The sequence below is a fragment of the Galeopterus variegatus genome, unplaced genomic scaffold (genome assembly GCF_000696425.1).
Source record: "Galeopterus variegatus unplaced genomic scaffold, G_variegatus-3.0.2 Scaffold644, whole genome shotgun sequence".
In the NCBI taxonomy this organism is placed as follows: domain Eukaryota; kingdom Metazoa; phylum Chordata; class Mammalia; order Dermoptera; family Cynocephalidae; genus Galeopterus; species Galeopterus variegatus.
This window is the reverse complement of record NW_007726755.1, coordinates 449,141-521,229: the sequence shown is the minus strand read 5'-3', so window position 1 is coordinate 521,229 and position 72,089 is coordinate 449,141.

Here is a 72,089-nt window from a genome sequence, read left to right as displayed (position 1 = left end):
CTGATTATATACATGTTCTAACAAACATAACAAACAAGGTGCATGTAAAATGACCCATCATATAATGTAGCATAAGCAAAACACAATTCTGCAATATCTGAAATGTCTTGTGTGATATTTTTGTGTCCAGTATATTTTTGCACAAATTATAGACTAAGAAGAATCATTTGACAAAACATGAGTGGCTATCTCAGTAGGACCAGAGGATATATATTCCCAAGATAAAATGTTGCTTAAGTGACCAACTCTCTCACTTGTCATATGTCTAATAAAAGGGCACAATTTAAAGAGGCAAACAAAGTTTTAAGTAGTAACTTAGCACTTTCATGGGTAGAGTCTTTGTATTACTCCCTTTTTATGCAAACTTAGTTGCTTAAAGTAACACAAATTTGTTATCTTACTGTTAAGGAGTTCAGAAATCTAAAATGCATTAACAAAGCTAATCCTTCTGGAGGCTCTAGTGGGGAATCAATTTCCTTGCTCTTTCCATCTGCTAGAGGGTGCCTGTGTTTCTTGGCTCATGGCACTTTCTGCTAAGCCAGGAGCAAAGCGTCTTCAAATTGCTCACTGTCTCCCTCTTCTCCTCCTTCTCCCTCTCCTTTCTCTCTGTGCTCTTGCTCTCACCTTAACTCTCACTCTCACTCCCCTCACCCTTTCTCACACACATAAACACCCCTCTGCTGGTTCCAGCTCTTGTTCATTATAAATAGTGCTGCAATAAACAAGGGAGTACAGATATCCCTGCAACATGATGATTTCTATTCCTCTGAGTATATTCCCAGCAGTGGGGTAGCTGGGTCATATGGCAGATCTATCTGCAATTGTTTGAGGATCCTCCATACCGTTTTCCATAGAGGCTGCACCATTTTGCAGTCCCACTAACAGTATACGAGAGTTCCTTTTTCTCCACAACCTCTCCAGCATTTATTATTCAAAGTCTTTTGGATATTAGCCATCCCCACTGGGGTCAGATGGTATCTCAGTGTGGTTTTGATTTGCGTTTCTCAAAATATCCATCATCAGATGAGTGGATAAGGAAAATGTGGTATATCTACACAATGGAATACTACTCTGCTAAACAGAAAATGAAATTCTACCATTCGCAGTAACATGGTTGGACTTAGAGAAAATTATGTTAAGTGAAATAAGTCAGGCACAGAAAGAGAAATATCACATGTTCTCACTTATTTGTGGGAGCTAAAATAAACAAACAAACATCAAACAAATAAATAAATAAATATACAAGCAAATAAACGGGCGTGGGGGTGAGAAGACACAACAATCACAATTCCTTGAACTTGTTAAGACAAGTGAACAGATGTGATGTTGATGGCGGGAGGAGGAACTGGTAAAGGGACATGAAAATCTACTATGTTGTATATTGATAAAATAAAATTTAAAGAAAGTAGGAAACGAAAAAGTAATAAAGAGATGTGTTGGGCAAAAAAATAAAATAAAATAAATAAAATGTGAATCTATCAGACAAAAACAAAAAACAAAACAAAACAAAAAAAACACCCCTCTGCTTCCATCATCCCATCTCCTACTTCGACTCTGAGCATCCTGCCTTCATCTTATAAAGACTCTTGTGATTACAATGGGCACACCTGGATAATCCAAACTACTGTCCCTATCTCAAGATCTTTTATGTTAATCACATCTGCAAAGCCCCTTTTACCACATAATTTAATATATTTCAATTCCAGGGGATTAGGACATGGACATTTTGGGAAGGCCATTATTCTTTCTACCATAGTCTCCATCCGCCAAAATGTAGGGGTTTGACCTAGATCACTTAATTGTAGTAGTTTTGTGTTTAAAGAACATCCTGTTCCCCCACAGTAAAGAAAGTTATAAAATGTTTTATATGTTTACTTTAGGTCAAATTTTTTAAGAGGCAGAATGTCATGAGAATAATTAGGTAAGTTATGATTATGTCCTTAAATGTTAATAAGAATAGTCCTACTAGAAAAGTTTAAATTAGAAATTTCAGAAAAACGTTAGGTCACTCTGTCCTTGATTTACCTATAGAAACACACTTTTCACAAGCTTATTAAAACAGTTGTCTGAATTCTGATCCTTACATCACTGATTTTTATGCTCTTTGATCCACGGTGGAACAAAATTGACAAATATTTGAAGAGTAATCAATTGCTTCAGTACATACAGATTTAAAATATAAAGATAGTGCCTTCCATTGGATAGTGTATTCTTTCAATAATAAATATTTTCCCTGTCAGTATTCCTTTCTAACTATGCAAATTATAGACTTTTGATGTTTAACTGGACTTGTATGCTTTATTTGTGCACCATAAGGTTTTCATAGATAACTGTAGTCTAATTGGTTTGAATCAAGCAACTGACACAAACATGCAAATATAGTCAGAATAGAAAATATTTCTACCATAGTTCCCTTCCTCACTATTGACTGAAATATGAATGCTTAAAAATAGTTCTGTAGAGCTAGTCTATTTGAATAGTTTGTAATTACATCCATTCTCAATTGTCTACATTCAGGAGTATGACGCTAACAAGGAAAAATGACTGACCAAGTGCATTTATTTAGTTCAGTGCCAACTCTAGAAGAACATTATGCTTGTGATTATTTCTATTTGGTTAGCACAAAATCAGCATGTTTCTCAACAAAACTGCTATTAAGGATATACTGTTGTATGACAAAATTTTATGCTATGAGGCTAATGTTAGATTACATTCTTTGTAAACTTGGTATATTTTAAAGGAACCCTACTCTAAAAACAATTTTCCTTTCTTTCCTGTTAACACAGCTTCTTACCATTTGATTTTTAATAAAATCCAAGTGAAGTTGCTTTAATTAACATCTCTAGCTGGTTCCATCTATGTGTTATTTGCAATCATCCTTTTTTTCCTTCTGACCTTCCACAATCTGTTCACATTAGATATGAGATGGACCTTGTCATCAGTGAGCATATTTTCATTTGAAGGACTGCCAGGATAGCTTTCTGCTGTTCCTCTCCATTAGCTCAAAATTATTGACGGAACTATACTATCCTCCGCTTAATGTTTAGTTCCCATACAGTTACCAAAGCCTTTCATTAAAGCTGAGTTACGCCTGATCATTCATTACCTTTACCTTTATATCTCAGCATTTCCATTCTTACTGTGAACTATATATATCATGCTTATAAATATTTTGTTTTACATTAATCCCAAATCCTATTTTCCCATGAATATGTGTTCTTATGAAACTCAAAAGACTAAAAGTTTGAAGAAGAGGCAGTACATTTTCTACATTATGTATCTTCCCATAGTACATAGCACAAAGCTTTACATACAATGGGAAATCCACAAAAGCTGATTGTCCGCTCATGTATAATAATCACAGTATATTGTGAAATAATGCATTGTATCAGCCAATTTACCCCAGTATATATTTAATCTCTGAGTGTAACTGCTATAGTTACAGGGGGTAATAATTTTCTCAGGTCACTGAGATACCATGAAAGAACCACCTTCTACAGTCAGGTAATTGACACCTTAATAATAGTTTGCAATTGCGATTAATAGTCTGTCTTCAGAATTCCAAAATGACTAACTAGAATGTACAAAGGCTTCATGGGATGATTTTCCCTTCAGGTTGATCAGCATATAAAGCTAACTGTAAAGTAGCTACTTATTTCTTTGTGAGACACCTCTATCTGAGGAGATACTCGGATTTGTGTTTCATTTGAAATTGATCCAACAATGAAGCACAAAGATAAGCAGAGACTGAAAAGAATTCAATCAAATACCTTATTTTGAGTTAATCACTTCCCATTTTTTAATAACCCAAGAGTAACAGTGGTAGCATGATCTTGATATTATTACTTGGTTAAAATGGCTATATATCAACTGTCAGACAATCAAGAGGACAGAAAATATGGCCACTATTAAGTTCTGGGTGCTTTTCCTCTTTAAGGAAAGTAAACTATTCTTCCTCTAAGAAGTGATTCATCAGGCAGTATTTTTTTAACCCTGAATCACTTCATAATTTCTCTTTCTTATCTAGGCGTTTTCCACTAAGCCTGTTGATTCTTTCAATGATAAGAGTTCAAGGATCAAGATAAAATAACAAAGATATTGGAAACGGCATCTAAAGAATGAGATTTCTTTTTACCCCTCTAGTAAGAAAATTGTTACCACAGTTATTTGACTTTTTCTATAACCTATTTATCTTTTGTACTGATGTGAACATTACCCTTCACCCATTCTCAAACAATTATATATACATGGAAGCATGTCCATGCACATTTCAGTATATGCCTGGGATATTTGCTATGTTTGGACTGCTTGAAAATCAGACCACTAAAAGCTGAATTAATGCAATTTGACATACATACCAGATGGAGGAAAGGGCAAGGATTGTGTGTAATGACCCCACTATATAGGGGACAAAATCATCTTTTGCCAAGATGCACTTGGAATTCTCACTAGGGACTCTTATTCACTTCTGTGTCCTCATGTGCCATCTGAGCCCTGTCCATCTGTGACTCATGCTCAGGCCAAGAATCACTTGTTTTTTGTATCCTAATGAAAAAAAAAAACATATAATATAGATTCTTGCTTTCTCTAGTATGTGTTTTCATTCTAAGTCTATCCCTTGGCCATAGCCTCCTCTTTACCACCTTGAATTGAGAAAGAATAAAGAATCCAGCTGAATATCTTCTGACCAAGAATAAACAATTGCCCTGATGGCAGATGATATTTAGCATTAAATGTCTTGCAGTGACCCAGGAGGTATATTATGCATAACCCCTACTTGCTCACAAACATGACACATAAAGGCATCCATGTGGACCATGGGTAATTGGTATAAATTCTAAACAGTGTGTAGCCAACTGAAAAAGAAAAGAATAGATGGTGAAAAATATTATGAAACTTAAAACCTCATTACAAATGATAAATATCAGTATTTGCATATCAAATATAACTTTGTAAGACATAGGATACTTAACATCAAGTGAATCTTCAGTATTCATAGAAAGGTTCTGCCTCTACAAATATTCAGACTGATGTATCTGGGACTTTATTATTATTATTATTATTGATGTTGTTGGTATTATTATTATTATTATTATTATTATTATTATTATTATTTTAGTGCAATATACTTGTTCATCAGAAAGCATTGGTCAAATCCTGGGTGGAGAGCTGGCTGATTCATGTGTCACCCTATTGAGCACTACTTTATGTGAATCCCTTCTGATACCATGTTATTAAAGAGGACAGCTTTCCCATACGGTGAAGGAATATTCCTTAATCAGTGGTATGCAAACAGCTATACTCCCTGACTAGAATCACAGCTGGTAAATACCGTTAGGGTTCTTCAAATCAAACCTACTGAATATTTTCAATCTATTGCTTTCAGAGTTGATCACATCTCAAGTGTAGTGTGGTCACCAGGTAAGGCTGTGTCTGTATGATGTCAAAATCACTCAGTTCAGTGATTAACAAACAAAAATCAAACAGGACAGTCAAGCCAGTAGTTTGATGTCATAGTTGCTGAAAAGACTTATTTTATTTAGTTTATTTTTTTTCTTCTAAGTAGGAATTGTACTTTCAATTAGACACTTCTTTGACTATGTCAGTATTTTTAGATTTTACCATTTACATTTATAAATATAAATAAATTTGTATTCTTTCCCTGTGTATAAGTTCAGTATCCTCTTTCATTGATAAGAAATTGCCAGTAATTCTTCCTTGGCCTGAGGGTATTTTAATAATCCTTTTCATGGTCTTCATGATGTCACATTATGTCATTTAGGTCCTTCTTAGAAATGTTAGCAAACACACCTTCCCTATTTTTAAAAAAGATGGGGGATAGAAACCCACATAGACCTTAACTATTAGGTCAGGACTGTGACCTGTTTTGTTTAAAGAGTACTTTAAACAAAAAACACTGGCAGTGAAGAGGGGAGCATGATTAATTTTGATACAGGAATTCGGAGGAACTTGGCAGAAGTAGATACATTTGAATTGAACCTTGAATTATGCGTTGATTCATTCATAGTGAAGAAAAAGTGTACAAGGAGATTATACTACTATATTTTCTTATTTTCTATATTCTTCATGTGCTGGTATCTGGGGCCTTGCGGATAACCGGGAAGGGATTTCCCCTGTTAGCTAATTCCTAGAGATAGAAAACAACTCTCACCCATGAGCATGACTTTCATATGCAAACCAACCAATCCCAAACCCATACTCCCTACCTACCTCCTTTTTTCAGTTCTTACACTCTGGGTCACTATCCATCTGCCCTAATCACCCCAGGGCCAGGTACCAGACAACTAGAGATGGTCCTTATAGCCCAGAGCCCACCAAAATTATTCAAAGTAGCTAATCCTACACCTGTTTTCCCTGCATTGCATTTTCTTTCCTGCAGAAACCACAGTAAAATTTCTTGCCTACATTTTCCCTGCTCATTCTGCCTTCTGGGCAAACCTGGTGCTTTCCCATGTGGCCCTACATAGTGTTCCATGCCTTCTATTTCTAGGAAATGATGAGTTAAAAGTTCGTCCGTCATGATAGTCATTTCCATGTCTGTGCGTCTTACCATACCTGACTAAAATAAATATTGGATACATTTTAAAGCAGAGATAGCATAAGCAAAAGCAAACAAGGCTGACATTGCATGGTGTGTTCACTAAAAGGCTGGAGTGTGGATTTGTGGCAAGAGGAGTAAGGAACAAGTGGTGAACTTAGTTGAGAACCAGTTGAGTAAGATCTTGAATGACAAAATAGGGCATAAGACTTAGTGATTTTACCAAGATATAGTTTTGGTAGCTGGTACAAGGAAGGGAAAGAGAGCAAGTAGTTTGTGGGCATGTTGTGAAGATTAAACAAGTATAGGAAAATATTGTCTCATATATTAAGGATTTATTAAATCTGAATGTGGGCTCTTTGGAACTTATTCTCACCCCATTCTACCCTTTCCAGTGATGCCAGAGTGATCTTCCTAAAACAACAAATTTGACTTTGTGGCTACCCTGAAGAAAACTTCTGATAGCTATCAGTTATGTATAGATTTCTAAACATCACCATACCCAATCCTATGACTTTCTTATACTGAAACTGTACCAGCCAACATGGAACTTATGTTTTCTTGGAAGGGCCTCTTATTACCTCTTTGATCGTATCTCCTACTCTTCTCAATCTTGCTCACTTTGCTCCAGCAACATAGGCTTCGTGGGCTTTTCCTCGAGGATACCAGGCACAGTGCTGCCTGTCTGTACACTCTCTGATCCTTTTGTCTTGAACAAACTTCAAATAATTAAGCAACATTAATTAAGCTGAGATTTGAATCCAGTTTTCTGTCACTCTAAAGACCTTTATTTATTACTGCAGTATACTACCACTAATATCCTGTACAGTCTTTATATTTTCTCTCCCTGCATGAACTCTTCCCCACTGCTCTCTGCCTGAATCTTCTCCATCTCAGTTAACTGTAATTCCATCATTTCAGCTGACTCCTCTCTTTCTCTTATACTCTTCACCCAATCCATCAACGGGTTCTTTCTAATCTCAAAATATGTCCATAATATAACCACTTCTCACCACCGTCACTGCTACCATACTGGCTGGAACTGCTATCTTCTCTCACATGGATTAGATTAATAAGCCTCTTAACTAGACTCCTGCTTCCCCCTTTGCCTCTTTTTAGTCTATTTTCTACACAGCAGCCAGAGTTATCCTATTAAATATAAGGCACATGATGTCACTCCTATGATCCAAATTCTCAAGTGGCTTCGTATCTAACCAAAGTCTATATTCACTGCTTTTATTCCCTCTTCCCTATTGTCTCTTAAAGCCACTTTATCAAAATGGCTTTCGTCAATGACCCCAATGGCCTAAACATTTTTAAAATAGCTGATTTTTTTAAATTTTTTATTATTAGCATATTCATTATTACCAATCATAATTTTTCTTTATGCACTTTGTATGACCTATCACTCCCCAAAACTCCTCCCTCCCTCACCCCCCCCCATCTCTAGGATCCTTAGATTTGTTCTCTCCTTCTGAAAATTCAAACTATTATTGTTATTATTGTGGTCTTTTCTTTCTCTCTTTCTTCCTTTCTCTCTGTCTTACTACTCTCCTTCTTTCTTTCCTTCTTTCTTTCTTTCCTACTTTCTTAGTACCCAGTCATGAGTGAGAACACGTGGTATTTCTCTTTCTTTTTTTGGCTTATTTCACTTAAAATAATTTACTCCAGACTCATCCATGTTGCTGCAAATGGAAGAATTTCATTCTTTTTTATTGCTAAGTAGTATTCCATTATGTAAATATAACACATTTCCTTTATCCAGTCATCTGTCAATGGACACTTAAGATGGTTCCATGTTTTGGCTATTGTAAATAGAGCTGCGATGAATATGGGAGTTCAGGTATCCCTTCAACATGATGATTTCCATTCCTCTGCATATATACCCAGTAGTGGAATTACTGGATCATATGGTAGTTCTATCTGTATTTGTCTGAGGAACCTCCACACCGTTTTCCATAATGGCTGTACTAATTTACAGTCCCACCCACAGTGTAGAAGAGTTTCCTTTTCCCCACATCCTCACTAGTATTTGTTATTCTTGGTCTTTTCAAAAATGGCCAGTCTAACTGGGGTGAGATGATATCTCAGTGTGGTTTTGATTTTCATTTCTCTGATGATTAGTGATGCTGAGCTTTTTTCTTGAATCTGTTGCCCATTTGTATGTCTTCCATTGAAAAATGTCTATTCAGCTCCTTTGCCCATTTTTTTAAATGGACTACTTGGCTTTTTTACTGTACAGTTGTTTGAGTTCTTCATATACTCCAGATATTAATCCCTTGTCAGATGTATAATTTGTGGATATTTTGTCCCATTCCATAGGTTGTCTTTCCACTCTGTTGATTGTTTCCTTTGCTGTGCAGAAGCTTTTTAGTTTGATATAATCCCATTTGTTTATTTTTTTCATTAGTTGCTTATACTTTGGGGGTCTCATTCATAAAGTGTTTGCCCAGTCCTACTTCTAGGAGTGTCTTTCCCATGTTTTCCTTTAGTAAGTTTATGGTTTGGGGTCTTTTATGTAAGTCTTTAATCCATTTTGAGTTGATTTTGGTATATGACGAGAGGTACAGGTCCAGTTTAATTTTTCTACATATGGATGTCCAATTTTCCCAGCACCATTTACTGAAGAGGCAGTCTTTTCCCCAGGGTAAACATCCGTAGGCCAACAAATATGAAAACCTGGAGGAAATGGATAAATTTCTGGACACGTAAAAGTACCCAAACTGAATCAAGAAGAAATAGAAAGTCTGAACAGACCAATGACAAATAATGAAACTGAAGCAGTAATTCGCAATCTTCCAACAAATAAAAGCCCAGGACCGGATGGCTTTACAGCTGAATTCTGTCAAATCTTTAAAGAAGAATTAACACCATTTCTCTTCAAACAATTCCAAAAAACTGAAATAGAAGCCATTCTCCCAAACTCATTCTATAAGGCCAACATCACCCTGATACCCCAAACAGATAAAGATACAACCAAAAAAGAAAATTAAAGGCCAAAATCTTTGATGAACATAAATGCAAAAATCCTCAACAAATTATTAGCAATCAATTACAGCAACACATCAAAAAAAATTACACACCATGATCAGGTGGGATTCATCCCAGGGATGCAAGGATGGTTCAACACACACAAGTTAATAAATGTGGTGCACCACAATGGTAAAATCAAGGACAAAAATCAATAGATGCAGAAAAAGCACTCGACAAAATTCAACATTGCTTCATGATAAAGTCTCTAAGCAAATTTTTTGTAAAGGGATATTACCTCAACACAATAAAATCTATATATGAGAAACCAATTGCCTATATCCTGAGGGCCTTTCCTTTAAGAACAGGAACAAGACAAGGATGCCCACTCTCACCACTCCTATTTAACATATTATTGGAAGTACTAGCCAGAGCAATCAGGCAAGAGAAAGAAATAAAGGGCACCCAGATTGGAAAGTACAATGTCACATTATCCCTGTTTACAGACAACATGATCTTATATAGAAACAAACCTGAAGATTCTACCTAAAAACTCTTAGAGCTGATTAACAATTTTAGTAATGTTGCAGGATACAAAATCAGCACCCAAAAAGCAGTAGCATTTTTATACTCAGATAATGAACTAGCAGACAAAGAAATCAAGAAAGCAATCCCATTTACAATAGTATCCAAAAAAATAAAATGCCTGGGAATCAATTTAAACAAGGAAGTGAAAGATCTCTACAATGAAAACTACAAAACAGTACTGAAAGAAATTAAACAGGACACAGAAAATTGGAAAGACATACCATGCTCTTGGATGGGAAGAATTAACATCATGAAAATATCTATTCTACCCGAAGTAATCTACAGATTCAATGCAATTCCCATCAAAATACCAATGACATTCTTCACAGAAATAAAAAAAAAAAAAATGCAATTCCTAACATTCAGAATAGCCAAAGCAATTCTGAGCAAAAAAACATAAAGCCAGATGCATAACACTACCCAACTTCAAATTATGTTATAAAGCTATTGTAACTCAAACAGCATTTTACTAGCATAAAAAGAGACACTCAGAACAATGAATCAGAATAGAAAACCCGGGAGTCAACTGACATACTTGCAGCCAACTGATCTTTGATCATTTCTCAGTAGCTCAGGCCACATATTTAAAGATCTTTTTTGATTCCTCTCTTCCTGTCATATGCTATGTCCATCAGATAATCCTGTCAAAATTTATCGAGAATCCTATCACTTCTCACCACCTCTTTTCCTATGGCGTTATTCCAGGCAACCATCACCTCTTACATGGATTATTGCAATCGTCTACTAACTGATTTCATAAGCTTCTTCCCTGGCATTTTTTAGTCTAGTATCAGTATAGCAGTCTGAGTGGTTCTGTTAAAATATAAGTCAGTTCATGTAATCAACCTGATCAAAACCATCTAATGGTTTCTGCTATCACCCAGAATGTAATACAAATCCATACACTGTCCCTCAAGGCCCAACCAGACTGCTCCCTCATTGTCATACTGACTTTAACTCTTAATCTACCCATCATTCGCTTTGCCACAGACACTGCCGTACTGGTTATTCTTGGAAAATGCTTGCTTCAATGTATGTGCTTACTGTTTCCTCTGCCTGAGATGTTCTTCCCTTAGCGATGGACATGGCTCAATCTCTCTGTGCACTGAAGTCTTTACTCAAATTTCACCTCTTCAGCGATGACATTTCTGGCTAGCCTAATAAAAATGTACCTACTCATTTATATCCCCTTTTTCCATTTTTTTCCTTCTGATCACTTATCATAATCTAATATACTATATATGTTATTTATTTATATCCTCCATTTTCTATATCTTCTACCAAAATATAAGATTCACAAGTACAAAGATTTTTACGTGTTTATTTACAACTGTCTCCTTAACACCTAGAACATTGACTAGTGCATAGGAGAACAGAAACACACTAATCCAAGCAATTTTATGTCATTTTTTCTTGTAGATAAAAATAAAATGGGAAAAATTTTAAATGAAAAATTGAAGTGATTCATTATTTTTATTACTATATAGGTTATCTTAAACAAACAACAAAGAAATAAATCCAACCAGATATCCTACCTGATATTGCTGCCATCCTTACTTCTTATTCATATCATTATTCATTTATACATCTAGTGATATATTCCTCAAAGTAACTCAGAAGAGGAAAAAGTACATGACCCCAACTCATAAATTGAAATCACACAATTAAGCAAACTTGGCTTTTTCAAAATGGTTTGGTCGGGGTCTAGAAAGGTGGTGGGTAGTAGAAACCTAGAGGGATCTTATACTGGGCTATAATTACTGACGAAACTGTGGTAAATAGAAAAGCACGAAGAATCACTAATTTAATTCAATGCTTTACTGTGCTTTAGCCAAGGGAAATAGTCAGGAAAACCTAAGTTATAAGGATAAGGACAACTTTAATGACTTTAAAGATTTGGAGACATCAAATTAATTACTTATTAGACAGACTAAGTATAATTTGCATATTTATCAAGTACAATTTGCATATTTGTAGTCTTATTGGACCAATATTTGTACAATTCAATTGATCCTTTTGAGGTAGAAGTTGTTCAAATTAAGAGCTCTTTATTAAAGTTATTAGCAACATAAAAGAATCACCCTGTTGAATTGCCCTATTAATGAGAAAATGAACCTTCTGTACAAACAAGAGGAGAGGTCAGGTACTGTTCTATGTTTGCCTTCAAAATCAAACTAATCTCCTAGTGGTGAGGGTTTGATGTAGCAGAACAATTTATTCTGCCTTTTGGCATTGTTGGGAAAATGGAACAATTTGGTCAGGCTCCCCTTACCTCGGAGCCAGTTCAGGGTCATTAGGTAAACATTGTATGTGTATGGGTGGAGTAAGTGCACCTGTAAGGCAGCTCCACTTTGGCTGGTGTTTTATGGCATTGGGCACCTGCCCTGCGTGGCTATGTTTTTCCAGACCTGCAGCTTCCAAGGACTGTGTGGCTGGTTACCTAGCATATAGACCTGCGTGAAGGGGTCTGGTGACCCAGTCTGATGTGTGAAGGGTTTGTGACCCAATCTGTGCATGGGCTTGAGGGATCTGGGAGCTCCCGACGCAGCCCTAGCTCAACCATTGGTCCAGTCGGGGCAGGATTACCGGCAGGTAAAAGAGCTGTGACAACTAGTGTGGTCGTCTAGCTTTACAATTGGTGTCACGAACAGGATTAAGAGATAGACAATTGGCGCTGTGAGGATTCCATGCCTTAGCCGTAGCTTAGCAGTAGCCAGACAAATTGGCATAGTCAGGCAGGATTATGCCACATCTGGCATAGCCTGAGACAGGACTCTGGGCAGATATAGGAGCCAAAAGCCCTCAGAACATGGAGGAAATGTGGCTACTTGTGAGTATGCTGTGCCCTATGGCCACCTTCCTGTTGACCAGGACCTGGTTTTTGCACACTGTACTGCAAGGCAGCATAGACCAGGTACTATGGCAGAAAACCCCTTGGGATGGGGAGGAAATGTGGCTACTTGTGAGTATGCTGTGCCCTATGGCCGCCTTCCTGTTGACCAGGACCTGGTTTTTGCACACTGTACTGCAAGGCAGCATAGACCAGGTACTATGGCAGAAAACCCCTTGGGATGGGGAGGAAATGTGGCTGTCTTTGAGCGTGTGGTGCCCGGTGGCTACTTTTCTACTGACCAGAGCCTGGCTTTTGCTTACTCTGCTGCAAACTGATCAAGAGCTAAAGCGGAAAGCAGAGTTGTTGGCGGATGATATGCAGCTACTGGCAGATTCAAGGCAGAAAGCAGAGTTGTTGGAAGCATGGATAATTGTCCTGGAGGATGACGTGTGGCAACTGACAACTCCTGCCCCTCACACCAGGGCAGACGACCAACCCAGTGGTGAGTTGGGGGAAACCGTGCATCTCCAGGCACGACCTGTTGTGCACGAGAAATTGAGGCACAAGCAGACTATGGGACCAGACGGACAACCAGTGGGCGATCCACAGGTGACCCAATTCACTACCTATGTCCCGTATACCCAGGTTGAACTGTTTGACTTGGGGAGACAGTTCAGGCAGAAACATGGGGAGACACTGGCTGCTTGGCTGTTGCGGTTATGGGACCTAGGGGTGGATAGTGTGGTATGCTCTGGTGAGGAGGCAGAGAAATTGGCCTCCATCATCATGCACCCATCCCTGATGCAGCAGCTGCAGAATAGCTTCAGATATGCACCTAGGCGAGGTAATCACTCCTTCATGGACTGGGTGAATGCAGCTGCCTGAACCATATGGGCAAATGCTGGAGATCTGCCCAAGATTGTTAGTAAATGGCAAACGTATGCTGAGCTGGTCCAAATCCTTCAAGAGTTGGGGATGTGGCAGTCCATGTTCAATGTGAACACTAATGGCCCGGACGATGAGAACTTTACATGCAGCATGAGAGACATAGTGCTGCAGAATGCCCCATCAACGTCCTTTAGGACGCTGATAGCCATACTGGCCCCATACATTGGTCATCCTATACATGAGGTAATGACTATGATAGTAGGCTTGGGTGAAGTAGAGGATAGCAGACAAGCAAAAGGGGTCCGAAAGGTGGCTAAGATCAAACCCCCAAGAAATACTCAGGATTTTATCCCAAAGGGAACAAGCAAGACTAGCCGTAAGCAAATGTGGCTTGACTTGCTTGCAGCAGGGGTTGATAAAAAGAAAACTGACCAGCAACCAAATGCAGTTCTGTTTGCCTTGTGGCAGCAATTGCACCCTGAATAGCATTTCACTAAATGTCAGGAAACAGGTAGCAAGGTACGCTCAGTGGATTTAAAGGACTTTTTGATTGCTCCCGAGGAGCCAGATGAACTGTTCCATTCTGATTAGGGAGCAGGCCAAGGTGCTCATCTTTTGGGGGCAGGCTAGGAGTGGAGGCCTCATGTTGAATTGGCAATTCATTGGTCAAGGACAAATGTGCAGCATGTTTTTGCGTTGGTGGATAAAGAAATCCAGATAAGTTTCCGTGGTCCACAGTTCATATAGATGGCTATGGAGGACATGCTACTGAGGTCAAAGCTGTATCATTGCCATTGGGCATAGGAAGTTTACCTCTTCATGTATATACTGTATATATATCTTCTGTAGCTGAATACATCTTGGGCATGGATGTACTTTATGGTTTTCACCTGCAAACAACAGTTGGAGAGTTTCGGCTCTGAATACAGGCAGTAAAGCCTGTGTGACAAGGATATGCTAAACATGACCCACAGGTGTTACCCAAGCCAAGACATGTACTTAATGTAAAGCAGTATCGCCTACCAGGAGGACATGCAGCGATAAGTGCTACTATATTGGAATTAGAGAAATTTGGCATTATTCGTCCAGCTCAGAGCCCATTTAATGCTCCGGTATGGCCAGTGATAAAGCCTGATGGTACCTGGAGAATGACTGCAGATTATTTGCATGCAGCTGTGTCTTCAGTTCATGACTTGATGGATCAGCTGACAACTCAGCTGGGGACTCATCATTATGTATTGGACCTTGCAAATGCTTTTTTTTCCATTCCAATCTCGACAGTAGCCCTTGACGTATCCAGACAGACATGTTGTTATAAAGTTTTATTGTCAGATGCTGAGAAATTGGTCAAGTTTCAGCATATTTGCTCCCCTTTCTAGTACTATACAGAGAGAAAAGATAGAATTGCTAGTCACCAAACATTCATCCATTCTCTTAAATCGGGAACAGGAAACCTGGAAAAAATAATGCAGTATAACTTGAAAGTCTCCAATTTTAATGGAAATTTTCTTTTTTTATATAGTAAATCTGGTTTAAAATTAGGAATATAGACAATGGGTTCCAGATTGTGAGCTATTCAAGGACAAATTATAAAGCCAACCTGTACACATGTCCACAAAGGTCAGAATTAAAAATCTTTTTTTCCCCTTCTCAATTCTGGGGCTTAACTGTATAATGACTCCAAATGCAGTGAACTTCTTACAGAGGAAATACTTCCTTTTCATTCACATAATAAAACATTACAAACAAAATTAGCTTGAAATCCAAGTGAGGATTTCCCAGTGAAAAATGATCAGGCACTGGGAGAGTTAAATCTCTGTGGTCCCAGAGTCCACCAGCAATTTGTAGAACTATGTGGCATGCATTTAGGTTTTTAAATACCTATAAAGTGTTTGTTTTGTCTTATCATTTTAATTTACCTACTTCCAAAGAAAATCAGGGAGGAACTATTCAATTTAAAAAGTACACATAGAGAACAATTGACTTAAGATAAACATCAGATGAGAGTTTAGAGGTTATAGAAAGTAAAGGAAAAGAAAAATATCTGGGATAAATGAGATAAATGTTTCAGGGATGTAATTATTACCACAGTTGAAAATTTAATCTTACTTCCTGACAGGAAAAGTAACAACTTCAACAACAGAAACAAAAAAGCATAAAAGCAAAACAGAAGACAATATTTTAAAATAGCAAGAAGAGAGGATTTTGAATGTTTTCACCACAAAGAGATGATAAATATCTGAGGTGATGAATATGCCAATTACCCTATATCATTATATAAATGTATTGATACATCACACTGTACCACATAGATATGTGTAATTATTATGTCAATTAAAAATAAATTAATTAATTTAATTTTTAAAGAGCACGTCATAATATACTATAGAGTTCTCCTTATCTGATTATATATCCTTTTTTCCTAAACAGACAAGCAAGCATTTTTCATAGGGTAGCTTATTACTTTATGAAAGGAAGCATACAATGTGTAGGATTATGGATAATTCTTATTGTGGAATATGCCAATCTAATATTTAAAAAGCCATTTTTTTGCATATATTTACATTTTATAAACCACAGGCTGTAGAAAAGAGTGGTGGCTGTCTGGAGAGCAGGTCAGGGGTAAACTCCGGGTACTCCAGAAAAGCCATGCTCAGCCTAGCTTCCTCTGTCACTGTTGACACTGCCTTCCTACTGATCCCAAGAATTTGATGTCACCACCTCTTTCCCTTCTCTGAGCAGGTTATCCTAAAGGCAGATAACTATTAGAAAGTACAAAGAAATCGAAAGCTTAGAAATCTATTCAACCAATCATTTGTTTTTTCAAATTTGTGCCATGTAGCATGTAAATTGCAAAGTCATAGGATAAAAATGATGTCAGTTCTTGAATCAATTTATTTGAACACTTCAGAGGGGAGATGTTTTAATTCAATTTCGTGGAAAATTTAAAATATATTGATATTTTTATAAGATGTAGCCTTTTGAGGAATAAAAAATGCACATGAATGTTAAAGATAAAACAGAAGACATGAAAGAAAGCTCTTACTTTTGGTGGCCTACTTTAGACTATTCCTCCCAGATCCATCTGGAGTTAGTTTCCTATCTTTTGTCATAGGGGCATTCATTAGACACATATAAGTAGCACTTTTCTACATTGTTGATAAAATATCAGAAACTTCATTTCTGTAGAGAAGTCAATCAAAGCTACATTCTCTGATAAATATGTGTAAATTTGAGATCCCACAAATGTATAAAATGTAAACATTTTAACAATTATATGCTGTTATTGTAGTTTTTCTAAAAATGTGTCTTCTTTAGACTTAAAGTATAATGTAGAATTTAGGAGGATGGATTTTGAAATCTGACCAGTTCCATCTCTGGCATGTAATGGTTGTGTAACCATTACAAAATTAAATTCACTATGCTACACTTACACTGATGTATAAAATAAGGTAAATAATATTACCTACTTTGTGACTTTGGGGGAATATTAAATAAGATAATGTGCCTGAAACACTCTGCACAATATGTGGCACATAGAAACCATTTGCATGTTATCTATTATTGTTGAATAGAAAATTTAGAATACATAGAAGAGTAAAATAAAGAGAAAAAATCAGCCATACGCAAGGTCAACTACTGTGTATGTGCATGTGGGTGCACTTGCATGTATGTATGTTGTATGTATGTGTTTATATACATCTCAGGTATGTATTTCTAAAATTTCATCATCTGGGAGAAGATTTCATTTCATTACTCTAACCAATGAATGGTCAGGTATCCAGTGATCATGGGAAAACCATGTCTATTAATCTACAAATAAGGATAAAATGAAATGAAAATTACAGGTAGTAATTTTATAAGACTAAAATATATTTATCAGTGTTTAGTTACTTACTTTAAATAGTTTATTCATGTAGTCAATAAAAATATTTTTGAATGCCTACAAATTTCCAGGCACTGAACTAAACCCTAGGAATGTGATAAGGAATAAAATAGACAAGGTCTCTTTTCTCATAACATTTACATTCTAGTTAAGAAACAGACAGTAAACAAGCAAGTAGAAATGTACAAGAAGTGCAAATTATGCTCTGAAGGCAATAGCAATGGCCCTAAGATGGCAAATAACACAGGTGGTCCTCCATTAGGTAGAATGTTCAAGAAAGACCTCTCTGAATACAGGATATTTGAAATAAGACCATACAAAGATGGGGCAAAGCATCTTAGTCAGAAAGGAAAAATATTTTGCAAAGACCATAACATGGGAAAGTGCTTAGTGCATTAAAGAAACTAAAAGAACACCAGCACAGCTGGATCTTGGTAAATATGGGGGAGAGTGGTCATAGATAAGATTGGAGATGTAGGCCAAGAGCAGCATATCAAAGGCCCAATAGGGCACGCAAAAAGGAGGTAGCATCTATTCTAAGTGTAACTGGGATCCATTGAAAACTTTAAGCAAGGGGCTGATATAATCTGATTATAGCACGTAAAATGTTTAGTAGGGTGTTTAGTAGGTAAGTTCTTATTGGGAGATTGCTGCAATAATCTTGGCAACAGATGATGGTACTCTGGAATAAAATAATGGCAGTGGTAATGGAGAGAAGAAAGTGGATTTGAGATATATTTTGGAGGTCGAAGCAGCTATACTTGATGATTGTTTGAATGTGGGGTGGGAAGTGGTAGGAAAGGGAGAGAGAAGGAAAAGGATTCAAAGATGACTCAGTTTCTGGCTTGAGAACTGGATCAATTGGAATTCCACTTATTGACATGGGGAATACTACAAGAAACAGATTTAAGAGAGAAAAATATTCTGTAATAGACGAGGTTGTGATGTTTGTGAGTAAGTACTTGAAAAATAAGTCTTAAGCTCAGAGGAAAGGGTGGAGTTATTAATTTGTCATCATTGCTGTAACAATACTTAAATATATGGGCCTAGACATGACAATAGGAACAGGGTGGAGAGAAAAATGAAGGCTTAGAACCAAGGCTTGAGAAACCGCAAATGCTTCCCTTAAACATGGAATATTCTCAAAGGAAAATGGGAAAAAATGGCCAATGGGGAAGGAGAAAAACTGTTAGAGACTATATCAAGAAGGCATACAGTTGAGCACGTCTACATTGCTGAGAAAGTTAGATGTTAACGGAGAAGTGTTCATTAGATTTGGCTACATGGAGGCTGCTGCTGGACCTTAGCAACCTCAGTTTGAGTTTCAGGTGGAAAGATCCATTCTAGGGCACTAGTGTTCAAGTGTGGTCACCAAACTAGCACATAAACAAGATCTGAGTACCTCTTAAAAATGCAAATTCTCTGCCCCTGGTCCTCCCACCCCCCACCCCACAACCCACTGAATCATTCACACTGAGGGTAGTACCTGGAAATCTGTTTTCACGCATCCTCCAGATGATTCTAATGAATATTTAAAGTGTGAGAACCATTTGCTCTATAGGTTGAGTTTTAATTGGGAGGCAAGGGATTATAGCAAGAACGTGTAGACAGCATCTAAGATATGTAATTTTAAAAATATTTTAGTTACTTAGAATGGATTCTGGTGAATAAACACATTCCTAAGAATTGTATGAATTTCTGGATTTTTCCTCAAAAAACAATACTTTTTGAGCATTTTTCTAGTTAATAAAAGATTTAAAATTCCAATAGTAAAAAGGCTAATGTGTAATGCTCCAAGATATTTTTGAATAAATGGTGATAATCCACATTAGAGGAGAGATCAAATACACTGCAAGACCAAAATAAAGCTCTAGGATGACATTTAAAATGAGCAAAGCACAACGAAGAGAGATAGCAGTTGGAAATGAGTTACATGAAATGATTCAGGACTAATCAAGTAGAGGTGACACATGCACATAAACAAAAAATCTGCATGAATATGAAGGTGCATAGGACAAGAAATGGGTACTGCAGCTGTGAGCACAGTAAAAAGTTCACGTCCTAATCTCAATCACTGCATGCTTCTCATACTATCTGATACAAATCTGCCTTTTGTTTTCAAAAGAATTTCCTTTTTCCTTTTCAATGACCATCCACTAGTCTCAGGGATAATTTTTTTTTTAATTTACTTTATTCTTATTTTTTAAATTTTAAAATATTTAATTCACAAATATAAATTATATATATTCAAGGTGTACAAAGTGATGATTTGGTATAAGTATATATTATGTAATGATTGACACAATCAAATTAACATTTGCCATCACCAAACATGTTGTGCATTAGATCCCCAGAACTTATTCATTTTACAGCTCCATGTTTGTACCCTTTAACCATCATTTCCTTATTTCTGCCATCCCCCAAGTCCCTGGCAACCACTGTTCTACTCTCTGCTTCTGAGTTCAACTTTTTAGATTCCACATATAAGTGAGATCATGCAGTAGTAATCTTTCTGTGTCTGGCATATTTCACTTAACATAATATTCTCTGGGTTCATTTAAGTTGTCCCAAATGACAAGATTTCCTTCTTTTTTATGGCTGGATAATATTCCATTGTATACAGCACATTTTCTTTGTGCATTTATCCATCAATGGACACTTAGTTTGATTCCATATCTTAACTATTGTGAATAATGCTGCAGTGAACATGGGAGTAAAGATATCTCTTTGAGATACTGACTGTATATTATTTGGATACATACCCAGAAGTGGGATTGCTAGATCAATTTCTAACTTTTTGAGGGAACTCCACACTGTTTACCGTTTTCTGTAGTGGCTGTACCAATTTACATTCCTACCAACAGTATACAAGAATTCCAGTTGTTTCACATCTTCACCAACGCTTGCCATCTTTTGGGTTTTTGTTTGTATGTTTTAAAATAGCCATCTTAAGAGGTATGAGGTGACATATAATTGTGCTTTTGATTTTCATTTTCCCGATGATTAATTATGTTGAACAGCTTTTCATAAATCTGTTGGCCGTTTGTAATTTTCTTCTGGGAAATATTTATTCATGTTTTTTCCTCATTTTTTAATTGGGTTATCTGCATCTTTACTCTTTATGCTGTTGAGTTGTGTGAGTCCCTTGTATAATTTGGATATTAACCCCTTCTCCGATATATGTGTTGCAAATATGTTCTCCCATTCATGGGTTGCCATTTCATTTTGTTGATTTTTTATTTTACTGTACAGAAGCTTTGTAGTTTTCTGTAGTCTCACTTTTTTGTTTTTGCTTTTGTCGCCTATGCTTGTGGTGTCATGTTCAAACAAATAATTTCCAAGACAAATGTCAATGAGCTTTTTCTCTATGTTATCTTCTAGGAGTTTTACAGTTTCAGATCTTACGTTTAAGTCTCTAACCATTTTCAAGATAATTTTTGTATACAGTAGTCTCCCCTTATCATATGGGGTATACATTCCAAGACCCACAGTGGATGCCTGAAACTGCACATAGTACCAAATCCTATATATACTATGGTTTTTTCTATATGTACATATACACTATGAAAAAATTTAATTTATAAATTAGGCACAGTGAGAAATTAACAATAATAATAAAATAGAACAATTATAACAATATATTGTAATAAGGTTTATGTGAATGTGACCTGTCTCTGTCCTCCTCTCTCTCTCTCTCTCTCTGTCAAAATATCTTACAGTACTGTTTCAAGCGTCAGTTGACCACAGGTACCTGAAACCATGAAAAGTGAAACTGTGGATGGGAGGGGGGGAAGGTGTTATGGTATGGTGTAAGACAAGTGTCCAATTTCATTCTTCTGCATGTGGGTACTCAGTTTTCTTAGCACTATTTATTAAAGAGACTATCCTTTCCTCATTGTGTATTCTTGGTGCACTTGTCAAAAATTAGTTGACTATATATGCATGGGTTTATTTCTGGGTTCTATATTTTGTTCCATTTGTCCGTTTGTTTTTATACTAGGACCATACTGTTTTGATCACTGTATCTTTGTAATATAGTTTGAAATAAGGGAGTGTGATGTTTCCAGCTTTGTTCTTTTTCAAGATTGCTTTGGCTATTTGGGGACTTGTGTGGTTCCCTATGAATTTTAGGAATGTTTTTACTATTTCTGTGGAAAATGCCGCTGGAACTTTAATAGGGACTGCATTGAATCTGTACATCCCTTTGGGTAATATGGACAAATTAACAGTATTAAGTCTTCTAATCTATGAACATGAGGTATCTTTTTTAGTAATTTGTATCTCCTTTAATTTCTTTCATCAATATTTGTAGTTTTCACTGTACAAATCTTTCACCTCCTTGGTTAAGTTTATTCCTAAGTATATTATTCTTCCTGATGCTATTGTAAATGGGATCATTTTCTTAATTTCTTTTTCAGATAGTTAGTCATTAGAGTATGGAAACACATCTGATTTTTGTATTGTAATTTTGTATCCTGCAACTCTACTGAGTTTATTAGTTCTAACAGGTTTGTGTGTTTGTGTGTGTGTGTGTGTGCGCGCATGTGTGTTTGTGTGTGGAGTCCTTAGAGTTTTCTATATACAAGAGTATGATATCTGCAAACAGACAATTTAACTTACTCCTTTCCATTTTTCTTTTCTTTCTTTTTTTTTCTTTTTTTGCAGCTGGCTGGTACAGGGATTCGAAATATTGACCTTAGTGTTATCATTTTTTCCAATTTTGATGTGTTTTTCCTTTTTTCTTGCTTAATTGTTCTGGCTAGGACTTCTATTAGTCTGTTGAATAGAAGGGGTGAAAGTGGGTCAGGAGTAGATTTTTGACATCTATATGTGATAATTGTTCACAAGGACAATAGCATATTAATCTCCCCTAGATTCAGACACTGAGCTCATTAGTGTAGGCTAGCAGAAAACCAATATTGTTGACTATATTTAAAATACAATCTATTGGGCCGAGCCCGTGGTGCACTTGCGAGAGTGTGGCACTCCCGTCGCGGGTTTGGATCCTATATAGGGATGGCCGGTGTGCTCACTGGCTGAGCGCGGTGCGGGCGACACCAGGCCAAGGGTTGCGATCCCCTTACCGGTCACAAAAAGGACAAATAAATAAATAAATAAAATAATAAAATAAAATACAATCTATCAATAAGGGCCTAAAATTATCAACATTTCCTTAATTGCTATTAAGATCTACTAGAACCTCATAATTTATGTTGTGTCTAGCTATTTTCAATTTAACTTTGTTTTAATTCTCTTTTTGTTTAATAATTGTGGTAATACCTGTCTCTAATTTATTTACTGTCTTTTTTTACATAACAGACACTCTCCGTATTCTCACAAACAATCCATGCATATACGTTTAGTAGTTACAAAATATTCTGGATTTTTCCTTAACCATTTTCCAGTTGTTGAAAATGTGGTTGCTTTTCCTTCATATTTTTGAATATTATAATTCTATGATTAGGATATTTACATATAGAGCTTTGTTCCATATTTGGGAATGCTTTCTTAGTATAAATTCACAGAAGTAAAATTGATTGTTCAGGTCTTATGAGAAGCATATTATTTCTAACTCTGAGAGGGAGTTAGAAATTCAAGAGATTTATTGAGGGAAATACTTTTAAAAGATACATGGTAGAGGACACAGGAGTGGGCAAGGAGAGATTCAGATTTCAATGTAAGTTAGACACCTGTGAAAGGAGATAGAAAAAGGAGAATTATTTGGTAAGATCTTCAGGTTGTCATGCAATTCAGAGAAAGCCTTTACCAAACCAAAAGAGGAACACTGGTGATTGTCCATGTAAGTGTCCTAAGTAGTAGGGCAGATATGGCCAAGCCCTGGTACCCACCCCCTCATGCTCAGTCAGCTACTGGAGAAGAGCATGGCCTTGGATCAAATGCTGCAGCAAATCCTGAAGGTGCTGCAGCTAGAGGCTGACAGCTAATTACATACTTCCAGATGAAATGCAGGTTCTTTCCCTTCACAGATGCTCAAATAGATGTGGACATCTTAAGTTATACAGACGCCATTAAACCAGATGTGTTGTGTGTGTGTGTGTGTGTGTGTGCGCGCGCGCGCGCGCGCGCGCGTAGATGGACAATGGCGAGCTAATGATCTTGAATTAAGCATTCCACATTCTGGGTATCATCTATGAAAATACAGCATTATATATGCTGCACAAAAGCAACTTCAGAGCTAGAGAGATGAAACACTAAGTGGTATTATCGATATGAAGATGCATTTGATAGACTAGGATTTGAATGAAAATAATTATGGTATGAAATGAAGTAGAAACTAGTAATAGCACAATAAGACATGAGAATGCTTAGAGCTTTGTGATAGAAGTTGGCGTGTACATGGTATTATTAAAGAGTAGACTGAGGTTAACTTTATTCTCCTGGTACATTCATGCAATTACAGGGAATCGTGCATCCTCACTCACCCATTGTATCCCATTTATTACATGAAAATGTTTTACCAATGTCACTGCCAAGACAAAAGAAAACTACAGGGTGAAAGGTCCGTGATTTTACTCTTCTCTTTATTGTGCAAATACTGAAGTCTGTTTTGCTATGTTTAGAAAAATTGGGCTGGCCCGGTGGCGCACTGGATAGTGCGCCGCTTGGGAAGCATGGCGGTGCTCCCGCCCGAGGGTTCGGATCCCACATACAGACCGGTTCCCGCTCGCTGGCTGAGCGAAGCACGGGAGCAACACCAAGGCTTGCAATCCCGTTGCCGGTCCCCGGTCCGGTACGGGGGCAACACTGAGGGTTGCGATCCGTTGCCGGACACGGAAAAAGACAAAAAAGACAAAAAAAAAAAAAAAAGATTTCCAGCTCACAATAGAGTGAGGTCTTCAAACATTTGGATGAGATTCAGTGCTGTAGAAAACGGTTGTCTACAAAAAGAGTTTATTCCCCTTGGGGACATTTCTTTCCCTGGTGATAGTCGGTCTGTTATTTGTGAGAGAATCCTGACAAGATGAAGATTTCCTAATTCTTCATTTGGTGTCCTACAAAACACCAGCCAACTAGGAAGAAGAATGGATGATGACAGCAAACTGAGCTTTGAAATCTACCAGAAGATTATTTCTTGTACCGCCTCTGGAGATAATGGTTTTTGCAGAACCAACTTGTGCACATGAACTGAGACATGGGTCTCTGCCAAGGTATGTTGGCTAAAATAGACTGAAATATGCCCCCGTGCTAATGAGTTATGAACTCTGACTTTTCATGAAATGATGTAATTGGGGGGGGCATGCCTTAAAGAAGGGAATATAGGCTTTGCAGTCAGACACAGCTGGCTCTGAATTCTAGCTCTGACACTTCCTGTGACCTTGTTCATATTGCTCATCATCTATGAAACAGTTCTAGCCTGTGTAAAGGGTAAGTAATATCTACCTCAGGCTCACTGTAAATATTCAAACTAGTTTAAAATTCCTAATCTTAACTCTCAGTAAATAGCAGTTATATCTGATTATCACCCTGGAGCCAATGCTTGTGTATACCAGTGTGATCCATTCAAGACAGTTGTTTAAACTATTGCACAAATTGTGGTACTTCTTAATAACAGGATAAGAAGCCCATGCTTTATTCCATACACAATGGGGAGTCATTGAAGATTTCTCCCTCTTATATTTTATATGAATGAAAGCAAACAAAAAGCTAATGGAAAATAATGACAAACTGCTTCTTCAGTACTACAAATTTAGATTGATTTCATTACTTTCTGCAGGCCTGAAAACATAGTCATTTTTCAAGTGAATGACTTAGTATTGCAACGACATTGCAGTCTGTTACAGCTACTGTTTTTATTATTAGACAGGCATGTTATGGACAATTAGCCTGCACCTAAGTGATGTCATTTTTTTCAAAAGTTGCCAAAATAACTCATAAAAACTTGAGCTGCACTATTCGAAGAAAAGTGGGAGACTAACAGATGTGAAGTTTAACATAAGTCATATTTACTTTTAAAATAGGAGTTATAAGTTCTGGAAGCCTTATTAGATGGCCCAGATAGGGAAACTAAGGCCCAGGTGAGGCAGCACAGTTGCCCTTAACCACATAGCAGGATAGAACCAGATTAGAAAGCAGAACACAAGCATGAAGCATGAACTTTCTTTCTAACAATTCTAACAGTTGTAACACTGAGATATGTGAATGAAACCAATGTAGGAAGGAGGGTTTGTTCATTCAACAAATATGTGAGTTTCTACTATGGGAGTGGGGGTCATTCATTCATGAAGGGTGCGAGTCCCTATGATGTATTAAGCACTACACTAAGTGAACCGTTCAGACAAACCCCCAGCCCTCATGGAGCTTATAGGCTAGAGGAGTGAGTCAGACAGCAAAATGTGTGCAAACTATTTAAAAAATATAATTACAATTCCGTAACTCTGATGTAGGATAGGCAAAGGCTAAGAGAGAATATAAAATGGGGAGTTTACATAGTTAAAGAAATCAATACAAATTACTGAAGTCCAAAACATGTTTTAAATTATTTTAAAGGTTGTTTTATACAGGAAAATAATTCTCATGACTGTAGGAGTCTTTATCTGCCAAGTAGCTGACAGTTTTTTACATCCTTTAGAAAATCATGATCTTAATGTAAGGTCTCAATCAATATGTTGCCTAACTTGAGTGTGTTTACATTTCATAATTTGTTACTATACAAATGGGAAAATTATCCTCACATTTCAATTTGTGTTTCACTGCTTTGGAGAGATTTCCTTCACCAGGGGATTGTTTGGGCAGGTCTAACCACTAGGGGTCGCCTAGGGCCAGGGCAGCAAGAGCACCTCTAACACATCTGCAGCTGTACAGTCAGTGTGAATACAAAATAATGTTTAGGATTTGAATTGGGCCAGGAAGAGTGGTAAGATTTTGGGATATGCAGAATTGGATGTGAGAAGAACCTGTTATTCCAAGTTCAGCAAAAGCAGAGAGAGAAATATGAAGGTGGTTTATGGAGAAGAGCGACTAAATCGGTTGGGCTGGAACATTAAGTGTGTAAAGGATATAAATAGAACATAATATTGGAGGAGTGGTTTGGGATGAAATTTTCTGAGTCTTAACTACCAAGCTAAGGAGTTTTAATTTTATCATGTTAAGAATTGGGTGTCTTTGAAGCTTTTTAAAAAGGGAATATAAACAGAGGAAGCAGTATTTAGGAAGCTTTTTAAATATCCCAGTAAGACATAATGAAATAATTGTCAGCAATGGCCAATCAATGCAATAGAGAACACTGAAAGAGGAGGAAGACTGGGGGGCGAGCTGAATTAAAGTTTGGACTTGCTGTGGAAATATTGGTTTGAAGGAACTGTGAGTCATCCAGATGGAACATACAATAGGCAGTTGGAAATGAAAAATTACTGCCTGATAGAAAGTAAAGTCTACCAAAAAATTAAGGAAAATAAGCTTAGAGGCAATGGTTAATGTCCTGGGATAGCGCATAAGAATGGAAGCAGAGATGCCCTTGGTTGGGCATTTCGAGAATTGCCAGCGTTTGGGTATAAGATGTGAATGAAGCAAGAGAGAAAGAGAAAGATAAAAAGTGACCAGAATGATTCCGATTCTGCTGAAAACAGTCAGTGTGGAGAAGCTGGCAAAAACAATTTTCATGTACTTTATAGAGCTGGAAGTTGGCTACAAAGAATAAAAGTCAATTAAAGGGATTCTTTGCTCCTATGGTTTTGAGAGACATAGATAGAGCTTAGCTAACTAGATTTAATAACTATGGGATGGGTAGTAGAGCAAAGAAGTTAAGAGATGTGGGAGCTGAGTCAGATGGACTGAGGATGGAAATCCACTCTTCCGTGTGACCTAACAAACCTTATTTTCCTCTCAAAGCATCCTCTTTTTCATAAGTAAAATATAGTTACTATTAATACCTACATGTGATAATTCATACATAAAGTATTTAATGTGGTACCTAGCACATAATAATACAGTATTTATTAAGCACTTACCCTGTGCTGCTTATTGTGACATTTGGAATAAAGGGAACGGCCCCTTTGCCTCTCTGTGTCCTCTGAATAAAACCTTGCATGCGAGATTATTTTAGGATATGGTGTCAGGAAAAATAATGTTGACTTTCCTTAAAAATTGGTGAGCTTTTTGCTTCACAATAATGAGGGCTATGCAAGTTTTGGTTATTGTTCACAGATCTGTATCACTTAGATTGTGTTTCCTGAAATATCAGGACTAATTTTGAAACTGAACTCCAATGAATAAGTTAACCCTTACAGTTTTCATTTCTACTCCTTCTCCTCCTCCTAATCCTCCTCCTCTTCCTCCCCCTGAGACCCTCCCCACTCCTCATCCTCCTTCTTCTTCCATAATTCTGATTTTAATTGATTTCGTGGTTTTTAATGATCATTCCTTATGTACTGGTTGTGGCCTGGCACAGTATTAGTTATTCTACCTGCAACCTTAAAACATCCTCATAAGGTCAGAATTATTAGCCTTATTTTACATATGAGCAAACCAGAGTTCAGGGAGGTGAAGTTACTTCCAAAATCACACAGTTAATATGTGCAAAAGTAGAGATTTAAAACTGTATCTCTCAGACTCCAAGACTGCTGTTTCTCTAATGTTTGGTATGAATCAAAAGAATGGGTAAAAGAAAAATAATAATAATAAAACCATGATTTAAAAGTAGTGCACTGGAAAAAAAGCTAGGGTTTTAAATGGCTGTACACATAAAATATGTAAGCTCTATGTTATGATTGCCAAAAACAATGTCGTAAGGTACCCATCTACCTCTTTATGTTCTAACTACATTCGGTTCTAGGCATTGCACTTCAGGAGGGGTATAGTCAAGCTAGGCTGTGTTCGATAAAGGCTACCTAGATGGTAACGAGTCATCAAACCATGCCATGTGAGGATCATCAGCACAAACTTGAGATCTTTGTATGAAGAAAAGACATGGTGCAGTTATCACTATTGTTTTTATATTTGTGAACTGATGAGAAATTAGGCTTACTTTATGTAGTGCACAAGGACAGAACTGAGACCTGTGGCAGGAGCTGCAGGGCAGAAGATTTGACTTGATATAGAGATGGAATTTTCTAGTATTAAAGAAGTCCCATTCATACAATAAAGTGCCTCAAGAGATAATGAACTTCAGAACATTTTAGGTATTTAAGAACAGGTTGGACAGCCATTTGGCAGAGGTATAGCACAGGGGTTTCAAGTAGTAAGTACAGGTAGACAGGCAATCTCTAAGGCCACTCCAATCACGAGTTTGCAATTGTGTGAAATCAAGATTACTGTACTGTTCTATCCATATGTTCTCTGTCAGTTGTTTCATAAGTGTAAGTCAGGATAGGCAAAGTAATACAGAATCCCAGTATCTCAGTTGTGTAAAGTAAAAAAGCTTTATTTTCTTCCTCATACTAGAGCTCTGTTGTGAACCAACAAGAAAGCTCTGCTCAACCTAGTCACTCAGTGCCATTGCTTCTGATGTTAACTACCCCAGAGTTAGGCCAAACTTCACAGATTGAAGGGCTCAGTCCTCCACAAGACTGCCTTTACTTTAGATATCAGCCACAGTTTTGAGGTTCACAGGGCCGCCCACACTGCTGACCAACTAGCTAAAAATTTGGTGTTCCCACTACCCCCTGAGGTTCAATAATTCACTAGAATAATTCATGGAACTCAGGAAAGGAGTATAATTGCAATTACAGTTTTATTATAGCAAAATGAATATAAATCAGAACCAGTCAAAAGAAGAGATGCATAAAGAAAGGTCTGGGAGTCTCCCAGATAAAAAGGTGTCCTTTCCCTATGGAATTAGGATGGATCACTCTCCCAACACAGAATATTGTTAACCAGGGAGGCTTACCTGACCTTTGGTATTGAGAGTTTTAACTGAGATTTTATTATGTAGTCATGATTGATTGAATCATTGGCCATGAGGTTGAATTCAATCTCTACCTCTCCTCTCCTCCCTGGAGGAAGGGCTGATGTCAGTCACATGGCTCATAGCTCTAACCCTGTAATCCAATGGTTGCTCTTTTTTGTGTGGCCAACTCCCATCCTGAGTCACCTCATTAGTATAAACTATCTAGGGACCCACCATGAGTGAGTCACCTACTTAGTATAAACTATCTAGGGGCCCACCATGAGTCACTTCATGAACATAAACTATTAAGTGTAGTCTGAGGGGCCCATCATGAATAACATAGACACTCCTATCACTCAAGAAATTCCAAGGTTTGGGGGACTACCTCTCAGGAGTGAGGAAAAAAGGCCAGCCAAATTCTCAGAAACTCCAGAATGATGAGGCTGCCACCATCTTGAACTTTGGTCATTGCAATAAGAGCAAGAAAGAGAGATATTTGGATGGTCTTACACTGGTAATTAAATACCCTGGCCCAGAAGTGGCATGTTATTTCTGTTCACAACTCATTGGTCCAAACTAGCCACATGACTCCACCAAATCACAAGAGGTCGCAAAGTGCAATCTTCACATGGGACTGGGAGGGAGGAGTGAAAAATATTTGACTAATAGCCCTAATGATTTACCATAAAAGTCCTTCAATCAGATAATCATTTTCTTAACATAGTCACATTTTACCAATATTTTCATTCACAAATTAATTTTCTTACATGAATGTGGTCTTTAAATCTAGCTAAAATATCATTATATTGAATGACCTTATTTGGAAACTCATGATTATTTTTAGAGTTTTAGGGTTATTGTAATGATATGAAATAATTTCCATATATAGCATCTATATTCATCTTTTATTTCCATTAAACATATTCACCTTAAATTATGTGTTGAAAATAGAAATGATATGTAGCAGAGAATTGGGCACTTTAAATATTTTTGTTTCTGTGTGAAGTTATTTCAAGAAAAATAATTTTAAAGGATAAAATACAACCACACTGTTGCATTCAGTTAAAAACTTTGGCTTGAAAAACAAATATTTCTCTTTTATTTTCTAAGTAATCTAGACTCTAGCTTTATTTTCATATCACAAATACTAAGGGGAATGAAGTAGTCTTAAACTATTAGTCATACTGTCATGCAAACACACAAATAAGTAGTTATAAACATGACTTCAGAAGGTAATAGATTTTTTTCCTTTGTAAAATAGAACTTATAAATAGATTAAATGAATTAGGAAAATCAAAAGCAGTATTCAAGGCCATTCATCTAATAGTCAATGTTCAGTATATATAACCACTTCTTGATGATGTCAAGCATAATACATCTGTGGGGAAGAATGAAAAGAACTGAGAAGGGGAAAGATGATTATTTTAGAGAACAGACTCACTTTTGTTTAGAGACTTAGAATACTTGAACCTCTCTCTTTCCCCATGCCACAGGCATGTGAATAATTTTAATCTTAGTCTTTAAAATAAATGAAAATATCAACCAGCATTTATGTCAGAACTACATTAATTCATCGATTGCAATGAGAAAGTGGAAGCAAAAATCAACAAAAGTATTCCATGAGAAGTAACAACTATATGGAATTAACAATAAAGTAAAGTACAATAAAGAGCAGTGTATATTTTATTAGTATTTTGCAAATTGCATACTACACATCCTTAGTACAACTAAAATTTCTTTAAATTGTATGTATAAATACACACACACTTTTTCTTTGATAGCTGGTTGCCAGAACACAGCTTTTGGCACTATGATGTTGTCAAAATTCAATGAAACTGCTTTTGCCAAAGTAACTAATAAGCCTCCAAGTTGCTAAATTCAATTCTTTTTTTTACTTATTCGCAACATTTGACACTTCAGGAACATTTTTTCAGTGAATTATTCTTAGCTTTCAAAGACCGACTTCCTCTTTGCTTTTATCAGAGTTTAATCTAACCTCCTTATTTTGATCTCTCTTTGATTTTCTCTATCTTAAATGTTGGGATCCCACTAATCACCCTTCCCCTTCTGCCCTATATCTTGGCAAGGTGTTAAAAAAGTCTGAGTGCTACCTTCTTTAGTATTGATGGGAAGTTCAAATAATGCAAGCCCTGGCCCACACAAGGGAGAACCCTCACTCGAGCCCTATTCCTTATCTATGATGAAAACCTCAAGCCAGTCTTTTTTTCTCTTCCCTATCCACTCAAATTGTATCTCCTTGGGAACTGTCTATATCTCTCTGGAAAGCCTCATGATATGAGTGACACATCATTTCAAACCCTCTTGGTTCGTGTGTGTCATCATCAGTGTAGACATTTAACCAAATTTGAGGTGAGGGGGTTCATCCATCTTCATGGAATGATCACTTACATCAGCGAATGCAATAAATAGAAAGAGATCACAGGGAAATGCATTAATATACCCCTTTTGCTCTTGAAATGTCATATAAACTGCAATAAAAGAAGACATTTCTCTTATATATAGCTGCATAATAAAACATCTTATTACTTAAAGGTGTAAAAATAATGTATTATTTCTCACAGGTCTTAGTGTTCACTAAACTCAGTTGTGTGGCTGTCACTAAGCCGTCTCAGATGGCATGGATGGAGTGAACTGAAGGCTTCTTCATTCACATGTCTAGTTCCTGGGCTGGAGTTGCTAGAGAAGGAGGGAGCTGTCAGGCTCTCCTCATGGTTTACGGCTTCCTCACAGCATGTCATTCTCAGGGTAGTCACACTTCATACTGGAATCTGACTTCCAAGAGGCAGGAGGTAGAAGCTGTCAGGTCCATTAAGTGCTATGCCTGGATGTGGCACGATGCCATTTCCACCATAGTTTATCGGGCAAAGCAGTCATGAAGTTTGCCCATATTCAAAGGGTGGAGAAGCCAGCTCCTCTATTTGGTGAAAGAGTGACAAGTCTCATTCCAGGAGAGCATGCTGCATGGGAGTTCTTGTTGTGCCCATTTGTGGAAAATACTGTCTGCCACAATAAGGATAAAGTGCTGAATTACATAACATAAAATAGAGCTGAATGATATATGTTGAACTTTATAACCTGAAAACTGAAACTCTACACTCTGTTGAAATACACATAAAAGATTCAGGGCACAGACCACAAATGAAAATTAATACATTCTAAATAGAAGCAGAGCAAACAGCATTTTCTGATCAATATATCTGAACGATAATACATGTTGTTAATTACAAAACTAAGAAAGCATTTTTTAAGATAATTTATTATACATACATGTGGGATATAACATTGATTTTCAGTAATTGTGTACAATATGTGGCACTTAGATCAGTATAGTTAGCTTATTCATCATTACAGTACGAATTCACTCTTTATGTCCAATGACCAATTCATCATTAGCCCCCCCTCCCCTCTCCCCTTTATTCAACTTCTAATTTTCTAAAAGTTCAACATATTAATGAGATTATTGTTTCTTTCTTTCCTTCTCTCTGTTTCTCCTTATTGTTCATTTTATATTGGTTATGAATATTCATGAGATACAAAGCTGATTGTCATCCCTCATGCTCAAGATGTGAATGCCAGATCCATACTGGCAGCATGCCCATTACTACAAATTGCCATTATACCCCGTGTCTCCCACCAAATTATTTCCAACCTCCCTCCCCTTTCCACTCACCCCCCCACTTCACTTTGTTCCAAGGTTTGTTCTCTCCCTCTGCAAGTCCAACACACCACTGTAGTGAGTAAGTACATGCAGTATTTATCCCTCTGTTCTTTGCTTATTTCACTCAACATAAGTTTCTCCAAGTTCATTCATGTTGTTGCAAACAGGAGAATTTCATTCTTTTTTATGGCAGAGTAGTATTCCATTGTGTATATATACCACAGTTTCCTTATCTAATCATCCATTGACAGACAATTAGGTTGGATCCATGACTTGGCTATTAGCAACAGAGCTGTGGTGAATATGGGAGTGTGGGTATCCCTTTGACATGATGATTTCCATTCCTCTGGGTATATACCCAAAGGAGGCATTGCTGGATCATATGGAAGATCTATCTGTAGTTGTTTGAGAAACCTCCATACTGTTTTGTACTGATTTACAGTCCTACCAACAGTGCAGGAGTGTTCCCTTCTCTCCACACCCTCACCAGCATTTGTTATTTACCATCTTTTTAGTTATAGTCAGTCTAACTAGGGTGAGGTGGTATCTCAACATGGTTTTAATTTTCATTTCCCTGATGACTAATGATGTTGAGCATTTTTTTCATGTACCTGTTGTCCATTTGTATGTCGCCCTTTGAAAATGTCTATTCAGCTCCTTTGCCCATTTTTTAATTAGGTTATTTTTTTTTCCTATGTAATTGCTTGCATTCCCAGTTATGAGTGAGAACATGCAGTATTTCTCTTTCTGTACCTGGGTTGTTATTGAAGTGCAGTACAATTTTTAAACCCTCTACTAAACAACTTGATTCACAGAGCATATCAGAACTAAAATGTTGGAGTCTCAGAAAATAATAGCAATGAAAATATTACATATTAAAAAAAAGAATCTTTAAGATACAATTCAGAGCTCAGAGGTAAATTCATATAGAAATACTTATTAGTTAGAATAGATTAATAGACTTTAACAAAAGATCCACATGCATAATGGCTCAAATACAACAGAAGTATATCTTTTGCTCACATAAAAGTACAATATAGGTGAAGAGTTTATAGGGCCATCCCCCTCCACATAGTCATTTTGAATCTCTGACTGATGGAGGCTCTGCCATGTTTAATTTCTGGCTTTCAAGTTTTACCCTAGGTGTCCTCTCCATTCCATTCACCTAGAAGGAGAAAAGAGCAGAGAGGAATGTTTACTGGGTGAGTTTATGATCCAGGACTGAAGGTTGTGCAACTCATTTTGGTTCACATTCCACTGGCTAGAACTCAGTCACACAGCTAAACATAACTGCAAGTCTAGGGCAGATGAGCTATAGGAGCAGAGTCATCTTTATGAAAGCAATCTTTCAGTTAGCAAGTATATTGAACACAAAGTATTTATTGGGCCCTATGCTAGGAACTTAGGGAACAGTGATGAATGTAAATAAGATGCATCATACTCTCATAAATCTTACAGTCTAATGAGAAAGCAAATAATTATAATAATATATGAATTGTGATATATTTATACAATAAAATGTTTTCATCAGTGAAAATGAATTATAGCAGTATCAACATGTATAGATCTTTAAAAAACATTGCATAATGAGAAACAAGTTGCATAGAGTTACGTATTACATGACATAAAAATATAAATATATGCATTATTTAGGAAACTTAGATATTAGTAAACTAATTAAGACACATATGTAAGTGATAAATACCAAATACAAGATAGTGTTTAGCACTGGGAAAGTGTAAAGGTAAAAAAAGAAAAGGAATGTTATTTGAAGGAGAATCAGAAGGCTTTAATTTAATTTGTAATGCTTTATTCTCTACCTAGATCACAAGAAATGAAAGCTGTTCATTATATTACACTTTTTATGTTTTTGTATATCTGACATATTCACAATAAGAAGAAAATTCTGAATGTACTTCAAAATGAAGCCATAATCCTATTCGTATATTCAGTAATAAATTCATATTCAAATGCTTTTGTCATTTTGATCAGTAAATATTTATGGAAAGCTTTCTTTAAAGGGTGTAAGAAAGATATACAACATGCATTATTCACTAGTCCAGAGACTGATTGTATTATGACAGATAGGGATGAAAAGTTTAATGATTTGATCAGTGACTTTGATGAGCAACTTCTGGCAATGAGATGAGTTCCTTATGTGGTAAACCTGGCCATCTCTGATTTTGCCTATTCAGATTATTTCCCTTTGAAAGTGTTCCTCAATCCCACTGACAAATTAGTAAAAGTTTCAGCACGGCTAGAATAGGGGGGGATTTTCTACCAACTATGATGTCCATTACTTCTTGGTGCTAGTCTTGGGGATTTAGAATTGATTGAGAGACTGAGCAACCACAAGCAACTTTGTCAGACTTGTTATTTTTATGGAATTATAGATCAAATAAAATCTTATCTGACTTCCTGACAATTTATTTTGGAAATTCTATTTTGTAGTAACCAATGTGAAAAGCACCATTGGGTCATGCTGTTTCACTCCCTGAATGAGCATATGGAAAAAAACAAATGGAAAAAACAGGGATAGGCTAACACCCTAGGGCTTCTTTATTCTCCAAGATGCAATGTCTTTTTCTCTTGCTCCCTGTTTAATAGATTTGGTTTCACAGTTTGGATTAACAAAAAACAAACAACAACAACAACAACAACAAACATGGGAGGGCTTTAGGTTGGGAGACATATCAATTCTTACTTAGATGGTAAGTTAGAATGTAAGGTTGACCTACATGGTGCTGCATTCTGGCATTTCTTGCACGTTTACTTATTTTTACTTAGTGGAGGTAGTACAGGAGGTGCACTGAAGAGGCCCTGAGTAGTGGGGCTCTGCAGTTCCTCTGGTTCCTCCCAGGTAACCTCATTAAAATCACCAGATTACATATTTACCTAATCTGTATGCCTATTTTAGTTTTAGAAATTGGCTGCAGCAAAGAATTTGGTTGCTGCAGTTCAACAAATTTCTTGATTATTGATGTTCTGACAGTCTCAAAAACATTGGTTATAGCTGGAAAGGATTTCCATAACAGAGCTTTCCCTATAGTATATTCTATGGTTTTTGGTGAACAACCATGGATTATAGCAGTTACTATTTAACATTTTTTTTTAATCTCTCAGGGTTCTAGCAAGAAATTGATGACATGCTCAAACTGAGTAATTTGAGAATAAATTGGTAAAGGGACTATTTATAAGTTGTAGTTGAGGAAATCCAACCATATATAGTGCAGTATCCCAGGACTAACAATAACAGCTCTTATGATTTTTAGACTTAAAGCCACAAAGGGAGGTACCAGTGACTGAAACTTAGTGGGTAGCTGCATGGGAAGAATGCCTGGCAGAAGCTGTAGGCTTCCATATAGGGACCAAATTAGGGTGACACAACAGATTGTGAAGCATGGGAACAAAAGTTCTGACCTCACAGCTGGCCAGTTAGTTCAATTGGTTATAGTAGTGCTATAACACCAAGATCAAATGTTCAGATACCCCATACTGTCCAGCCGCAAAAATAAAATAAAATAAAATAAAAAAGCCATGACCTCACTTTTCTTCTTCTGCCTATTTCCTCACATTGTCAGATCCCACAGCTAAAAGGAAATAACTGCACAATCCATAGAGGTTAGCCTTCTATGGCACAGAACTCGGTGGAGAAAGGTGAAGTGTAGTTCTAAAGGGGCAAATGTAAGCTATCCAGCATACTCTCTTGTAGTTTCTTACTGAAGATCACAAGAGTAGCTTATGCACTCTGATACACTAACAATTTGCTAGAAGTCCTCCTTAAGCTACGGTGGGTACACACACTGAATCATGTACTCTGCTTCACATGGACAGTGGAAGGTTTTCACCCTACATTTCCTGAGATTGTATGTGATAATTCTAGAAAACTTAAGAAAGCCTGAATCATGTCTCATTGTACTTATACCAAATTCCTGGGAAAGGTATTCTTTTGGGCCTAGATTGGTTCAGGACCAGATTAACTTCACTATATCAATTGTTTCAAATTGGGGCATATACAAGGTCACAAAGCAGAAACACAGTTGCTTGGAGCCAACCCTACTGTAATCATGTGGATCAGAGGGTGGATTTGGCAGTTCCATGGGTTGAAAAGAAAACCAAACAGCTATTCAATAACGGTTGTCATATTTATCTATGAGATACATTCTCTCCTAATATAAGCTATCATGATGATATAGTGAAATTATCTTTAGACTCAGGTTCATAAACTTTGTTTTGAATCAGTAGTGTGTGATTTACAAACTGTATATTCTTTAATAAGTCACTAAACTCTCTAAACCTTAATACTATTATCTCTAAAGTTGACTTTGGTAATACCTGTTCTAACTATCCATTGGATTTTTATAAACAAAGAACTATAAATACATTATTATAAATGAATAAAATTAGATAATGTTTGCAAACTTTTTTTTAGAAATTTTAAGTTATTTGCATTATTTAAACAACCCCACAGAAATTTATTCTGTTGCTCTTTTTCTAACTTCTCAAGTTAGATGTTTAGATTATTAATTTTCAGTCTGAACTCATTTTAAATATAGAATGAAATGCTACCCATTTCACTGTAAATATGACAGCTGAACCCCATTAGTTTTGATATATGTTGTTTTTATTTTCATTCAGTCCTAAATATTTCTTAATTTTCATTATTATATATTCTTTGTCGGTTAGTTTTTACCCATGGTCTTTTAAAATTCCAAATGTATGGATTTTTAAAATTTACATATTTTAATTGTTTCCTAACTTAATTTCATTGTGGCCAGAGAATGAGGTCTGTATTCCTTGAAATGTATCATGGTAGAGTGTTGCTTTGGTGGCCCCCAATGAACCATACTTCTTTTTATTCAATCTCTTTTATAATATGCCTACCATAATCACCTTGGGCTTGGCCATGTGATAAGCTATGGACAACAGAAAATTAGCAATCATGATAAAAAGATGGGGAATGATAAACACTAGCAATTGGGGCTTGTCCTCTTGGAGCATTCTTCCTGGGAACTCAGCTACGATGCTGTGAAAAGCCACACAGAGAGGCCATATGTTTTGGTTATCTATTGCTGTGTAACAAAACACTTTAAAATCTAATGGCTTAAAACAACAATTTATTATTTCTCATTATTTTATAGGTTGGCTAGGTGGTTATTCTGCTTAATGTAGTGATGACAGCTGGAGCACTGGGGCAGCTGGAAAGTACAAAGTGGCTTCATTCACATGGCTGGCAGTAGATGCTGGCAGATATCTGAGAACACAACTGGGGATGTTGGCCAGAAACCTTGTTTCTCTTTTATGTGGGCATTCTCAAATGGTTGTTTGGGTTTTCTCCCAGCTTGACAACTGGTTTCCAAGAAGGAGTGTTTGAAAAGGCTTAGTATTACTTAAGAGCAGAGGCAAATATCATAAGTGGGAAAGTTGCTCACAGGCAAATATAATTATGTATTTGAGAAGCATAAGTATTTCTTAAAAATCTAGCATACTAGATATGGATTCCACAAAAGTAAAAGTATTAGCATAGGGAGTCTGATAATATATAATTAGTCTAATAAACATACTAAAAAAGTTAAAGACAATGCGAAATAGGAAACAACACAAGATGAAGAAGGAAATCATATTAGGAAGAAAAAATATTATCATTGAAATAAACTACATGATATATAAGATAAATAGTAGAATGGTTATAGGTGAAAAGCAATGAGCAAATTTGTAGGCCAGATTAAAGAAATGTCATAGAAAGAAAAAGAAATAAAAAGAATGTAAAATATAAAAGAAAAGCTAACAAATATAGAAGATAGATGTAGGCATCATATCATAATAATTTTTTAAAAGAGTAGGAAAATATGAAGCAATAACAAAGATAAATTTTCCCAAATTAAAATAAATGAATGACAACATCAACAACAACAACAACAACAACAACAACAACAAAAAACAACGGGGGGGGGAGAGGAAGATTTAACAACCTCAACTTTTTTTTTTTTTTTAAGCTCTTACAACGAGAAAATGGAGGGGACACATCTGGGTGGGCGGGGGGAGAGGGAAGAGGGAGGAGGGAGGGAGGTTTTGGTGATGGGACACAATAACTAACTACATTGTATATTGACAAAATAAAAATAAAAAAATAAAAAAAAAGAATTAAAAAAAATAAAATAAATAAAAAAATAAATAAATGAATGACCACAGAGTAAAAGATCCTATAGGGGGAAAAGAGAAAGATAAGGAAAAGCCACACCCCCATACATTTAGATGAAAATATTTTAATAGAAAATAGAAAAAATAAATAGATTCTTTAAGAAAGAGGTCATATATAGAGGAAAAAAGTAAAATTGACATTATATTTTTCAACAGTGAAACTAGACTTAAAACAATGGAGTGGAAATTTTGAAGTACAGGAGGAAAATAATGTAGAATGTGCAATTTATATCCAATTATATTGTTTTTCAAATGTAAAGTTATAAAAATATCCTTAAGGATACAAGGCCTCCAGAATTTTGCCACACAAAGCCTTACACTGCATATCATTTTGGGTGAAATGCTTAAATAAAAGAGACACTATAGGGGATATCACAAAAGATAAAGAAAATTAAGGTGATCAAATACCTTGGTAAAATTATTGCTATCTTCTGAAAATCTAAGACCAAAGAGTAAAGGAATAAAAAACAGTCATAGTAACTCAGAATGAAAATTTTAGATTACATTTACATGATGAAAGTTGGGAATAAGAAAGAACAATGAATGTGAAATCATACTAAAGTTCTTGTTTTATTAAAGAGGCAAAAATAGATGGCATTTAAAACTAAATTAATAAGAATAAATTAAAAAAACAAAATTAGGGGCCGGCCCGGTGGTGCACTGGATAAGTGCGCCGCTTGGGAAGCGCGGCGGCGCTCCCGCCCGAGGGTTCGGATCCCACATACAGACCGGTTCCCGCTCACTGGATGAACGAGGCGCGGGAGCAGCACCGAGGGTTGCAATCCCGTTGCCGGTCCCCGGTCCGGTACGGGGGCAACACTGAGGGTTGCGATCCATTGCCGGACACCGAAAAAGACAAAAAAAAAAAATTATGGAACAAACAGATATAATAATTGAGTATGAGAGAAATAGGTCTAAATACATAAATAACTATAATAAACACCAATGGACTAAGCTGGTCAGAAAAAAAGACTAATTGAGATAAGTACAAATATATGCAGTTTACCATGCAAAGGTTGAAAGTAAAATGATGGAATAAGACATATGAGGCAACTATGAATTCAAAGAATGCTATTGTAAGTATTAGATAAAATAAACATTAACACACAAAAGATGTATTATTATGGGTAGCAAAGGTCACCATCCATAAAGATAAATGTTTACATTCAAGAATAATATCTAACAATGTTTAATATTTATGCACACGTACTAAAATAGCCTTAAAATTTATGAAGTGAAGTTTTCTAGAACTGCAAAGATAAATCGGTGAAACTATGTTCCTTTTGAAGATTTCAACACAGCTCTTAATTGGTAGGTGAATTAGAAAAAAATTTTAAAGGGATATAAAAGATATGAATGATATGGATATAATTAACAAACTTCACCTAATGGATGACAGAATATTGTATAATGGATATTAGGATATATTAATGTATGTGTGTAGGTAGGTAGGTAGATAGATGCATTATAGACAGACACATTTTTTTCAAGCATACTTGGCACATTAAACACTGAACATGTACTAGGCCATACACTAAAGAAAGGCTCAACAAATGTTAAAGATTAACCAGGTCATGCAAACCATGATCTCAGCTCTTACTTCAATTACATTAGAAATTAATAAGAAAAATATGCCAATATCCATATTTGCACATTAAAAAAATACCAATACTCCCAATTAACTCATGGATTAAAAAAGAAATTAAAACAGAAATTTAAAAACATTTAGAAGTAGAAAATGCCTCAACAGTAATGCATTAGGTGTTCATTTTATGAGTTAGAATGAAAGGAACAGTATTAAGTTAGAGAGTGGAAGAAAAAAGATGATAAAAATAGGAACAGAAATCAATAAAACAAAATAAAAGATATAATAGAAAAGATTAACAAACAAACCTCTGGCTAAGTTAATCAAGAAACAATAAAAGACTAAAGCATAGGAGTATTACAAATGAAAAAGGAATTACAGATACAGTAAAGGTTTTATAGTAAAAGAGAAAACTCACAACTATACACCAACAATTTTGAAAACTTAGACTAAATAGACAAATTTCAAGAAAAGTATCTTACCTGAATTGAATCAATAATAACTTTTAAATATTTGAATAATCCTATAACGATTAAAGAAGTTGAAGCTCTGTTTTAATATCTTTCCACAATGAAAACACTAGGTTTATATGGTTTTACAGATGAGTTCTACCAAATTTTCAAGGAACAGATCATTCAAATTTTAAATTCTTCCAGAAAATGGAAAAAGAGAAATTGGAGTTCAACTTATTTTAAAGGACAGGCACAAATCTAATCCTAAAACCAGACAAAGACATTAAAAGAAAAGACAATTACAACCTCATTCATTTCATAATGTCCTAATAATATAATAGGTGCAAAAAAAATCAGCAAGTGAATTAGCAAATTTAATCCACGTTATTTTTATTGTTAAAACTGATGTATTTGATTTGCATCTTGTTGGCCTGTATTTTCTTTACTCCATGCTTCCTTGTAATTTCCTGTCTTTTTCTTTATAGGCTACAAATTTAACATCATTTATATATGTATATGTGTTTACATTGCTGTGTATACCTCATACATAGATACATATATACACACATAATACTGTACGTATCTCTATCACTGCGGCCACAATGTTGTGCTGTAGTTTTATCTTCATGTATCCAACTAACACCCCTCTCCTTCCTTCTGCTTGGTGTGAGCTATTCAGGCACAAAGACAATAATTTATTCACTTTTCTATCACCATTGCCTACCATGTATCTACCTAATAGTTGACTTTCAATAAGTATTTATTGAGTGATTTATTAAATGACTTAGTTCCACCCATATGCACACTAAAAGCAGGATCATTAAAATATTATCCAGTTTGGCTTTGGACAAATGTATTTAGTTACCTAATTTCATTTGGTCAAACTAGCAAAGGGAGTGATAACATGAAATCACTGAAAATTTTATACTGAATGAGGAGTCTTTATTACTAATGTTCTTTTATTTTCTCATGCTCTCAATTATTTCTATCATGTCTTTATTAATTTTAATCATACATAGTTTGTATTATCTACCAAATGATGATATCTGAAGCTCTTGTTGTTCCAGTCATGCTATTTTCTATATCTCCTCTCTCTTATTCATGGTGTATGTATTCTTTATTTGTTTTATAATTTGATTTTCTTGTTTTTTAGCAACTTTATTGAGGTATAACAGATATATAAGAACTGCGCATATTTAATCTGTGCAATCTGATGAGTTCGGACATAGGAAACACCTGTGATACTATCAGCACAAATAATGTAATAGACATATACAAACCTCCCTAAGTTTTCTTGTGTCCCTTTGGCTTTGTTTTCATTCTTAATGCGTGTGTGGTAATAACACATAATGACATCTACCCTCTTTAAAAAAATTTAAGTGCTCAATACTGTATTGTTAACCACAGGCACTCTGTTGTACAGCAGATCTCCAGAACTTATTGATCTAGAATAACTCAAACTTTATACCCATTGAATAACTCCCCAGTTCCCCCACATTTCTGCTCCTGGAGAACAGTATTATACATTCTGCTTCTATGAGTTTGGCTCTTTTAGATACCTCATGTAAGTGGAATCACGCAGTATTTGTCCTTCTGTGATTGGCTTATTTCACTTAGCATAATGTCCTCCAGGTTTAATCTTGTTGTTACAAACAGCAGGATTTTCTTCATTTAAGGCTGAATAATATCACATACCACATTTTCTTTATCCACTCATCCTTTTATGGACACTTGGATTGTTTCCAACATTTACTCAAAATCCTGATTTCAATTCGTTTGGAAGTATACTCAGAAGTGGGGATTCAATCTCCTTACTTGTTTTTGGTCAGTTCAGATTTTCTATTTCTTCATGATTCAGTCATGGTAGGTTGTACATATTAAGGAACTTTTTCATTTTTTCAAGGTTATCCAATTTGTCAATGCATAATTTTTCATGGTAATCTCTTATGATTCTTTTTATTTCTGTGGCATCAATTGTATTATATTCTCTTTCATTTCTGATTTTATTAATTTGAGTCTTGTCTCTTTTTTCTCAGGCTAGTTAAAGGTTTAACAATTTTATTCATCTTTTTAAAAAATTATTGGTTTAATTGATTTTTTGAATTGTTTTCCTAGTCTATATATTGTTATTTCTGCTCTGATCTCTATTATTTCCTTTCTTCTGCTAACTTTGGGCTTAGTTTATTTTTCTTTTTCTGGTTCCTTGAGGTGTAAATTTAGGTTGTTTATTTGTTCTCTTTTTTAATGTAATTGTTTTGAGCTGGGCTTATCTGTGGATATCTTGCATGACCTAGTTCGAGGGTCTGAAACTCTCTGAGAAGCTTGTATTTTCTTCTGCCAGTTTCCCAGTGATGCTACCAGCTCATGATTATATCTTATGTTGATTACTCAGCCTAAGGATTCTTGGAACATGCAAGTAACATAGAATTGAACCTCAAACCAAGTAAACTGCAGGCCCATGTTTACTAATTCGTCAATTATCACGTGTCTCAGCCAAGCTTTCTTTTCTTTCACTCAGTCGATGAACAGATATTTTTCACCATTTAACTAAAGGTGTAACTCTTTTAGGGCCTTTTCTTTATGCAAATGTCTCAGTTTTAGATCCCCATTTTCAATGAGCTCAATGTTTCCCATAATCATGAACTTTTAAGTGCAAACCACTTTTTTTTAAGACAAACAAAATCATCAGAACAATTTATTGCTATGAATTTCAGTTCTCTTCATTTTGTCCCCTGGGGATTTCCTTATTTTTTTTTTTGGTATGAGTTTAGATATTCATTTGAAATTAAATAGTTTTATTTTATCCAGCATTTTTTGCTTGGGTTTAAGTTTGGACTTCTGCTTAACTGGAGGGATTTCAGGATATATAGTCTGCCATATTTTTAGAATTGGAAGTCTGTATTCTCTTTTATTCATTCATGTAAATCCATCTACCTTATTTCCTTCAAACATAAATGGGTAGATAAAATGCTCTCACTAATAAATATTAAGCAGATACAATCTATGTAATTTTGAAAACATCTAACAGTCTAAAATACATACCATAAATATTCTAAAAAAGAAATTTAAAGATATATGTTCAAATCAATTGAAAATACTGTTTTGTTTTGTTTTTTTAATCAATAACCATATGATGCTTGGTAATTCATGTCTGATCTATTTCTTGCCTTCCTGATATCTTCTAGATTTTGTCATATATTATGTGCAGTTTCTGCCTCTGGCACAGCTAGAAATATGAGCCAACTGGGATTTTCAGTGCTATGACTGTGAATCAAATTACTTTGTCATCTGGACCAGAAAGTGAACAATAAATTCAGTGACAGTTAAGAAAACCAAAGACTTGACAGATAACCACAACTCACCCTTCTACTCAACACATGGAGATTGAAGCAGTGTGTGTCAGAGGGCTTAACTGTGAAAACTTCCTGTCCAGAATGTGGAAAGTAAACACATGCTTGACCTTGAAACTAGCAGTAGACTAGCTGTAAGGACCCTTTCCTGATGTTTGTGGTGTGACATTGTCTTGTTAATTTGAAGAAGCACCTCTCAGAGTTTCTAAAACAAAGATAATTTGCCTATGCTAATCACAACCCTAAATGATCTGAAGTTAATGTTTCACTCATTCTTTTTTTCCTCTCATTATCTGAGTATAAGTTGCCTTGCTTGATGAACGGCACCTAAAGCAATACAATTCATTCCATATTTCCTTGTTTCATCCTGGTAGTCTATGTTGTCTTGTTTGTGGTCTGTATCTTTGCAGCTGTCCTCCCAATGTCTCACATTCATATGTTGATAGAGTGACAGCTGGCTGAGCTATAGCATGTGAGTATAAAACAAGGAATTGCCTTTCCTTTTTGAACTGCAGTGTCTTGTGTAGACTGATAATAAGGAAACTAAGACTGATTTTTAAACTACAGCTAAATAGAACAATTCTATAGCTTCTACTCTTGGATATGGTGTGTCGTATGTGGTTTAGACACTTTATATAAGGAGCCTGAGTTTTTCCTTTACTAAATGTGCTCTTTATAATGCTTACTTCCAAGAAGTCATCATAGAATTATCCATTATTTTCAATTTATTGAATTTTAAAAGTGAAAATAACACCTCTTGTATATCTCATTTGATGTTCTTATATTTGTAGGCAGTGCAAAAGCTGCAAATTTCATTTCACTAAACTTCTCTAGCACAAAGCATCCCATGGCTTCATTTCCCACTAATCCATTGCTCATAATCCAGTCTAATTGCCTGTGGATTTCCTTTATTAATTATCAAAATACTCACACTGTCCTTTATCCCTACATTAGCCTGTCAGCTCTTGGTGGCAGGGAAACTGTCCTTCTCATTTTTAATCTTCCATTGTGTCTAGCCTTTTTTAAAAATAGTGAGTGTTCAATAAGTGTTGAATTGAATTAAACATACTTACAATTCTGCTTATTTTTATATCATAGATATTAAAATTGCCACACATTGTTCCATAGAAATATGATTAATTAAAATGTCTTCTTTTAGGGCTGAGCCTGTGGCGCACTTGGGAAAGTGCGGTGCTGGGAGTGCAGCAGCGCTCCCGCCAGGGGTTCGGATCCTATATAAGGATGACCAGTGCACTCACAGTGCTCACTGGCTGAGCACGGTGCGGCCGGTCTCAAAAAGGACAAAAAAAAAAAAAAAAAAATTCATCTTTTATATCCTTACACTTCTATTCTTCTCTTTACTTTACCAATATGAGGCTGAACCTCTAGTCAGGTCTGAAGCCTAGTCTTAATGAGGTGGATGCTTAGAACTGGCCTCTGTTTTAATCCAGCCCACAGTGTCTTGTACTAGCCCCCTTATTTATAAAGTGAGTGAATGGATATGAATGGTCAAGGGCAAGATGCATTAATACCCTAATGCAATTGATTTATACATGACTCTGTCAAGCCAGCAGGCTGGCATGGAGTCAGAATTTCTTCACGCCTCTCAGAACAGTTAGAAGTTGCCACAGATGAACAAGCCCTCCTTCCCATTGGAAAACAAAGATGGGGTAGTCAGGTTTATCTCTTTGAAAGACTTAATGGAATCCTAATCCTGATCACACAACATCATTGACAGTTATGTGGCCTTGCACGGGGTCAGAGGAGCAGCATCTCCAACAGGGAAAATGTGACTGTATCTTTTTCTCTGGGCAGCAATCTTAGATCAGTTAATTTGTTGTTACTTTTACTAAAGAAGATTTATCATATGTCTCTCTGTGTTGTTATTACTGCCACCTTGTGACCTCTATCTATGTCTTGGCTGTTCTATGTAATATAGAAACATGATTACTGAAATATGAGTTATATTTTTATACAGAAGCTCCATATCTTATGCAAACAAATGGATGCTGTCAATTTTGAACTCTTCTTCTTCAGGAATTTGTTTTCTAAAATCACATTTCCTCTAAATAATACCTCTAATTTATCTTAGTTTCTTATTTTCTACAGTGTCCTTATTATACTTCTTTTGCCACTTAATAATGTATGACATTGCATAAGTTACTTAATCTCTGGTGAACTTTTTTATCATCTATGAAATTGAAATAATAGCACATATTTAAGGGTGAGGCATATACTTGAATCTTAGGGAAAGGATATTTAAACTCTTATAGAAAAAGACCTACTACTAGATCTTCTAAAATGAAATATGGTATCTAAAAGATAATTCCAGGAGACTGAAAGAAAATGAGCTGAGATGCCGGGTACTGATCAAGCTTTATTAAAGGAAAAGAATCTACCAGGCTGTGCTCAAAGTGGAGGGCAACCCGGGGCTGCCCTCAAGATAGAGGACAGCCCCAGATGTGGGGGTGAGGGAGCTTATATAGGGTGCCAAGGGATGGCTGATACCATCAAGGAGGGGCATTATGCTAATGCCGAAGCTATGCGACCAGGGTGGAGAACTGCGCCCTTGCAGCAGCAAAAGGGTTTCTGTTTTGCAGAAGTCACAAGACTTCTCATAAAGGGAAGTGGGGAGGGGTTTGGTGCTGGAGTGGAAGTCAAGGCCTGTGGCTATTTTGTGCTTATTGTGTGCACAATGGCACCGGTCACGTCCAAGATCCATCAGAGACTAATTAGATGGCTCATAATAATCCAGGACAGTAATGATAAGGGCCTGAAGTAAGGTAATGACTGTGGCGATGGAGACAAATGGGTAGATTCAATACAGAAGGTACAAATGTCATGATTGTGATTGGGAAACACTGCCAAGATTCTGACCAGGGCCACCATATGGATAGTTATATCATTAACTAATATAGAGAACATTGAGAGAGGGGAAATGATGAGTTCAATTTTTTTAATATCTAAATATGTCAGACCCTAAGTTACATGCTTTCTGGGAAATAATTCATTTAATGCACACAACTGTCTTAGGAGGTTAGTGACATCATTATCCTTGTTTTCAGATAAAGAAACAGAGGCTTAAAGAAGTCAAATAACGTTCCCACATCAGAAAGCAAATGAGTCGTATATCCAAACACAAAACTATGTTTGCCCAATTCCAGAGCCAATACTCCTAACTAGTTTAGACCAGCATGCCCTGGTGCAATCTATGCAGAAGACTACTGCTGTTTATTTTTAAACGTGTCCAAATTTCCTATTATAAAGCTAACATATCCTTACTTTTGTAGTCAGATAGCCTTTAAGTCTTTGTTAAAGAATTTTTTTAAGATTGAAATTGCAAGATATACAAAACATCGAATCCTATTTTGTCTATTAAATGTATTTGAATTAATGTATTTAAATTTCACAGACATGTCCTCAGATGTACAAACGGTAATTTTTTCCATCACTGAAGACTCATTCAATACTGCTAAAACTATTCAAGCTAACTCACAATAAACTAAGCTCAAAACTCAGTTTCTTTTCCATATTCAATTCTGGAGGTTTCCTGTTCCTCTTCTCCTTCCTTTCCCCCTAGGAGGATGGAGGTATTTATGCTCATCTTGAAATCAGAGGAGGTTGGAACATCTTGTCCACAATAATCAGTCGTATACACTGGCTTCCTCTGAGATGTACCTTTTATCCTTTTGTTGATTTCATTGTATTTTGCTCTCTATTGCTTGATGGCTGTGGTCCTGTCATAATCTCCAGTTACTGAGCCCTTGGAATCCTGGGGACTGGTTTTGTCTGTGAGGCAAGCCGTACATGGGCATAAGTCCCACACTCAGCCACTGCTGCTCTACAATTCTCACAGGTGCCAGGGCTCCCATCAGCAGTTTCCCCTCACCCCAAGTACTCTAGCTTGGGCTGGGAAACTACTGTTGCCCTCTATCTCCATTCCCACTCTATAAGTTAGGTGAATTCAGTTTTAAATTTGTAGTTTGTTGTACTTGTACGAGAGTCAAGAAGAGATGGTATTAGTGAGCAATTGCAAATATGTGTCTGAAATGCAGGAGAGAGTTCTGTTGTTGAGATAGATCTTATAGAAGCATCAGTATATACATGGTGGTGTTAGACATGGGTGCTGACAACATCACTCAAGAATCATGTATGAAGTTATAAAAATGGAGGCAAGAACCATTGGCCAAAGTGATATTTAAAGGGTAAGTAGAAGAAGCGGAGCCTACAAAGTATATTGAGACAGACACATGTCTATGTGAGGTAGCTGGCAAATATATTATACTCAGAAATTTCAGAGTCTTAATAACTGGGTCTGAAAAACCACAGACATTTTAACAGAAACTGATAAAAAGGTTTGCATTTCCATTCAGATTGTCAGTTGTACATAAGTACACGGTGAGGGAAGTCTGGTTTAAGACAATTTGGTGTTAGAAAGACCCAGACATATTGAAGCTAGTTGACTACAGTCTCAATACCTAGGGTAAGATACAATCCATCTGATCAAAACTGAATTTCCAAATAAATTTTTTTCTTACTTCCTTTATCTTATAAGGCCATTTTTCGTAAAATTAGCAGTTGGCTCTTAAAAATGCAAAATGTGTATCACCCCATCTGCTATTTTCGCCAGCTTCTGTTTTAGGATTCCTGTCATTGTTGCTTCATAACATCAGTATCCTCCAGCATCTAATAGTCTCCTCACTTCATAGTAAAATATCTTTGGTAATGTACCTTATGTTATTTTCTTTCTTGGATGCTTTGGCTAAGTAAGAATTTTTTATCCTCAAAAGTTAGGATAATTCAGCATTGAATCCACTACACTCAGACACTTTTACTTCAACAACTTACATTTAATAGTTGTCACACTAGGATTAATGTCTCAAATATACTTCTCTGGCCTGCTACTGAGTTCTGACTGGGCTGGCTTGACAATATTTGAGCCTTTCAATCAATATACTTCTGGGCCATTGAAAAAATATGTTGAGTGTGGAGTCCAATAGAGACTAAAGGTTATTGTATTTGGAAATTGATCATTAACCCTATGTCAATTTACCTTTATTCTGTTTGGGGTGCTATAACAAAATGTCATTAACAGGCTGGCTTATAAACAATGGAAACTTATTACATAAAGTTCTGGAGGCTGGGAAGTTCAAGATCAAGGTGCTGGCAGGTTTAGTGTATGGTGAGGACCCACTTCCTGGTTCATAGAAAGCCATCTTCTCCTTGTCCTCACATGACAGAAGGTGTGACATAGCTCTCTGGTGTCCTTTTCTAAGGCCACTAATCCCATTCATTAGGGCTCCACCCTCATGACCAAAACACCTTACAAAGGCCCAACTTCCTAATTCCATCACATTAGGGATTAAGTTTCAACCTATGAATTTTAGGGGGAACATTAAACATTCAGTCTATAGCATATCCTGAACTTTGTCTTCTGATTATCCTGTTTAGATTACTTTACTCTCAAAATTTCCCCAAGAAATGGCATCTTTCCTTTTGTCCTCTCTCTTCCACAACTAATCTGACACTGACAATTTAGACTTTTCATCTTTATTTCTTTATTCAAGGTTAATTCTCAAACATCTCTGTTCTTGCGTCTTTTGTCTGTTCTCTCTGAGAACTGTGTTAAACTAAATATATATTTATTTTATTTTTGTAAATTTACTACCCCTGCTATAATTCTTACAACTACAGCAGTGACCATTGGCACGCACCTCAGCAAGGGCATCGGCTCTAATTTATTTGCTTGATACTGTGCTGTTATAGTTCCTTGAATACATATGTATGTTTGTGAAATATGTATCATTCTTTTCCCTGTCAGTGTTTTAATTAGTATAAATGGTATTGTGTATAGATTTCAATATCCTTTTCAATTCTTTCATTCAACCACACAATTTGAAAATAAATCCATGTTGCTGTGTGTTTACCTAGTTCATTGCTTTTCACTGCTATGTAATATTACATAGTATGCACTGATCATATTTTCCTTTTCATTTTATAACAATGATGAATTAGCACCATGTTTCTGCTCCTTTGTATTACGAAACTTACTGGAAGAGATATTTATACTTGTTGTCTTCACTTCTTCACCTCTCATTCTCTCTTGAACATACAACAGACTCTTGTCCCCAACACTGCACTGTAACACTGCATTGAAAATACGTTTGTCAAGATCTCCAGTTCATTCTGAATTGCCAGATCCTGTTGTCATTTTTTCGTCGTCATTTTATTTGACCTTTCAGCTACATGGTCTGGCCTACCTCTTCAACCTGACAACCTACCACTTTCTACTTCATTCCCTGGAGTCCAACTACATGTACTACCTTATTTTTCTTCAAACACGCTAAGCCTGACTTAATATCATCATCTTTGCTTTTGCTGGTTACTGTGCCTGAGACCCTCATCTCCAGATAAGTATCTGCATGCCTCATTTCCTCCATTAATTAGCACCTCCTCAGGGCAACTCCATCACTATCATTCTCTGTTCCCTTACCCTACTTTATGTTCCTGTAAAACACTTATTATTATATGAAATCTCATTGTATCATTGCTTGTTTATTTTGTTCATTGTCTGTCTCCCCTCACTAGAATGTAAGCTCCCTGAAGGCAGGGATTTTTTTTCCTGTTTATTTCATCACTATACTGCCATTCCCTAGCACAATGCTTCACTCATATTAGATGCTGAGTAAATTTTAATTGAATCAATAACTAAATCATGTCACATGAAATGTTCTTACAGTTTCTGGAAGAAATATTTTTTTTTGCTCACTCTTTGGTTTGCTCTTTTAATAGTGTTAGTAGAAAAGAAGCAAACCAGACAATTGAATTATAATTGTCTGTTACCATAGCCAATTATTTCTGCCTGAGGAGGTGTCATGTCATAAGTTAGATTGATCACTTGTTTGAATCAGTTATTCTGGCATGGTCAAAACCCTCTGTCTCTACCATCCTCCTGTACTTCATGTAGGGAGCATATAACTGTGTAGACAATGGGACAATAGAAAATCTCATTGGGGGCCAGGCCTGTGGCTCACTCGGGAGAGTGCGACACTGGTGGCGCTGAGGCCATGGGTTCGGATCCTATATAGGGATGGCCGGTATGCTCACTGGCTGAGCGTGGTGCAGACCATACTGTGCCAGGGGTTGCGATTCCCTTACCAGTCGAAGAAAAATCTCATTGGAAGAAAGCCAGAACTAGTGTGGATAATACCTGAATGCTATTTTTTTCTGATTATTTATTTTTTTTTAATTTTTTTATCTTCTCAGTATACACTGTAGTTGAATTTTGTGACCCTTTACCTGTTCCTCTTTCCCCCCTCCGTCTCTGACCTCCCACCGTCCCACATCATATCTGTTCACTTGAATGATATTTAATGTTGTTTAAGTTAGCAGATAAAAGAGCCCAAGAAAAAATTTTTAACCAGTTTGTATTTCTTCAGTCCTGTAATTTCTATCTCATTGCTTGTTTTGGAGGTACCAGAATTAAGTCTAGACCAAAAAGGAAATCATCTCTGAATGTGGTAAGTGCCTAAAAGAGCTAGAAACTTGTAAAGGACTATAAAATACGCATGACATAATAACAGTAATGAAAATTTTACAGAAATAAAAAAAATAGCTCTTTTGCCTATGAAAACTACTAAGATGAGAAGCTCAATTTGCAAAGCATGTACTTGCCTTGAAAATAATAGCCTTATTGTATATTTCAAATTACAAGCCCAAAGAAGCTTGTTTGTTAACTGTTCAGTTGTGTCCTCTAACAGATAATATTGCTTACTCTCTAAAGAAATAGTAACAATCAGTACATTATGAATTATTAGAGGACAAGATGATCAGATTTACCTCTATTCTTGAAAACCTACAAAAGCATATCTGGAGAGCACAAACTAGTAATTATGTCACTTGTTATTGCCATTTGCACTCAAAAATTAAGCTGTCTTATTGTTTCAGTCCTTTTTATACTAAATGCCATTTGTTCTTGTAACAGATGGGCCTTCACTAATTAAGACAACTGCTCCAGTTCATTAAAGAAATAGCAAACAACTAAATGAAGTGTCAGTTCTTAGGGTCACTCAATGTACAAAGCTTAATCATATTACTCATTTGTTCCATCTTTCTCTGAAACATTGACTCAAGCTAGTGATTTACCACATATTAATTTTAACTACTTTAATTGTGAAAACCACAGCATACTAAAATAAGTATGTGCAATATTATTTTGGGGTGAATATTTCATTCTTAAAAGGATGATTTATAAAATTATCATCATACTTGGAAGAGACCTCAGGTATCCTTTAATATCTTTCACTTAATTGTCCAATACATAATGAGCTCTTATTTTCCTAGGATTTGTGCTAAATGCTCATAATGAAAATATTAATAGGACTATTATTGTTCTCAAGGATTTCACAGTCTATTTGGGGACAGAGATACATAAAAGGTAATCATAATAAAATACATCATTTTGTTATTAAAATTTATTAAAAATTCTATGAGTGTAGAAAGAAACACCACGAGCTAACAGTGGTTAGATATGGTTTTTATGGAAGAGATAATATCTGAATTGAGTTATGAGAAATGCAAATATTCAGTTGGGCTAGGAGCAGGGGAAAGCAGGTGGGGTGAGGAAGATTTTCAGAAAGATGGAACAGCACATATAAAGATATCAAATCATTCACAGTTCTGACATATTTAAGTAAATGAGACTGAAGAAGTAGGCAAGACTTAGATAATAAAAAGTATAGGCCAATGAGTTTTAAATTGATCCTAAAATAATTGAAGACCCTGAACTATTTTAGATAGGGGAGTCATATGGTCAAATATGTGTTGCAGAAATGCAACAGTAATAACAGTGTGGAGAATACATTTGGCAGGTATAAGACCACAGTTAGAAAAACCAGTAAGAAGATTTTTTAAATATCCTTGATGAGAAATGAGAAAGACCTGAAGTAAGATTGCTGTAATGCTGGAGATAAAACATCATAATGGGAATATTTTTGAAGTGTTTGAGGAACAGTAATGAGGCCAAAGTACTTGAAGTACCGTGAACAAGTGGAAGAGTAGTTGCAAATGAATTCCAGGGACGGCTAGAGGCCTGGTTATATAACTTTTGGTAGCCATGGTCAGATTTTGAACTTTATTCTATGTGCAATGGGAAGACATTGGAAGGTTTTGAGCACAGGTGTGTCTGATCTCACTCCAAAATAGAGAAAAAAAAAAAAATCTCTGGCTCCTATATTGAGAACAGGCTACAAAAGAACAAGAAGGAAATCAGGCAATTCAGGTAGGAGGCTGTCGTAATAATCCAGGCAAGAAGTGACAGTGACTTGATCCAGGGTAGTAGTAGTGCAGGTTTTGATATGTAGTTGGATTTTGGATTTATTTTTAAAGTAGATCTAAGAGGATTTGCTGTTAGATTGAATGCACTTTGTAAGAAACAAAAGAATAGATAAGGATGTTTCTGATTATTTTGTCCTGAGGAGGTAGAAGGATGGAATTGACAATTACTAAGTGGAAGACTTGTGGAAGTCTTTGTCAGGATTTGGAGTGAGGAACAATATCTAAATTCTGAATATACAATGAACCTTTGGAAAACATGGATTTGAACTGCATGGGTCCACTTATAGGTAGATCTTTTTTCAATAAATACATTGGAAATTTGCGGGTTAGGTAGCCTACCTAACAGTAGGCTATTAGTGGGGTACATTCCCCACATGTTGGGGTTCTGGCATGTAGTGCAGCATATCAAGTTATAGGTGGATTTTCAACTGCGTAGGGTTGGTGGTTTTTGGTACCCCTAACCCGAGCGTGGTTCAAGGGTCAACTGTATTAAGTTCAATATTATTATTAGACATTAAAAAGATGTGAAGGAGGTTATTGGATGTTGAACAAAAATTATATTAAGTGAAATAAGCCAGGCACAGAAAGAGAAATACCACATATTGTCACTTATTTGTGGGAGCTAATAAAAATAAATAAATAAATTACAAACAAATAAATGGGGGGTAGGAGATGCAGCAATCACAACAATTCCTTGAACTCGTTAAGACAAGTGAACAGATATGATGTTGATGGGGGGAGGAGGAGAGAGGAAAAAGAGGAATTGGTAGAGGGACAAGAAAATCAACTACAATATATACAAATAAATAAAACAAAAAAATGATATACATTTTATTTGAAGGTGTGGTGATAATTATGTAAGAAAGAGCTAAAGAGTTAAAAGTCTTTACCTCAGAAAAGTGTGTTATAAATCAACTGCATGTTTTACTTAATAATAAAATATTTTTAATATTTAATAATTTTTTAAGTATAAATAAAAGTTTAGAGGAAATACCTGGGCTAAAGATATAAATTTGAGTCATTGGCATATAAATGAGGACTCATTCCAGAGACAATCCATTGTTTAAAAGTTGGGAAAAACAAGCAGAATCAGCAAGGGAGATGGAGAAGTAACAGTTAGCTAAATAGAAAGAAAACTAAGAAATTGCAATATCCCAGAAACCAAATGACGAAAGAATGCTACAAGTACACACACACACACACACACACACACACACACACACATTTATATGAATACATAATTTTATATTAATACATACATATTATATATAAATACTTATATATAACTTAATGTATATTTATATGTATTTATATAAATACATAGAAAAATGCCTGGATGGATATAAATAACAATGGTTACTGGATGAGCGTGTGATCGAGATAAAGAAAGCGATCAACATTGCTGAAAGCTACTGAGAGGTCTATTAAAATTAGGACTGACAAAGCACCATTGGATTTGGTAACATGGAGGTTGTTGACGACCTTCACAAGAGTAGGATCAGTGCACTAGCAGGAATGAGAGCGTAATTGAAGTGGGTTCACGAGAGAGTAGGAAGAAGGTAAGTGAGGGCACTCAGTAAAGGCAATTACTTGAGAATTTTGCCACAAACAGAGATAATCCTTCACTAGAAGAAAAGAAGTGTTACATGTTATAAAATATCCTGCCCAGCTAAAAGCAACAAAAGAGATGTACACACAACAATATAAATACATTTTTAAAGACAATTCTGAGTTAAAAATAGAAGATAGCGTGATATATTTAGCACAATACCATTTATTTAAATAAAAAACTCAAGCTCACAAAATAATTACTTCTTCCTCCCATGATCTCTATGTCCAGTGCCACCCTCAAATGTAAGCATTGTTATCAACCTAGGAATACACCCACACACAAACACACACTTAATTATATATATATAAGGTGTGTGTATGTGCACGTGTGCATGTGTACTTGTAGAGCATATATGACATTTTCTTAGTTGCTTTTACAAAAAAAGTGAATACATATTATTTTGTAACATTTTTATCTCAGTAATATGGCTTTGAAAAATTCCAGTGTCAGTACATATAGACCTGCCTTGTTTTTGACTGATGTATAATATTCCGTGGCATGAATAGATATGATTAATGTCTATAATCTGTTCATTCATTCCTTAAGTAATGAACAGTTATTTTTTTCTGATTTTGCAAACTATGCAGCCAGTAAAAATTTTTGTACATAGCTTCTTGTGCACATACATTAATGTTATCCTAAAATTAATATCATAAAGTTGGATCGATAGATCTTACATTATGCAAGATTAAAATTTTAATACATCCTGTCAAATAACCCTCTAAAATAGCTCACCAATTTATTCTACTACCAGCAGGATATAAGAGTACCCATTTCCCACTTCATTTCAAATCATCTAACTTTTATTATTTATTGCCAATAATATGGATATCTGTGATTATTAGTGAGGATAAATATATTTTTATATATGTCTATTCAATTGGTAATTCTTTTTCTAGGAATTTTAGGATCACATTCCTTGACATTTTTCTTTCTGTCTTCATTAAATTTGTTTACTTATGTATTTTGGACACAAACACTTTGCCATGCATGTTAAACACATTTTATATGTCTCAACTCAGTTTATGGTTCCTCTCCCATAGAGAATTTTGGAATTTTAATACATCAAATATGTAAATGTAATGACCTGTTTTCCAAAAAGTATTCCCCTACATCACGATCATAAAATATTTTCTGTTTTATTCTAATACTTATTTTTGTCTTTATCTTAAATCAGTCTCTTATCCAATTTATTTAATTTTTGTGAGTGTCATGCCGTAGGGATTTAACAATATCAAATAGATGGGGAATTATCCTGAAAAAAATTATTTAATAGTCCATTTGTTAAAAATTTGAAGCATCACTTTATCACATATTAAATTTCATTGATATATAAGACTTTTCCAGAATCCTTTATTATGTTCCTTTAATCTATTTGCCTACTCCTGTGAAGTACCACAGATTATCAAATATTATAGCATTACCATATGTTGTAATAAAGGGCCAACTCTACCCTATTATTATTTCAAAATTATTTTTCTATTCAGAAACATTTATTTTTACATAGAGTACTTAAAGTCAGTTTGTCAAAAAAAAATGTCAGTTTGTCAGGTCGAAAATTTTATTGTGATTACATTGAATTCAGATTTGGAGGAGGTATTTGTTATTGTTACATTTTTTGTCTTCCTGTCTATTTTAATAAGGTATCTCTTAATTCATTGGGGTCCTCTTTTAGGTTTTCCAGCACTTTCTGTTTTCTTTTTAGTTTTTTTCAAAAGGAACTTTCATTTTTTCTTATTAGATTTATTTCCAATACTTTTCAGTTATCATTGGAATATTTTCAGTTATCATTGGAAGTTAGAGGAGATTGTGTGTCGTGTGTGTATGTGATATTTTCTAATTAATTATTGCTAATATACAGGAAATCATTTTAATTTTGTATGTTTATCTTGCTGCTATCCTGAATGCCATTTTATTAATCTCTCCTTTTGGGTCTAACAATTTGTTATTTGATTGTTATTGACTTTCTATGTAGATGAGAATATTACCTGAAATAATAACTTTATGTCTTCCTTTCCAACGTTCATCACTTATTTCTTACTTTTGATTTATTGTATGGTTTAAGATATTTAGAAAATTAATGTGTTTGTATTCTATTCTATTCAATAATGAAAAGAAATTTTACTACTTCAACTCCAGTTAAGATAAGGAAAGTCACAAGAGATTGTCCTTCTCACCGTAGCAATGTGAAAAAGTGAAGTAGTATATAAGGTTGTAATTTTTGAAAACCCGCTAAAGAGCTGAGAATGTCTCAATGAATGAAATCTATAGATTTATAATCCTTTCTAGATGACAAGAAAACTGCTGCTATTCCTGTCTCTGTCAGAAAGGGGAAGACAAATTCACCACATGAAAGTAAAGAAAAAAAAAGCAAAACTATTAATAAATACTTAATGGTTACATGTGGGTTCGAGTTACAGAATAGAATTTTTTTTTCTTTTTTTGGCAGCTGGCCAGTGTGGGGATCTGAATCCATGATCTTGCAGTTATAAGGCTGTGCTCTAATCAATTGAGCTAACTGGCCAGCCTCTTAGAATAGAATTCTTAAGATCCAGCCTTAGAGCAAGTCTGTATCTACCTGTCAACTCATTTCCAAGGAACTTCAATGATATCACAGAGGTGCTCTAGCAAAGACAGGATGGAAGCAGGAGAGCTGAGAAAGATCCTACACTGAGGCATGGTTGGGACAGTCAGTCAAGGCCAAAGCCTAAAGATATGACAGAAGAGCTGGCTTTTCATCAAATCCACAAGTGAAATCTCCCAAGGAGCAGATATACAGGCACAAGACTGAAGAGAAAAGAACATTCTAAGGCAGTACAATCACTGGCAGCCAAGTTGAAAAGCAGAGACTGATTTCCCATGGATCTGAAAGTTGGTGACTGAACTATAAAGCATAAAATGTTTTCTAAAGTCTTGCTGATGCTCTACTAGTCACTGAAAGGGAAGTTCTGACCTTACCTTCAAAAATATTTGAAACCAGCTGTGAAATAAATCTAACTAAAATTGAAGAAAAAGTTCATACTCATTTCAATTCTAGATTAGATTGATCCAATTCCCCATTGCCAGCACATTCGTGTCCAACAGAAAAAGGGACAGTACCTCTTTCTGGGATCAATATAATTTGCTTTAGATTCTCCTGTGTTTTTTACACAAAATATCCAGCACGCAATAATTTATGAGGAATTTTATGAAGTAATAAATTGTAACCCATGATCAAGGGAATGTTGAGATTATCAGGTAGTCACGTTACAATGTCTATGATAAGTACATAAAAGGTGGCAATGTATGATAACAGATAAAGATGAAAAGTATGTTTTTAAAAACCTTCAGAATGAAAATGCTAGGATTAGAAATACAACCTAATAAATGGAAAATTTATCCCACAGTATTAATAGCAGACTGGACACAGCAGTGTAACAAATATTGTTCAGCATAAAGAGCACCAAAATGAACATATATCCCTGGTAGGTGTGAAAAATACTACAAATATTTTAAAGAATCATTTGTGAGTTTCTTATAAAAATTAAACATGCATACATACTATGATCCAGTAATACCACCTAGTAAATTTCTAAGTGTGTTCCCAAGAGAAATGAAAACATAAATCCACAAAAAATACTTCCATAAAATGTTCATAGCATAATTATTCATAATAGCTAATAATGGAGAACAATCTAAATGCCCATCAATGGAGAAATGGATAAACAAAGTGTGGTATATTCATACTAAAAATTGCAACTTCAAAAAATAAATAATAGTGAAGTGTTGATTCATGTGACACATGGATGGATCTCAAAGACATTATGCTGAGTAAAGTCCATCAAAGGCAAATCTAATTTATAGTGAAAGAAATCAGAAAATGGTTGCTTATGGGGATCAATGAAATGAGGAAAACGGGGAAAATCTGGGGTGAGGGAAATAGCCTATATCTTATTTTTGAAGGGTGGTTTTAAAGGATTATATATTTTAAAAATACTAATTAAATTAGACACTTATGATCTATAAATTTTATTGTATGTAATTTGCAACTCAAACCTAAAGTATGTGTTGTTAGAGTTGAAGCAAGGAAACAAAGAAACATCAACATTTAGTGGCTTATATAAAACCAGTCTTTTTTTCTCTAATGTAATAGTTCAGCTGTTCTGAGCTAAAGGAGCTACTCTGCCCAATGTAGTTACTCAAGAAACAATGTCCATATATTCCTTTTGCTCTGCCATTTTCTAAGGTTTTCTTTAACTGCATGGTCAAAGCATGGCCACTGCTACGTCCAAGTTCTAGTTCATAAGTAGAGTAAGAAAAGTCCAAAAAAGTACATTTATTCCATTCCCATTCCAAAAACCCCAAATTAGTCACATGGCCACTACTAGCTGAACGATGATGTCTGAGAGTTAAGGTGAGGAAGCTCTCAGAGTCTTAAGGAAAAAGAAGATAAAATATAGCTATCTAAGAGAATATTAACCAACTGGGGAAAACAGTATGATTGCAGAGAGCACTGACGGCTCGCTTGAGATTTGTGATTAGAAATTTCAAGTGAGACCAGTTACTGCAGTTGTTCTGTTTCTGACCATGTTCAACTCCATCATACACACATGGAATATTCTGTGAACTGTATTCAACCAAGAGTGGCTTTGCCAAAGGTGGATAATGAAGTAACAGAGGAGCAAGGGAATTGTGAGTGTATGAAAGGCAGTGATTATAATGACTGACCACGTAACAGACAAACAGATTCATAGAAGGTCAAGGCCAATGTCATAGCCTACAAGTATGTGGAGCCAGAAGTTGAACTCTGGTCAACTTAATGACTATTTCTGGCCTCATCGCATTGTACCACAATGAATTATTTCATTAAGACAGAACTGAAAAACACAATCTGATGTATCTAATAACTCCTATGTATCAAGGAAGTAAATGAACAACTTTACATACCAGTAGTCAGCTATTTGACTTTGCAGTTAAGATAAAAATGGTATTCAAATTGAAAATATGTGAATGATATAAAAGAAAGAAAAGAACTCCCTAGTGGATCTATCCAAGTGAGGGAAATTTATTTGAAAAGGTGCTTTGTTATCATCTAGTGACTGAAGGTGTCCAAAGACTTGATCCTGTTAATGAAAAACTGAGGTCTAGAAAAGATAAGAGAGCCTGAAGTAGAACAGAGGTCTCCTGATGCCTAGGCTATCATTTTTTCCATTATCCCACGCAATTTCAGAGGGTTTAGGTATAGTCCCACCTAGTGCCAAGAAGATTAGACATATGACCTTCTAACATTGTCTTTATTCCATTGTCTTAAGTATATTGCCTGATTCTGTACCACCTGCCACAAGATTATAAACACTGATATCTAATAATATTATTCTTTTAGCTTTTCCATAACTCATGGAGGCCAAGACTTCAATGCATTAATTTGGCTGTTTTAAGAAAAACAGAGAGTAAAAATATGTAAGGTATGATAACAGGGAAAAAAAAGTAGCAAGTTTTTCACAATTTCCAAGTAGTTTTCGACTGAAGAAATCTAAAGATAAGCTTAAGAACTGTAACTGGTAGGTATTGCTTATTGAATTTTTATTAAATTGCTGAATAATTTCCCATTACTTAAGCTGTGTCATTATGCATTTCTATCACAATAAAGGGGAAAACATTAAACTAATGAATGTCGTGCCTCGTTTGTCAAGATCTGAGTCACTAGCATGAAGAATCTTTCATTGTAAATGCAATTTAGGAGATTCAACCATACTTCTTCTATTTGAAAATACCCAAGTGGTTAGTGCAGAGCCATTTTACTAATACATTGAACATTAAAAATAATTTGACATATGGGAAAGCTGTTTGAGACTAGATGATTAAAAAGGAAGGCCAAATGGGGAGCTGCAGTTTTTTGTGTACAAGCTACAGTTTATCCTTTGTGAAGTACAGCAAGGCTGTTCTGAAAATGGGTACTTATAGAATGTCATATTTTTAAAAATATTACGAAGAAATGTATTCTCATTTTCCTTAACACTTCCATCAAGATGCTGCTCTTGAAAGCATCAAGTGGGTATCCTTCGTTGTAAACACCTCAAGACATAAAGGAATCAGTGGACACAGAGTTTAACACAATGGGCAAACCAGGTAATCTGTACTTCTGTTGAAGCCATGAAAAAATGTTGGGGCATGGGAGGTTAAAAAATAAGTAAAGCACTGAAGTAAAAAAGAGGCACATGTTAGACCTCCCTTTTTCCAACCTCCGTTTATGAAACTGTGAGTTCTAACCTCCATCAGAAGGAAGGAAGAGAAATTAAGCCTAGGAAAATGGGAAGGGACAAATGTTTTGCAAGATTCATGAGGTAGTCTTTTCTATCAGATATTGGATTACATATTTGAATATTAGAATTCATGCTTCAATATTGAAACATGACTGTATTTATAGACCTGGAATAGAATGGATTTGAGATCTGCCTGGACATCTATACACCATGGTTGGATGGCCTGGCTGCAATGACTGGCACATTATAACTATGCGGGGGGGGGGGTACAAGAGTCTCTTATGTTGAAGATAATCCTATGATACATGTGGCAGACAGATCTTAAGGTAGCCTCTAATGATTACCACTTCCTGGTCTTCATAACTTTCTGTAATTCCTCCCTTTGAGTGTTGGCGGAACTTGTGATTTGCTTCTAACAAATAGGTCTTGGCAAAGGCAATGGAATATCATTCTTATGACTAGGCACATTATATGTCAAGGGTGATGGGATGTCACACCTGTGATCATGCTATGTTATCTAAGACTCCACTTATGTAACACTCCATTTTAGCAGACAAGAATGAGAGACTCTCCTTGTGGGCTTATTGAAGTGGCCCTGTTACAGAAGCCCATGTGGGAAGGAACTGGGGGTGGCCTGTAGGATCTAGAGGCAGCTCCAGCTGATAGTAAAAGGCTGAAACCCTCAATAATACAGTTGTAAGAAAATGAACTCTGCAGATATCTGAATGAGCTTGGAAGCAAATTCCTCCCTAGTCAAGCCTTCAGAATAGATCTCAGCCCTGGCCAACATTTTTACTACAGCTTTGTGAGATGCTAAAAAAGAGGACCCAAGTAAGCCATGCCCAGACTTCTGATCCACAGAAATTGTAACACAAGAAAAGTGTGTGTTATTTAAGACAACAAGTTTTTGTGTTAACTTGTTACGCAGCAATAGAGAACTAATACAATGTAATTTATGTGTGCTTGGAAAACCTCACATTTTGTGAATTCGTGTAAGGAATATAAAAGAATTTATGGGGAAAATAGGGTTGGGACAGACCAGTTAAAAATCATGCAATTTTACCAGATCACGCACACAAAAAACCCAATAAAATCCTGGAAATTAAAAAAAAATATATATATATATATATATATATATGGATATATTGTAAATTACTAACAAACAAAATAATATAACATTGAATATCCTCCTCAACCTCACAAAGTTAAATGTAGTTTGATGGAAAGTGGAGTAAGGAAGGATTAGGACTTCTGCGTTCTGTGGGCAAAGATCAAATGCACACAGATCTGGGAGAACTGAACAAGAAGAACTTTCAAAGCAGAGCAGGCCATCTAAGCCATTAGGAAAAGCAAGCTGGGAATGAACATAATGTACCGTGTGTTAGTTTGCTAAGGTCGCTGTAACAATGTACCGCAGCCTGGATGCTTAAAAAACAGAAATGTCCTGTCTCACAGTTCTGGAGGCTACCAAGTCCAAAATCAAGGTGCTGGCATGATTGGTTCCATCCGAGGGTTATGAGGCAAGGACGTGTATCATCTCTCTCCTTGGATTGTGAATGGCCACCTTCTCTCCATGTCTCTTTATATCATCCTTTTATGAGTGTGTCTGTGACCAAATTTCACCTTTTTATAAAAGGACACCAGTATTATTGGATTAGGGCCCACCCTAATGACCTCATTTTAAACTTGATTACTTCTGTAAAGACCAGAAGGTCAGATTCTGAGCTACTGGGTGGGTAGTAAGATTAACATATGTTGTGGGTGGAGCTGTGGGGGTCACTACTCAACCCATAACATACAGTAATGGACTCCTCTGTGGCTTGCTGGATTTACTTGTGTCAATGTACTTACATTCAGCTTCTCTTACTGGTGATGCAAAAGTTTAATTTCTGATAGGGGGAAAAATAGAGCATAAAGAAACTGGTCTTGGCCATTACACTGGTATTATTACAAATCCCCAATACAGAAATCTCCTCTGTAACAGAATGACATAGAAAGCATCTAAACCCCCTTTTCACTCACATATGACAACATACATAACAAATATATGACATTTATTGAGTGCTGACTATGTTCAATTAAATAACTTGCCCAAGGCCACACAGCCAGTAAAAAGGAATGTTTAAGAAGTAGGGTGCTAATTCATGTAGCTTGGCTCAACAGCCTACAGTCCTAACCATCACACTGGTTGTATCTCATGACACAGATGGGAGAGCAGTCATCCTGACTGACACTGCCCTAGGCCAGTATTTATTTAGTACTGAGAACTCTATGAGGACTGTTAAATTTTTTATTTCCATGTTAATGGTAAACTAAAACAAATTAAAATTATCTTTGAAGAGTTCTGCTTGTATATCAGGTTCCTTCATTCTCAAATTTGTTTAAATGGCACTAAATGACCACCTAAAGTGACTTTCTCTAGACTTTATGCATTTTTTCTCAATTTGGGGTCTACAGAGTCTTGGGAATTTATATTTTATTGAGATATTTTGCTAAATTTATAAATATAATCATCTGCCCTATGGTGAAAGCCTGTCATGAATGATTACCTACCAGACTTAAATTCAGAGAAGCGTTATAGTCTGTTGAGGATATGTAATACTGGATAGGGAATTTGGTCAGAAGTAAGAGGTAGGGAACGATCTACCATCCTCAACATCACCACACTTCAATCCCCTGGGGTGCCTGAGTGAAAGAACAAGTGATTGAGGAGGTGTGTGCACGTGCATACAGCACACATTTGTATGGAGGAGTCTTTTGATTATAGGGAGGAAATAATGTAAAGAGATAACACGGGGGAGAGGGGATTAGGGATGTTTCTGAGGGACTAAGTTCTACTTCTAATTGTCAATAAGACTGAGGAAGCAATATAAGAGTCCAGCCAGTTTGCTTAGAACCCTGGATCTGGGAGGATGATTTAATTGTACATCTTAGACTCTCATTACTAAAAGCATTGTCCCTAGAACATCAGCAGCAACATAGGGGAACTCATTAAAAATGCAGAGTCTCAGGCCCCACCCCAGACTCTCTGTATCAGCATCTGCATTTTAATATGATCTCCAACTGATTCTTATCCACACCAAATTTTGAACATGGATATAGCACAGTAGTTCTCAGACTCTAGCACTTGGATGGCTTATGAACTAACAGATGCTGGAGATCTAACTCCAGTGCTTCTAATTTAACAGATATGAATTGGGACATTTCTAACAAGATCGCAAATAACGCTGATCCTAATGCAGCTTGTCAGTGGGCTATACTCTGAGAACCACTGTCCTAGTAGACGGGGGCAGTGGGAGGCAATATAGAGGTTGTAGATATGGTTCCTGCTTTACTCAGGATTCACACAGGAAAGGAGGTGTGCCTGAGCCTGCAGGTGGAAATTATCAGATGGTTCAGCCTTGAAGAGCTAGTGATGTTTGAATGCTATAATTATCATTTTTTCCTATCTATGAGAAGGGCTTGTACATTTTTATTTTAGTAATTCCTAGGCACCTCATGATTTGGATTGCCATTGTGAATTTTTAACTCATTATTTCTCTATTTAATTGGCTGTGATAGCTATCTCTTGGTATGTTGATCTTGCATGCACAAGTTGTTGAAGAAATCTTATTTCTAAAATTTGCTTTGTAGATGTTTTGCATTTTCTGTGTAGACAATCACATCACCTATAGATAACTCGCCTCCTTTCTTTCTAAACAATAGACATCTATTGCTTCTTATTCTCTGAGATTTTAGGAGTGGTTAGGAGTGTTGAATTTGTAGCCAACTTCCTGGGTTCAATTACAGCTATGGAACTTGTAGCATAATTTAATGTATAAATTATCTCACTTCTCTGTATTCAATTTCATCATGCTAGCTGAACATAGCATGTACTTCACACTGGTTGTACTTTAAAGAATTGTTTTAAGAATGAAATTTGGGAGTTAAATTAAACTAATTCTATGGAAAGTGCTTTTAAATTTTCTGGCTTTTATGTCTCTCTGTTTCTGGCACAAGTTTACTTCTCATTCTTTCTCTTGAACTCAAGTACATATTAAACCAGTTTTTGTTAAAACTTATCTAGCATTTCTGTGTGTTGGTAGCAGGATAGGGCCTATCAGCATCAGCTCACTCCTCCAGATTTCAGGGAATAGACTAGGTTATTGTTTCTGAAATTGTAGTCTAAGTATGACCTATACCATGTCACCTGGTATGCTGATAAAAAGGCAGATTCCCAGACACCCTAGAACATAGACATACTGAAATAGAATTTTGGATTATGACTCCTAGAATCTACATTTTAAACGAGTGGTACCTGTGCACATTCATATATAATAGCCACCTTTTGGGGATTTCCAACTTAGTGCTGCGGGACAGAAAAGACAACTGAAGTGCTATTGAAGGGAAGAATATCCTTTGATTATACAGACTTCCTTACTTGATTTTCCACATGCATAATCTGTTTCACAAGGGCAAGGAGAAAGTCCTGAAAATGTCAGAGTTATTTTTTTTTCCTCCTTGAATTTCAGCACACTGTTGATTTTCTGATTCTGCTTGCCTTAAAAATGAATTCGTAACACCTAGATCAAGGGTTTGGATCCCGGTACTGTCCAACCACCAAATAATAATAATAATAATAATAATAAAAGAATAATAGTAATAAGTTCCTAAGAGTTTGAGTGCCTGTTTTGGGCATTACCTAGCAGGACTAAAACAAGCAAACGTCAAGCAGAGCAGAGAGACATAAGACTACAAATCTAGTTTGGTTTTGGTGGAGAAGAGGAGGAGGAATTTTCTGCTTCAAGCTTACTGGAGGGTATAGTGACACTACATTCCATCTGTTTGAAAAACCTTTACACACCAATTAAATGTAGCATATTTTAACTTAGTTTCTGATAAGTTTAGATGGTGTAATTCAAAGTTGTTTCTTTTTTCAGGAGACATTCTCTACACATTACAGTTTAGCACCTAACCTAGTAAATTTAATAGCTACTAAAGGTTAATACAATGCTTATATAAAGTATCAAAACTATACCTTCAATGGACAAAGAGGTAGGGTTAAAAAATGCATTCAAGCAACTGGGAAATGTCCTTCTGAATGTAAGAGAATGATCACAAGGTTGACTGTAGAAGCATGGTACTAATGATTTTTTTTTTTTTTCTCATACCAAACTGAAGTAAACAATCAGTTATGCTTCCCGTTCAGCTAGATAATTTTGAACTCTGGGAAACAAACTCAACATCTTGTTACTGATTACTTGAGGAACTGAGGACTTTGCCAATAGAGAGAAAATTCCTACCAGATAGGCAACAGCTGATAACAGTGATGTGATCAAGAAAAGGAGGCCAAGAAACATTTCGAAGGGGACGGAGGATGTGCAGGAACCATTGATACTACCCATACGGAAGGAAGACTCCACCTCCTGAAAAATCTTGCCCCTTCCTCATCTAAGAGAGGTTCTATAGAAACTCCGGGATCTTCTCAAATATTCTGGAGGCTGAATATATGCCATGCTTGCCCACCCACTAGGTACCAGAAACTAACAACACCCACACCCACACACACCCACACACACACACTCCTGAGTGTTTACTGGGAGTCTAAGTGAATGAAATAATTTCCCAAGTGTAGCATCCTTCAGCAGTACCAGTCCTTAGGACCACTTGGGGTTGAATTTTAAACTATAAAATCTTCTCAGAGAATTAGCCAGATATGTCAGAACTGAAACCATGCTTGCAAAAGTTTAGACTCTAAGGAAAAGTGTAGAGTTGAAAAAAATGTTGCATTTAGGGAAGACAATGGTTACATTAAGCAGTGGTTAGATGAAGGAGTGATTGAAAATAAGGTTTAGCAAATAATATATGAAATTGACCTTAGGTATGTGGGTTCTTTGAATCTTGCTGTGGACTATAAGCATTAAATAGGTCAGTTACATTTATTAGTGAGCAATTTTAATAAAGAAGCATTTGGATATTACCCATAAAATAGAAAGCATAATTGATTTCAAAAGTTTGCCAAATATTCTACCCCTTTATTGAATAGCTAGGGAAACAGAGGTGCAGAAATGGTAAAATGTCTTGCTTAGCCACATATTGGTAGTTAATCACAGAATCCAGGCCCCAGATCTCCATCACAGTGCCTACACTACAATATATACTTTTTTGTTCCATCATTCTATTTGTTTTGCCTGTGAAAAGACTAGCTGTTTACAGCATGAAGCTATTACCAAGGTACTCCCATTCATCGTTGAATATAATCTAATATAGTCTAATTAAAAACAAAATAACTGGGAGAGAAAAAAACAGGTTTTTTTATGCAAACTCAAATTTATAAAATGATGCAATAGGATGTCTCCTTTGTGGCAAACCCCCAAAAATATGGCTAACCCATTAGCACATTTCTTGGTATGTTTGCTACACACATAGCAAACACATACATACATACATGCCATTTACAAGCAAGTGCATAAAGAGTAAAGTTAGTGTCACTGCATTTTCCCACTGCCCCTTGTTCTCTGTAGTAAGTGTCTCTGGCAATTTCATGTCTTTAACCACTATTCTGTCAGGCTTAACTCTCTTACTCTGTGAATTTTCCAGTGCTACTATCTGTACAGGTGTCTGAATGTGCTCAGCAAATGATGAGTCACCAATAATTTGAAAAGTGGTAAATCTCAGAAAGATGTGTTTCTGCTACAGTAACATTTGAAAATGGATCTGTAAGCACAAGGTCTGGAATGTTTTTACTACTATAAGTTAGAGCCTTTATTTGGAAAATATAACTCTAAAGAATTGCAATGAATGTATTTGGAATAACTGTATTTAAGATACAATGTTTGTAGTTCAAATTAGTCAAGCCCTTAAAAAACTTAGGTTGATGATTCATTCACCTACAAAATTATAGGGAAATAAATGGAAACTACCTTAGTCATGCTATCAGATATTTCTATTCTAAAACAAAGAATGATGTCCTAGAGAAGTAGAGTTTCTTTAGGCTCTTCCAAAAGGGAAAATTTTTCTTAGACAAAGTTTATTTAGAAGTAAAGGACAGATTCAACGTCTGGGTTGGTTGTATGAGGAGCTCTGTGAGCCTGCTCTGACAGAAGTGACCATAACAGGTAAAAATATTTTATAAGAACAACCATTTAAAGTCTCTGGAAAGTGTCCTAAGGGCATAAAGAAAATGAAGAAATATTTACTCAAGAAAATCTACTAAATCTTGGTTTAAAAAAACAGTGAGGATCTGGTAATTGAGCTGCAACCTGCTATTTCTCTCCCCCACTCAGTTCAGCATGACAGAAGTTGTACATAAGGGAGGCATGGCCAGGAACATGGGGCTCTCCTATCCCCAGCTCCAAGTCAAGAGCTATGGCATCTCCTGGGACAAGCAGTAAAGTTTCTCATCTCCCCTAGCTCAATGTTGCACAGTGGAATGAAATTAGAAAATAGTAACAGAAAGAAATATGAGAAATTCAAAAACACGTGGAAGTTAAGTAATGCACTCCTAAATAAACACCTGGTTGAAAAAAAAATTGAAATGAAAGAAAGCGAAGATGTGCCATTGCAAAATTTGTGGGACACACTATTAAGAGGAATTCATTGCTGTAAATACATATATTTTAAAAAGGAAAGCTCTCAAATGTGTAACCTGAGTGATCGCCTTAAGACGCTGGAAGAAGACAAGCAAATTAAACCTAAGATATGTAAAGGAAGGAAATAAAAATTAGAGTAGGAAAAAATAAAATGAAGAATTAAAAAACAGAGAAAATCAATGAAATCAAAAATTTGTTTCTTTGAAAAGATCGACAAAGCATCCAAACCTTTATCAAAACTAAGAAATATAGACAGAGAAATCGAACGGCTGAAATCAGGAATGAAAGGGGGATGTTACTACCATTTGCACAAAAATACAAAGGATTATAAAAAATATGATGAAGTACCCATTGCCCAGACAGGCCTGAGAGCCGCTGGGCCCACACTCCCCGAGTCAGCTGTGCTGGAATAGGAAGGAGACATGATACCTCCAGCCCAAGTCAGTCCCCGCTGCCTAGAGAGGCCCAAGAGCTGCGGGGCCCAAGCACCCCAAGTCAATCATGCCAGAACAGGCAAGTGCCATGGGACCCCAGGCCCAGGCCAGTCCTCACTGCCCAGTGAGGCCTGAGAGCCGCCAGACCCACACACCCTAAGCCATCCATGCTAGAACAGGCAGTGCCATGGGACACCCCCCCAGCCCAGGCTACTCCCCACTGCCCAGAATTGGCAGTCTCTTCAGGATCCAGGCCAGACATCAGGGTGGAACTAGTGGACTGTGATACGCCCTGCCACAGTGACTAAACACCAAATGAAAGATACCAGAAATATGAAGAATCAAGAAAGTACATCACCACCAAAAGAAAATAATAACTCTCAAGCTCTAGATCTTATAGAACAGGAAGTACTTGAAATGACTAACAAGGAATTTCAAGTAACAATTCTAAGGAAACTGAGATACAAGAAAACTCCGTTAGACAACACAACAAAATGAGAAAAAATATACAGGACCTGAAAGAAGAAATGTACAAAGAATTCCATGCCCTGAAAGGGAATGTAGCAGAACTTCTGGAGGTGACGGATTCATTCAAGGAAATAAAAAACACAACAGAGTCTAACCAGCAGGCTAGAGAAAGCAGAAGAGGGAATTTCTGACATTGAAGACAAGCTGTTTCAATTCACACAGGTGGGCCAGAAAAAAGAAAAAGAATCATAAATATATATGCACCCAATGTCAGAGCAGCCAGATTTATAAAGCAAACACTATTAGATCTAAAGTATGAGATAGACACTAACACCGTAATAGTGGGGGACCTGAACACCCCACTCTGAACACTGGACAGATCATCTGGGCAAAAACTGAATAGAGAAACACAAGATCTAAACAACACTTTAGACCAATTGGATTTGGCAGATATCTACAGAACATTCGATCCAACAACCAATACGAGGTCCCTTATAGGTGACTTGCCACTTCTCTCTTGCAGCTTTTAAGGTTCTCTCTTTGTCTTTGAATTTTGCTAGTTTGACTATAACATATTTTGGAGAGGACCTTTTTGGCTTGAATATGTTTGGGGATCTTTGGTAGAATATTCATTATTATTATCAGCACATGGAACATTCTCCAGCAAAGACCACATGTTAGGTCAGAAAGCAAGTCTCAACAAATTCAAAAAACTGGAATTATTCCATGTATTTTTCCAGATCACAATGTATTAAAATTAGAAATCAATAACAAACAAAACTCTGGAAACCATACAAACACATGGAAATTAAACATCATTCCACTTAATGACATACGGGACCATTCCACTTCTCTATGGAATTCCATCCACTTATGTACTCCATAATTTTAGGCTATTAGTTTCAGTGTTTGTATTTTATCTTCTTGCTATACAAGTAAATTGAACTCCTCACATGAAGTGAGCCCTAATCATTGTTTGTATTTTAGGATGACTTATTCTAAAATAAATATATATTTGTCAAAGAGACTCTGAACCAATCATGTCTTTCATAACTTCTGGCATTATCTTCCTTTAAAATTACCTTGTCCTTATGATTAGGTTCTTTGCTTAGGGCTTGTGGGGTGAAGAAACAGAACCATATTAAGTTTGTTTTGGTTTTCCAATCTGAACATTCCTTTCTGGGTAAAAACAAGTTATCTCCATGTGAGTTTCTCGACAGTCATGTTGTGCTTTCATTTCTACCATTTTATGTTTGATTCCTACTTGGGTATGAGGCAAAGCTTTCATCCGGACAAGAAGTGGGGCGAGAAATTTTGGTAGGTAGTGCCAGGCAGGCAGGTCATTTTGAGATATCCCTTCCCCTCCTTGCCTTTCCAAGAGCTCGCAGCTGTCCCTAACACGGATTTCGACCCCTCTTTATCCCTGGCTCTCTTGCTATTTCTTCGCATTTTCAATACCCTCTCCATTGACTCACTCTGTCCCTCACTGTTTCAGGTGGATACATGATTTACACTGAAAAGAACGGCACGGTGTGTTTTGGAGTTGGGTATTCACAAGTATGAACTCAAGAGCTCTCTTCTGGGACCTAG